We start from the raw sequence: 71,293 nt of genomic DNA, 5'->3' as shown, positions 1-71,293 counted from the left end.
TAAGAAAAGGTGAAAAACCCTGAAAAAAAGTTGAAAAACGTTGAAAAAAGTTGAAAAGGTTGAAAAAGTTTGAAAACACTGCAAAAAGTTGAAAAAGTTTGAAAAAGTTTGAAAACACTGCAAAAAGTTGAAAAAGTTTGAAAAAGGTTGAAAACACTGCAAAAAGTTGAAAAGGGTTAAAAAAGGTTGAAAACACTTCAAAAAGTTGAAAAAGGTTAAAAAAGTTTGAAAACACTGCAAAAAGTTGAAAAAGTTTGAAAAAGGTTGAAAACACCGCAAAAAGTTGAAAAAGGTTGAAAAAGTTTGAAAAAGGTTGAAAAAAGTTGAAAAAGTTTGAAATCACTGCAAAAAGTTGAAAAAGTTTGAAAAAGGTTGAAAAAGTTTGAAAACCCTGCAAAAAGTTGAAAAGGGTTGAAAAAGGTTGAAAACACTGCAAAAAGTTGAAAAAGTTTTAAAAAAGTTGAAAAAAGTTGAAAAAGTCTGAAAACACTGCAAAAAGTTGAAAAAGTTTGAAAAAGGTTGAAAACACCACAAAAACTTGAAAAAGTTTGAAAAAGGTTGAAAAAATTTGAAAAAGGTTGAAAATAGTTGAAAAAGTTTAAAATCACTACAAAAAGTTGAAAAAGTTTGAAAAAGGTTGAAAACACTGCAAAAAGTTGAAAAAAGTTGAAAAAGGTTGAAAAACGCTGCAAAAACTTGAAAAAAGTTGATAGAGGGAGAAGAATCAGTGGAGTCAGTGTCAGAGTAACAGAGGATCAATGGAGCTCCAGTCTTAATGGAAAAATCCAGACTAATCAAGCAGCAGTCAGCACAACAGGTGTGTCTGTTGCAATGGAGACCAGCTGCACAGTAGCCATGACAGTGAATCAGCACTTTTTAATGGAGTGCGCATGGTTGAAGAAATGGCGTTTCACGGGGACCGAGATGTGAAATTGAAAAAGATTTTCACACAGTCAGATTCAGAAGCCTTTCATGAATTTAATGGTGCAGGAATCATGTCTGTAGGATCATCCATTCAGCCACGGCGATTGTGTGAACACGAGTCAAGTTTTGGATTCAGGCGTCTCCAAAATGCATTGGAGCGGATGGGAGAAAATTCTGCACTCTCCTCAAACAAATGCCTCTGGAGAGAGAACCGTTTGAGATAGAGACAAAGTGACTCAATTGTACGGGTCACAAGAGAAATTCCTACGTTTAGAGGGGTTATTGTGCAGATTGAGCCAGAAATGTGGCCGTACGGACGAGAAAATAATTTTTTTTTTGGTTAAAATTCAGAGCCTCCCGCACTCTAAATTTGATTCTCCCACTCTAGCTTTTCCAATACACACCCATTATAAACTTCAGAAACGGCTAAAATTCCCTCCATACTTGAAGCCTCACAGTTTGAATTTGGTGAAAGATCTTGAGATGATACTACATACCTGAATAGAGGACAAAAATGCCTACGTTTTAAAAGTAAAATGACTTGTCTATGTGAAAGTATGACAAAGTAGTAAGGGTTCAAAGTTGAAGGAGTTGAAAGGTCAGTTGAAGGGTTTTCCCATCCACTTCAATGTTAAAAATAATTTTAAAAAGTTGAAATATTTCAAAAAGTTGAACAAAGTTGAAAAAGTTGAAAAAGGTTGAAGAAAGGGTTTAAAATGTTGAATATTTTAAAAGTTGAATGGTTAAAATCGGTTAAGATTTGAAGAAGTTATAAGGTTCCACAGTTTGAAAAAATCTCCATCCGTTAACATGGGGCAAAAAGTTGCACAAAAGTTGAAATATTTCAAAAAGTTTAAAAGATATAAAAAAGTTAGAACATAGCCGGAATGTCCTTAAAAAGCTGCACAATTTGATATATGAATGGTTCAAATCGGACAAAATTTGTAGGAGGAGAAGCGTGCCAAAAAATGGGGGAAGAATACAGAAGAATAAATAAAGATTTGGAATGTAAAGGTGTGAATGCCTTCAGCATTCACACAATAAAGATTTGAAAAACAAAGGTGTGAATGCCTTCAGCATTCACACAATCAGGCATCAACAGTCGCAGCTGTAAAGCATCTAGTGGAATGACAGTCACTGATGAGGATTAGGGGGGCAACGGTTTACGGTTTAAAACCGAATCATACGGTTCACCCTGCACGGCTCAATTCGCCTTTATGAAGCGCGCTTTTTCGGTCCTAGAGACCGGAGTCTGAAGAAGCACCGGCTTCCTTCAAATCTGCGGTATGGGGACATTTCCTTTTCCCTGTGGATTATAACGACGAGGGTTTACTGTCGCCACGGCCCCAAGCCGAGCCGTCCCTGACCTCGACGACCCCAAGCCAAGTCGGTCCCCGATCAACTCGGCCCCAACGGCCCCGAGTCCCGATCAACTCGGTCCCAAGTAACTGAAAAAAAAAACGCCGCCGCCGCGAAACCGGGACAAATCATACACAAGCCTGTCACATACCTGTCAATCAAAAAAGCAACGAAAACAAAGGAATTGTTGTCACGTGAGTCTGCTAGAGGATGAACAGACGTCATATACGGAGACGCCCCATTCCCGCTGCTGTGCCGCACAGAAGTGACCATAAATCGATCAGTTTTCAACTTCTGATGGAGTTTCTTATAAACATCATACATGGAGGACACAGAGACATAAACAGAATGAAATGAAGTCAAACTCTTCAGATTTTAATTGAGAGAATTGGTTTAAGGATGTATATTGTACTTGATTGCTGTTGATATTATGGTTGTATGATTCTGATCAGCATTATTGTGATATTGTACTGTTATATATGTTATTACCTCCGCCAGGAGGTCATGTAATCATGTCGGTTTGTTGGTTTGTTTGTTGGTTGGTTGGTTGGTTGGTTTGTCAGCAAGATCCTGGAAAAAGTAATGGATTGATTGCAATGAAACTTTGTGGAAAGGTGGGTCTTGGGCTAACTTAGAATCCATTAAGTTTTGGTGATGATCCGGATCACTGTCTGGATCCAGGAATTTTTTAAAGGATTCTTTATCATTGAGAGATAGGGAGCAGTGTTGCCAGATTGGGCGGGTTCCCGCCCAATTGGGCTACTTTAAAAGTCATTGGGCTGGGAAAAAGAGCCTTGGGCGGGCATGTAAAAATTGGGCTGGTTTTAACTCCTTGGGCTGGAAAAATCATGCCGCCCCCCCGGGGGGCGGCGATCGCAGTGTCAGACAGGGGACGTAGCGTTGTAAAGCTCCGATCGCAACGTTGATCGGAGCCATACGGGGGGATTTTAATGTAAAAGTAAAAGTCAAGTTTATTTTTAATAAATTCCTACTGTATCCGGCTACATTCGCATGCACGCATGCTGCCCTGCACTATTTTTGTCCCTGCTCAGCAGCCCTGTGGAGGCCGAGGGGTTGGGGGCGCGCAGGCGGATGGCCTTCGGCCCGCTCCCGACCGGTGTGCACGCAAGTTGGCGCAACAACAACAACAACAACACGGAAGAGGTGTGTGAGTTATGGTGTCGTCTTGCACATGGGAGGATTAGCATCTTTGAGGAGTAAAACGGCTGCGGTTTTTGGTTGCTCTACAAGGGCGTGATGTGGAAGTGGGCAAAGTACAAAAAGATCTAGAGGAAAGAATGGGAGTCGGATCCGGAGCTAAAAGCCTGGGTCGCCCCTGTTAAAAATGATGACAGCAAAGCTCGGTGTAAATATTGCAACACGGAATTGAGAGGACAGTATAATGACATGAAAGAACATGGCAAGACCAAGAAACACCGGGCCCGCTGTGTGCCCAGCGTAAAAGGTTCACGGTACCAGTAAATGCTGGGCCATCAGGCACCATCAATGATGCTCAGAAGCGACGTGAGTTGAGAATAGCTGCCTATGTAGCATGCAAAACATCAATTAACGCCGTCGACGAGCTTTCTGACATATTGGAGGATGAAACCGGGGCATTTAAGATGCACAGGACAAAATGCACCGCTGTGATAAAGTCTATATTGGCACCACACCTCAGAGAGGAGCTTCGAGATGACGTTGGTGAGTCTCCATACTCCCTGTACTGGGATGAAACCACAGACGTGTCTGTCACTAAACTGTTGTGCATTTGTGTGAAATACCGATCACTTAAACACAACAAATTCATCAGCACATATCTGGGGCTTGTTGAGATTCTGGATGCTAATGCTGAGGGAATGACAAATGCAATCCTTACTTTTCTGTCAGAGTGTGGCCGGCACATTAGAAACATGGTGGGGATCGCTACAGATGGGGCCAGCGTGATGGTGGGAAGGAATCACTCCGTGTTCACTTTGCTCCGACAGCGACAGCCCAGTCTGCAACTTATTCGCTGCATATGCCACTCATTGGATATTGTAGCCAATAAAGTCATGCAGCTCTTTCCGAGCAACCTTGAGTACATGAGCAAATCGATCGCATCATACAGCAAGAGGATGCACTGAAGCTGCACTTCACTTTAGTATCGAGCACAGAGCACTGCTACACTGCTAGGCTACTAAAAGAAATGTACAAGACCAATCTTCTGTACATGCACTTTCTCCGCCCTGTGCTTGAAGAAATAAAATAAAGTCAACAAACACTTCCAGTTAGAAACTGGAGATTCACTGGGTGTTTTTAGAGATCTTCAGATGCTCTACCTGTCTACATTGAGAAGAACTGTAAAACCCAGTGTGCTGCGCATGAATAATGACTGCCACCTCTTGGAATTGGATCTGAATTCTTCCAGCATCTACCTTGCAGCCCAGGATGCAGATCTGGGTACCACATTCCAACAGATGATGGACAAAAGCAAGCTGGCCCCTGATTTGAAGGACAGAGTCTTCGTGCGGTGTCTTGATTTCCTAAAAGAGCTGTTGGTTCAGTATCAAATGCGTCTACCTTCATCAATGGAAATGCTGCGGAAACTGGAGTTGTTTTGCCCCAACACTGCGTTGTCCACCATAGGCAGACTAAGATTTGGAGATTTGCCCACAGAGTTCTTTCCATGCCGTATGGACTCATTAGAGACCCAGTGGAGAAATGTGGCAACAGCTGGATTCTCACGTGATCAACCCATCCATGCCTTTTGGCTGGAAGTAGAAGCATTCAAAGATGCAGGAGACAACCAATGTTTCAAAGAATTAGCCCTGGGCGTCATCAAAATCTTGACGCTCCCCATATCCAATGCACACGTTGAGAGGGCATTTTCCCAAGTGTCACTCATTAAGGATGATCAAAGGAATCGCGTGGGACTGCCGCTCCTGTCCAGCATCATGGCTCTACGCTTTGGCCTGAAAAGGAATGGGTTGACATCTGCAACTTTCAAGCCTCCCCGGCAGCTGTTGGAGAGGTTTGATGCCTCAGTGTATGAGCCAGCTGATCTGGCAGTGACTGCAAATAGTTCAACGTTCAAAGTAATAAAAAGAAGAAATGGAACTTCAGCCGGATTCTTCATGAAGGTAAGATCATTTCATTAGGATGTGTGTGTGTGTGTGTGTGTGTATGTGTGTGTGTGTGTGTGTGTGTGTGTGTGTGTGTGTGTGTGTGTGTGTGTGTGTGTTCTCGTATTTCTATCCTTGTTGGGGCCAAATGTCCCCACAAGGATAGCAAAACGTGGAACGACGTGCCTTGTGGGGACCTTTTTCCGGTCCTAAGTAGGAGAAACAGTGTTTTCTTGACCATGTTGTTGTTACTGAAAAAAGTAAAAGTGCAAAAACATTTCTTTAGGGTTAGGCTTTGTTGTGGTGTGGGTTAGGGTTAGGGTAAGGGTCAGGGTTAGGGGCTAGACATGAATGGGAGTCAATGGACGGTCCCCACAAGGATAGAAATACAAGACTGAGCGTGTGTGTGTGTGTGTGCGTGCGTGCGTGCGTGCGTGCGTGCGTGCATGTGAGCAGCCGTGCTGTGCACATGAGAGAGAGCAGCTGCTGGTTTTGAAATGCATTGTTTTTCTTAATAATTTTATTGTGGCAACAGAGAGGTGTTACCTGCGTTGTCTGATACAGTTGTTTATCCTCGTCATGGTCACTATATGAAGGTTTGTGCGCTTAGGAAGTGTTTTCTGTTGTGTGTGTAATGTTTTGGCACTATCTCATGGGTTTGGCCGAATTGGGCTGGTTTTTATAAAAATGGGCGGGTTTTCAGCAGTGCTTGGGCTGGAAACTGCCATGAGGATCTGGCAACACTGATAGGGAGTCTTCACCGGCCCATCAGTTCGTGGGTGTGTGCATCTGCTCGAGGGCCCGGGTAATGTGTGCGTGCACGCGCGCGCGCGTGCGTGTAGGAATCCTATAACGGGCCGGATTGGACTGTTCGGCGGGCCGGATCCGGGCCGCGGGCCGCCATCGCAATCCCTGATATATGGTGTTCTTATTGTTGTTGGTGAGTGACTTGAGCTGCAGCGGAGGTCTGCGCTCTCTGAGTGCCACATTCGAGTTATCACATGTTATTATCACAATTACTATAATTAATATTTTATTATATTCAAATTTTATAATTGCTATTATGACTATTATTGTCAGAGGTGGGAGGTTGGAGCCTGATCAAGTCATCTCCATGTCATGTTTCTGCTCTCACCATGTACCACAGAGCAGCTGAGGAGCAGGGCTGATTAGATTCACCTGGTGTGGTACATGGTCACAGCAAAAACATGGCATGGAGATGACTTGATCAGGCTCCAAACTCCCACCTCTGATTATTGTCATTGTTATCTTTTAATCATCACAGTATTGCTGTTTCAATATTAATTATTATATTGTATTTTATTTTGATAACCTAACCCTGAAAACATGTATAAGCCAAATAATAGTTAAGACTAAGAGGCACTGTCATAATTTAGTTTTCTTAAAAGCAAAATAAAAGGAATCTTTCGGAAAGTCAAACTTCTTGTTTTTTTTAATGCAAAGCACGAACCGAAACCGTAATCCCGAAACCGAGTTACAAGCCGAACCGTGGGCTAACTGAACCGTTGCACCCTTAATGAGGATATCGGCTCTTCATGCGCCTGTTTGCTCCTCCATGAGTCATGTGTTCTTCTGTTTCCTTCCAGGATGACAACAGAGAGTGATGCTGAAGAGGGAAGTGATGAGCAGCTGTTTCAACTCAGGGGTCTGCAGCCTTTTGTCTCTGAGCTCCTCTCAAACTGTCAATGTTCCAGACAGCCACTGGCGTTTTGTAAGATTTGTTCGGACCGATAATTTCCATATAAAACAAGTAACTGTGCCAATTTTCATTCAAATATTATTGACACAGGATACAAAATGTCCAGATAACATCCACCAGCATGTGCATTTTGTAAACTAATGAAAGAACAATACTTAAAACGTACACCTAGAAATGCATTTTCATAGCTTCACAATCGTGAAAAAGGAACCCTGAGTTGAAAAACTGACATCAAAATCACTTCCATATGCACACTGCTTTTCTAACTAAACTTTAAGTATTCTCAACAGTTCTAAAATTGTAAAACAGGTCACTTATATTATTAAAGAGAAGTCAGCTGCTGACGATGTAACTATGCTCATTTTCTCAACATTCAAATTCGTCAAAACTTAAAAAAATTAAAAATACCTAAAAAACATTTCCAAACAGTGTGACCGTGCAGTCTGAACACAGATTCACCATCATATGGTCACATGATCCCTGTGTCGCCTGGTTACAGTCAGTGAGAAGACTGGCAGAAGACTGGATCAGCCGGAGAGCTGGAGGCCAGAGCAGATCGCTCAGCCTGACTCTGATGCAGCCATTTAAATGTTCATCTGCCAGTCTGCTTCTCAACTTCGACTTCATGACATTCATGCCTGAGAAGGGCTCTCCAGCATCACTGCAGCATGGAAGACCTGAAGTCTTTGGATTTTGCATCTGCTGAATGGAAGAAAACAGTTTTGCTCTGAACGCCTTCGCAGCACTGATGGATACGTTCCTGCCTCTACCTTGCAGCTGCTGCTTCAGGTGGTCGATTTTTCAGTCACATCTGCCAAGAAAGTCTGATCGACAAGGTGGTCGCCTGCCCCCTCATCTCCATGAAAGCCTCGATCTCATCAAGCAAGGAAAGAAAGCTCAGGAGTGTCTGAGCTCTGCTCAGCCAGCTGCCTTCAGTGTGAAGGAGGATCCAATTCAATTCAGCTTTATTTATAGTGCGCCAGTTACAACATGGTCATTTCCAGACACTTTTACACAGAAAACCCAACAGATCCACATGAGCAAGCAGAAACAACTGTGGAAAGCAAAAACTCCCTTTCAACAGGAAGAAACCTGCAGAACTCATTAGATCAACGGATCAGCTGGTCTGACTGATGCCCAATAAGAAACTGCTTGCACCCATTCGGTCCAGGTTGTCTCATTAGATCAATGGATCAGCCGCGATCCTGCAGAACATTCCTCCAGGAACAGCTTGAAGCTCCGCTGCTGTTTGGCCTTTGCTCGAGTGGAGTTGATGATTTGAACAACAGGCCGGATAACACGATCAAATCCCAGGACTTTTGCACAAATCGCTTGTTGGTGTATGACAGAATGATAATTCAGGAATTCAGGAGAGTCCTGGTCTGCTTACAGAGAGCCATAAATCCAGAGTGACTACGAGCTACGGTAACATGCTAACAGTCGGCTACACGGGGCTCTCTCCACCTGACAGGACCTCCTGCCTCGCTGCTGCTGATGTTACTGACAGGACTTCCACAGACAGCCCTAATGGACTTCCAGTGTTTCCTGAGACGGAGCGCCGTGGCCGACCCTGCTCTCCGCCTGCTGGGTGGAGCTCTGACAGAGAGCATGAACGTGAAGCTGGAGCTACTGCAGGACAGATTGCTAATGGAAACTTCTTTTCACATCCACCAGTGTGCGTAAAGCCCAAAATAACGCCGAGATAAAGGTAGAATTCACCGGATTATTTATTTAGACACGGCCGCTCAGGACGTCTTCAAGCGGCAGCGAGAACTGACGTGTCTTTTTCTGTCTGACACCAACATTTGGACATGACAGGTCAACACACTCCACTGAAGGACGTGACACACAGCGTCTCTGCATGGAATCCAACATAATCTGGAATCAAGACAGGCTTCAAAGCACAGAAGATCCAAGAATCTAGGCCTGTGCGGTATACCGGTTTGTACCGAATACCGGTCTTTATTTTCGTTATGATATGAATTTTTAATATACCGCAATACCGGTGAACAGCCCAAACAACGTCCGGAACGTGCGCGGCCGTAAAGTGTTTCAGCAGGGACCCATTTCACTGCTGCACACCTACAACACAGCGTTTTGTTGGCTGCCGGCGAGAGCTCTCAGTGAAGCACGCCGTTTACCCAGAGGAACTGATACCAGAGAGAGGAGCCACGGCTGTGGTTTGTAAGTTCTTCGGCTTTAAAGGGTCGGACGTGGATAAAACAACTATCTTTTGCAAATGCTGTCGAGCAGAAGTGGTTAGCCGGCGGTGCTAACACTAGCAATTAGCAATTAGCTTCACCACCTTAGCCGAAAACATGTTCTAGAGAACCAGGAATGTCATAAACTAAGATCCACAGCTCAGCCTGCAGCAGCAGCCAGACGTCCATTCAAGACGCATTAAAGGGACTGACTATGATAAAAAAAACAAAACAAAAAAAAAAGCAAGCGGTGGGTCGAGATAACGATCGCAATCATGCAATCTGGACATGAAAAAAACATGATGCAGTCCGTGTGACAGTAAAATGGGCCATTTAAAGCCAATCAACTGCTGTCATTATTTTCTTATTAGAAGAAAATGTGTGTAACAACACTCTTGCATGGAAAAAAAAATACCGTCAAATACCGTGAAACCGGTATGAATTTAAAAAAACCGTGATATGAAATTTTTGAAATACCGCCCAGCCCTACGAGAATCCAGGAAAAACTGCAGCGTGTGAAGAATACATCCTGCTGTCTGCACCACTGTACAGCTGGACCAGGGACAGGACGGCTGGACCAGGGACAGGACGGCTGGACCAGGGACAGGACGGCTGGACCAGGGACAGGAGGGCTGGACCAGGGACAGGACGGCTGGACCAGGTGTGTTCTTCTGTGGACACTCCTGGCTCTCTGCTCAGCACCACGGTTCTCCTGTCAAAGCTCACATCTCGCCCTAAACAGCTCACTCAGGAGGCAAAACTACATTTCTGTCTCAAACAAATGGTCAGTGTCCTCAGCCTGCTCCGTCCCTTTGGCACTGTGAGGCTCCGACAGTCACAACGTCTAGATGATTTGTCTGTCAGGCAGAGGAACACTGAAATATCCCTGGTGTCCACCTCTCCGTCTGAGCCAGTGGTTACTATTGTAAAATGTTTTATTATGATATTGTGTCTCTGTTCTTTATAAAAAGAAGCAAAACAAGAAGAACAGAACTTTTGTTTTTTATAATACTTGTATTTTCTTCCTTTAACCTGTTTGTTTTTATGTTTTCGCTGGGGGACTACCAATGGAAACGAGCTTGGTAGCTAGAATTGGGTACATTTACATTTTATTTTTCTTGAAGTGTGTATGAATGTACACTGTCCCTGTATCAAATAAACTAAATTGAAATTGAAAATAGTCTGTTTTTTTTTTTTTTTTTTTGTTTTTGTTTTTTTGGGGGGGGTTGTTCAGCTAACAGAATGCATGCTGTAGGGGAGAGTGGGGTAAGTAGTGCCAATTTTTACTTAAAGTGCCTTTTACACAAGGGGATAACAGGAATGCCTGCAACTAAAATATGTTCATATAGTTTAGGATGTTGTGCATCCCTGGGAGCAGTCACTTTGGATCTTAAATAAACTGTGTGAGAAATATAGCTTTGGAAAAAAAAGTGGTTTTGTGGCACAACTTACCCCAAGTGCATGGTAAATTGTTCCATTAGTCAGAATACACTGGGGTAAATTGTGCCACTGATAACTGAAGTAAAAAAGATCATTTAATACAAAAAATTTAGTGTTTTGTAATGTTTTTTGTATTTTTCATATGGACCAACTGTGTCTGAAATAAAGTTTATATAAAAATGATAAAGCTAGATAAAAACAAGACAAATTAAATACAAAAGTACTTGTTTAATGTTTATTTAAAGTTTTAACTTAATCAAAGGCCAATTTGCTTCAACAAGGCCCAGTGCCACATGAACACCTGCTAAGAACAAAATCAAAAATCCAAAATGAGGACCTGACTGCATCTGAATATTTTCACAGATTCGACCTACTGGACGTTCCACTTGCCAGTGCTGCAGTGGAATATGAACTTGCGCTCCCTTCTGGCTCTATCACCACGCTTTAATGGTGTGGGAAATTTTTTAAGCACATCACCTCGAGGGATGACTCCATCATTCTCTCTAAATGTGAAGATGGACTTTCCATCAGCAGGCCTCATAACTTTGCTTCAGAAACTTTGAAAAGTTGGAGCCCTGTCTGTCTTCTGTTTGTGACATGATGGATTTTGATCTGAAATTAAGAATGTCTCATAGTTTTAGTGATCAAATGGAAGAATAAGATGTACAATAACAGTAAATTCAAAAAAAGTAATATATAGTAAATAATCATGAGTTTGGGTAAGGTGTGCCAGTGGCACAACTTCCCCCAGGTCCTTTGGCACAAATGACCCCAGGCCCACCATTTTGAAAAAAATGCCTCCCCAGCTGTTCTGAGCTAGCATCATGTTAACTGTATAGACTCATGATGTAGCTCACTAAAGCAGTAAAACACTTGTGAAATGTTTTCAAAGTTTTCTATAATTGTTCAAACACAGCAATCAAAAAACCTTAACCATGGAAATTTTAATTTGGAGGGCAAAAAAAATGTTTTTTGAACTTAAATGTGCTTACCTCTCAAGCCATGTGTTTCCCTTTTTGCAAGATGAGCGGAATGGACGCCTCTTCAGAAACATGTGGTCACATGACCAAAAGCTACTATGGTTTTCTAAATAATAGGGGTGGCACTACTTGCCCCTTGGCACAAATTACCCCGCTCTCCCCTATAAGAAAAGGAAGAAGACAAAAAGCATTTTACAGTAAGAAGAACCTACTGTCAATAAAACGAGTCATCATTGCTATGAAAAACCTGGAATGCCAAAAAGTCTATGTTGACATCTGGAAAGACATTGATGAGGAATACCTCGATGTTTTCATTGGCGTTCTTCTTACTGAAGCACACAGATCCTGCAATGAGGCCACAGATCTCTGGGACGCATCGACAGGCAGAAATATTTTCCGTAAAACAATGTCACTGAAGACATTTGAAATGATTTCAAGAGTCCTCAGATCTGACAACAGAGAGACCAGAGCCAGATCAGACAAGCTTGCTCCCACCAGGGATGTCTGGGAGAGAAGGCTGCAGCTCCAGAGGACAGTGGATGGACGCCTCGTCCCTTTCCGAGGAAAACGGCTCTTCCGGCAATACATACCCAGCAAGCCAGGGAAGTACGTCGCAAAAATCCGGGCTGCCTGTGATGCAAAAATGAGCTCTGCCTGGAAACTACAGATTTACACAGTCAAAGGTGCGAGTGGCATCCCTGAGAAAAACCAAGGAAGACGTGTGGTCCTCGACGTGACCACTGGACTGCAGGGTCACAATATCACTTGTGACAATTTCTTCACCAGCTATGACCTCGGACAAGAACTTCTGAAGAGGAAACTTACCAATGGTGGGCACAGTGAAGAGACAAACCAGAGTTGCCTGCTGAAATCTTGCAGGTGAAGAACAGGGCTGAAAGTCTGCTTTCACAGACACCACCACTGTCGTCTCATATTGCCCAAAAAGAAAAAAGAATGTGATACTTCTGTCTACTCTTCACAAAGATGCAGCTGTGTCATCAGGAAGTGACAAAAAGCCTACAATCATCCTTGACTATAACAAAATCAAAAGAGGAGTGGACAACCTGGACAAGCTGACAGCAACCTACACTTGCCAACCAGAAGATGGCCAGTGGTTGTGTTTTACAACATCCTTGATGTGTCTGCATAATGCATTAGTGTTGTGGATCCACATCCACTCAACGAAAAAAACAAACAGAGAATGCTTCTTGAGGAGCTGGGAAATTCCCTTGTCAGGGTTTCTGCCAGACCTTTTCATTCTGGGCTCGTGCTAAATTCTGCAGCGCCCGGACAACGGAGAGGGGAAAAAAAAGAAATAGCGCCGCGTTTGCGGCTAATCAGCAGTTGCGAACCGCGGAGCAGCGGCGGCGGCCGCTAGGACGCTCCGTGTGAGCAGCGCACTGCTCGTCTCCCCCCAACGTTCCACCCTGGCCAAACTTTCATCCTGCAGGAAACACTGCTTGTCAAGCCACACACTGACCGAAGGGAACGGGCGCCCCGAGATGCAGACGCTGCTGCCAGCTGCAGAGCTCACTCAGCACTCCGTCCACACCGCCCGCATCAGCACCCCCCTCAGCACCCCCCTCAGCATCCCCCTCAGCACCCCCCTCAGCACCCCCCTCAGCATCCCCCTCAGCACCCCCCTCAGCACCCCCCTCAGCATCCCCCTCAGCACCCCCCTCAGCATCCCCCTCAGCACCCCCCTCAGCACCCCCCTCAGCACCCCCCTCAGCATCCCCCTCAGCATCCCCCTCAGCACCCCCCTCAGCATCCCCCTCAGCACCCCCCTCAGCACCCCCCTCAGCACCCCCCTCAGCATCCCCCTCAGCACCCCCCTCAGCATCCCCCTCAGCACCCCCCTCAGCACCCCCCTCAGCACCCCCCTCAGCATCCCCCTCAGCACCCCCCTCAGCACCCCCCTCAGCACCCCCCTCAGCATCCCCCTCAGCACCCCCCTCAGCACCCCCCTCAGCACCCCCCTCAGCACCCCCCTCAGCATCCCCCTCAGCACCCCCCTCAGCATCCCCCTCAGCACCCCCTCAGCATCCCCCTCAGCATCCCCCTCAGCACCCCCCTCAGCACCCCCTCAGCATCCCCCTCAGCACCCCCCTCAGCACCCCCTCAGCATCCCCCTCAGCACCCCCCTCAGCACCCCCCTCAGCACCCCCCTCAGCACCCCCCTCAGCACCCCCCTCAGCCGGCCCTGCCTCAGGACAGCACCTCCACCTGGCCCCGTGCGCCCGGCCAGCAAAGACACAAAGACACCTGCTGTGTTCCAAATGCTAGAAATATCTATGCAAAGAACACACAAAAAGTGTCACTTTTTGACAAACACACAGACAAACACACACACACACACACACACACACACACACACACACACACACACACACACACACACACACACTGTTCCTGTTTCTTTGAACTTTTAATCAATATTTTCAGTTATGACCTGTTCTGTGTTTCAGTGTGTTTGTACTGAAGTAGTATTGCTGAATTTATTTTTTATTTTTAATTATTTTTGCATTTTCTTGAAGAGAATATGTATGGGTGGGAACTGACCCATAACACCATGGACGTTATTATAGTTATTAATTTTTAAATGAAACAATAAACCAAGCAAACTCATTTCAGACATGCGTTCTACACCCCTCAGTAACATTCAGGTAACAGAACAACTTTTCATTTAATTATTGGATTCTCTTGACGGTGATTTTTCGCTTTCTTAATTGAATTCAAATTTAATTGAATTGATTAAAAAAAAAAGAGACCCACAACAAAACTATCAAACCCAACAGAGATGGAAAACAAAACTGGATAATAGGATGTTTTTAATGTATTTTAAAGCTGATTTAAGACACAGGTCCAAACTGACCCATCAACACCAGGGGTGGTATCAGAAAGCTAACACAGGAGGAAGGTTAAATCGCCACAGAAGAAGACGGTTTGAGTGAAAACAAACAGAAGAGCCAGACCAGAGAGATCAACAGAGGTCAGAAAGTAAGAAGAATAAGAGGATCTTCAGCACTGATGGACAGTGAAGCGTGAGACACACACATTTCAGCCCGTTGACACGCCACACCTGACAGCTCTCGGCCGTCGTCAGGATTTCAATAAATAAGTAAAATAATAAATAAAAGTGGCATGACCTTAAAACCCCTCACATTTGCATTTGACAGCAGCCACATCAGCAGTGAATGGCAGCATGAGTAAAGAGTAATCTAATGAATAATCTCACTACTTTCTCCAGCGTTGCAACGCCGCTCCTGTTGCTGGTAATGATATGAGGCGCGGTTCTGTTGCTATAATTCACCTTCCGGCTGGTTTTTCCTCCTCTGGAGTCCAGCTGAGGGCGGAGCAGGAAGTCTGGTCCAAACCGGACTGGAGCAACGCGCGTCACATGACAATGGCGCCCACACAGCGGTGCATTCAAGTTCCAGCGTAAAAATCATTTCCTTTCAGATCAGACACCTCATTAACATCCCTCAGCCCGTGCAGTTTGACAGGAGACAACTGAAATGGTTCTAAACTGTTCACGGTGTGCAAGCGGGAATATAGTCTGAGAGAATTTCATGATTCATTCTCTGCATTTCACACACGTGTGTCTTAGAAGACACGATTAATGACAGCAACCACATTAAAATCTGAATTTCACAGTTCAGCTTACTAATGTGGGTTTTTCATTCAAATTCTTTTACAAATGCAGAAATGCTGTCTTACAGTTACAAATGAAATGTGATGGTTGTCTTGTCTCATATCTTCACACAGCAACGTTTGAATACTTTAGATTCATGTAGTGTTTACCTGGTTGTAATTTATTCTGTCAAGAGTCCATTTATTTCATTAATCATATATTCAGTTTTATTATCAATAATTGAACATTCATCTAGAAGTTCCATTAAGAGAGGATCCAAATTCTGGGACATATTTAAACATGTTTTCTTCATGCCATAGTAACTTTGCCTGGTAATCAGTTGCTATCAAAATATCACAACTCCGTACACACAGTCAGCGCTTCCATTTGTACGTGTCAAAGAAAAACATTCACAAAACTGGAAGCATGGAAAGGGGAATACAGTTTGAGATGGTTTCTTCTCATTATTATTATTTACTGTCTACATTTTACTCACATTACCTGAAAGACATTCTGTGTAACAAACTGGTTGTGTGGTGCACGCATATTTTCAATAATGGCTGTTGCTCAAGAATTGTTGCCATCTGTGTCTCACATTTTGTATGTCGTTAATAGACTGCAAATCACACGCAATCTCGTCCTCCATGTTTCATATCGACTAAAATATATCTCAACATTTAGAGACTGATTGCAATTGATAGTTTGAGAACGAACTCTATTGTCACAGTGTGTGGACCCCCTGGAACAACCGTGGTCACCCCACCGACAACAGTCTAGCTCCGCCCCTGCTTGGCTCACCGGTACTTCAGCAGCCACAGGATGAGGAGAACATTTCACAAGAAGAAACTGAAAAAAATGAAGGCGACAGCATCTCCTCCAGAAGCTGAACCAAAGGCCCCGTTCCCACGGCAACAAAACGGAGTGAAAGCCGTGGTGTTTCAGGGTGTTTGGGCCTTTCCTCCACAAGGACACCAAGCAACGGGTCGCCACGGCCAGTCTGGAGCAACTCGGGCCTGTCGTTTGCTCGCAACGTCGCAGTATGAGACAGAAGAGTGTGTGTGTGTGTGTGTGTGTGTGTGTGTGTGTGTGTGTGTGTGTGTGTGTGTGTGTGTGCGTGAGTGAGTGTGCGTGTATGTGTGAGATCTGATTAGCTGTCTTGGCTTCATGCTTCTCCTTACGCTGCCCCCTGTGGGTCTGTCATGCTCACTGCAGCTCCTAACCAAAATTTTTAATGCCGGTCTGTGTCAAACGTCTGTCGAGCCCTCCACCAGGAACCACATCACCCAGACAGGAGGACAGGAGGACAGGAGGACAGGAGGACAGGAGGACAGGACGACAGGAGGACAGGAGGACAGGAGGGCAGGAGGACAGGAGGACAGGAGGACAGGAGGGCAGGAGGGCAGGAGGGCAGGAGGACAGGAGGACAGGAGGACAGGACGACAGGAGGACAGGAGGGCAGGAGGACAGGAGGACAGGAGGACAGGACGACAGGAGGACAGGAGGGCAGGAGGGCAGGAGGACAGGAGGACAGGAGGACAGGAGGGCAGGAGGGCAGGAGGGCAGGAGGACAGGAGGACAGGAGGACAGGAGGACAGGAGGACAGGAGGGCAGGAGGGCAGGAGGACAGGAGGACAGGAGGACAGGAGGGCAGGAGGGCAGGAGGGCAGGAGGACAGGAGGGCAGGAGGACAGGAGGACAGGAGGGCAGGAGGACAGGAGGGCAGGAGGACAGGAGGACAGGAGGGCAGGAGGACAGGAGGGCAGGAGGGCAGGAGGACAGGAGGGCAGGAGGGCAGGAGGGCAGGAGGGCAGGAGGGCAGGAGGACAGGAGGACAGGAGGGCAGGAGGACAGGAGGACAGGAGGACAGGAGGACAGGAGGGCAGGAGGACAGGAGGACAGGAGGGCAGGAGGGCAGGAGGACAGGAGGACAGGAGGGCAGGAGGGCAGGAGGACAGGAGGGCAGGAGGGCAGGAGGGCAGGAGGACAGGAGGGCAGGAGGGCAGGAGGGCAGGAGGGCAGGAGGGCAGGAGGGCAGGAGGACAGGAGGACAGGAGGGCAGGAGGGCAGGAGGACAGGAGGACAGGAGGACAGGAGGGCAGGAGGGCAGGAGGACAGGAGGGCAGGAGGGCAGGAGGGCAGGAGGACAGGAGGGCAGGAGGGCAGGAGGGCAGGAGGGCAGGAGGACAGGAGGACAGGAGGACAGGAGGACAGGAGGGCAGGAGGGCAGGAGGACAGGAGGACAGGAGGGCAGGGGGACAGGAGGGCAGGAGGGCAGGAGGACAGGAGGGCAGGGGGACAGGAGGGCAGGAGGGCAGGAGGACAGGAGGTGCAGGAGGACAGGAGGGCAGGAGGGCAGGAGGACAGGAGGTGCAGGAGGACAGGAGGGCAGGAGGGCAGGAGGACAGGAGGACAGGAGGACAGGGGGACAGGAGGGCAGGAGGGCAGGAGGACAGGAGGACAGGAGGACAGGAGGGCAGGAGGGCAGGAGGACAGGAGGACAGGAGGGCAGGAGGGCAGGAGGACAGGAGGACAGGAGGGCAGGGGGACAGGAGGGCAGGAGGGCAGGAGGACAGGAGGGCAGGGGGACAGGAGGGCAGGAGGACAGGAGGGCAGGGGGACAGGAGGGCAGGAGGGCAGGAGGGCAGGGGGACAGGAGGGCAGGAGGGCAGGAGGACAGGAGGACAGGAGGGCAGGAGGGCAGGAGGACAGGAGGACAGGAGGACAGGAGGGACAACGCTGCTCAGGGTTCCTCTCTCCGGTTGCTCTGAATATGATCTCACTCTACTTTATGTGAAATCAGTTTTACAATCTGCAAATCAACACAAACGGTCCTTCTCACACTCACAGGCGGATGTAAGTGACCGCAGGTCCAGACACAGGACCGGTGCATGCTGGGAGGCTTTGAAACGACAGCAGGTTTGCTGTCAGTGTTGCTTTGCAGGCCTCTCTGCTTCCTCCGTCTGTCATTGGAGGCCATATTGATCCAGGCGAGGCGAGGATGTGACCGCAGGAGAGCGGCGCCTCTCTCACTCCTCTGGTTTGCTTTGACACTGAAAGCTCTGGCTGGGTGTTTGCTGAGCTGCTCCTCGCCGCCTCTCTGGCCACAGAACCTTCTCACAGGCGGCAAGGAGAGCCGAGCGCGCTCCGCCGCTCACGTGAACACCTGGAACTGCAGCGCCACCGCAGCAATCGTGTTAGTTTTCATTGGTCCGTCGCTAAGCTAAGGGGAGGAATTAGTTTATGTGTATTGGTTCATTGCTACTTCAATTTAGATTTACTGGTTGTTAATTTATTCAAGACTTTTTCCAGGGACTCTCAAGCCATGGCTTGCGGACTCCCGGGGGTCCAAGGACCCCAGTTTGAGAACGGCTGTACTGAGCGTCCTGGAGACGTCAGCGTCCCGCGGCTACCAGCCGCTGCTCAGCCCTTCACTTCCTCTGCAGCAGCATCTTCCATTTACGACTGGTCCAAGAAATGACAAACCCGCCCGTCAGCTGATGACTAACCATGACTCAGAGAGATTACATAAAAGATAATTATAATAAAAATAAAGGAAGGTGCATGATTTTCATGAATGATGCTAAGAAAAACTCTACAGTTACTGTTGCTGTCCTTCACTGGACGAATCCAACGTGTCGCCACGTCTCTTTCACTTCAGCTGCAAATCTGCTGGAGTTGTTTGACTTTGACACCCGCTGATGAAGGGCATTGTTGTTGTTATGATTGTTATTTTTTTTCAATGCTAAGTTTCAAATATCTGAGTGAACATGTGTGAATGTTTGTCACATAACGGACGCAAAGGTTCTTTACTCCAGTGGAAAAGCATAATCAGTGTAAGAGCATGAAGGAATCTGGGCAGAAAGATGGTTCTGGATGTTTCACAGTCCATCAGTCGTTTGGCATTTTTTGTTGCCCAGATGTATTAAATAGGTTTATCATTTCATATTTGCTGCTTTGTGAAATCCACCTTAGGCTCTAACACTTATCAGGTTGTGTTTAAACACTGATATTTCCATTGTGATGAGCTACCTGCTGGATTCAGTCTATACAGGATGTACCATCATTTCTAGGAAGAGCACTAAAGCCGTGTCCTGTTAGTCCTTCTTCCTGTTTGGCCCACACACAGTTGTTGATCTCTCAACAATACCAATCAATACACTTTTCCAAAGGCTGAAATGTTCTTTATAATGGATCACTCAACGATATATATCAGTGCTTTGTTGTTGGATGACACACTTTTAAGAGTGTTTCCCTGCTCTGTGTTGCTGAAAGCTTTAATAGCTCCGCACAAAGTGATCCGCCAGGCTGATGAGTGCGATCGCTCCTGCGGTGTTTGTGGACAGAAGAGAAGACACTACTTTATAATAAAGCTGAGCTGATGGAAGCAGGATCCGTCATCTTCCTCCAGCGTATGGTACCATGAAGAGAGGCAGACAGTCTCACACACACACACTCACAGGCTTTTACAGCAAAACCGCCCAGGAAGAACATGCAAACTACAATACAAAGAACCCTGAAGTCCAACTCAAACCGGGGCCTTGCCTGCTTGGAGACGACGGCGCTAACCGCTGCAGCCGACAATCCGCCGAAACACCCGTAAAACAAGCAGGCAGCTGACATGATCAGTGGTCGGTCAACCTTTTTACCGAGCACCAAGAAACTCACCTATATAGAGCGAGGAGTCCTTCCTGTGAACGTGGTCGTCGATGTAGGACACTCCCAGAGGCTGCACAGGAGTGGCCCCGATGCCCAGCAGCACCTGGGCCCCGATCAGAAGGAGGTACATCATGTTGGTGTTGGCTCTGCTGCCACATTGGAACCCAGAGTCTCGGTTCTCTGACCTGGTGATGTTGGAACAAACATCCCTGCCGTCCTCGGCATGCCACGAATCCCCGGCCTCGTACTCATACTGATGAGTCAGGAACTCCGGCAGAGCCGACAGCAGCGCCCCCAGCGCCATGACAATCCCCCCGCAGCCGATCAGGCGGGGCCGGTGGGCCTTGGCCCCGAAGTAGCTGACGAACAGGATGAGAGCCAGGTTGCCGATCTCGAAGCTGCTGGCAATGACGCCGACGTCGGCACTCTGGAGGTTGAAGCGTCTCTCCAGCGTGGTGAGAACACTCACCTGACAGAGGAAGGAGTACAAAGAGGCGTTACAACTGGCACACAACGCTGCACACACAACGCCGCACACACACAACACTGCACACACAACGCTGTACACACACAATGCTGCACACACAACGCTGTACACACCACCGAGGGCTGACTCACTGAGAGCCTGGATGAGAGCCTGAAGGCTCCACTGGCGGGCTGACTTTCACAGGTCATCAACTCAGAACCACACCAGGAGGGTCTCACTGCAGTGTGTGTGTGTGTGTGTGTGTGTGTGTGTGTGTGTGTGTGTGTGTGTGTGTGTGTGTGTGTGTGTGTGTGTGAAAATAGTTTCCTTACTTATCAGTTTAATTTGTTCTGTGATCTACTGGTCTGAGCAGAGGATGAAGCTCGTGATGGCGGTACTCAGTGTGACTTCTGCGCCTCAGAAAGCGTGTTGTTACTACTAATTCTGTTCAGTAGGGCTGCCAAATATATCACAAGTTTAATGGTATCATAACAGTAACATGCTATACATACTGTATATTGTGGAAGACTGATTGAATTGCAATAAATTAAATGTGTTTCAGCTGCTGTGCATGTCAACACACACAAACAATCATATTCAGGCGAATCGGTCCAGAGGCCCCTCAGAGAGCTCTGAGCATCCTGATGGGGACAGGACGCATATCCCTGATACTAACACCATTACAGACCCTTTCCATAAAATTACAATATCATGGAAAAGTTTATTTATTTACATATTTCCATTCAAACAGTTAAACTTCCATAGATTATAAATTCAGGGCCCACAATCTGAAGAATTTTGAGTATTCATTTGTTCATTTTTACATAATTTGGGCTTCCACCATATGAAACCCATAAAAACATGAATTGAAAACATTAGAATACTGTGGAGAAATCACAATTTACTTCTCAGTTTTTGCAGAAAAAAAAGACAGAAGATCGATCAAAATCTGGTATTTTCAAAGCGATCTGTCAATCTTCAATACTCCGTTGGGAACCTCTTTGCCTCAATCACTGCCTGGATGCGCTGTGGCATTGGTGCCGTCAGCCTGTGGCATTCTGGGAGTTGTGGAAGTCCAGTGGTGTCCTCATTGTCCTCTTGATAAAACCCCAGAGACTCTTGATGGGGTTCAGGTTGGCCAGTTGGCTGGTCAGCACAGTGATGGAATGGGATTTGAACCAGGTTCTGGTGCTTCTGGCGGTCTGGGTAGGGGCCAGGTCCTGCTGGAAGATGAAATCTGCATCTCCATGCAGATCCTCAGCAGAAGGAATCATCCAGCCCTCTAAAACATCCTGGTAGACTGTCGCAGTTGGATTTGATGCACTTGGATCTCAGAAAGCAGAGTTTACCAACACCTGCGCTGGACACTGCACCTCAAACCACGACTGACTGTGGATATTTCACTCTGGACCTCAAGCAGCTTGGGTTCTGGTCCTCACCCGTCTTCCTCCAAACCCTTGGACCTTGATTCTCCAATGAAAGGCACACTTCACTTTGATGGGAAAGGAGGAGCTGGGACCACTGGCCAACAGTCCAGTCCTCCTTCTCCTCGGCCCAGCTGAGAGGTTTCTTCGGTTGGCTCAGGCTCAGAAGAGGCTTGACCCGAGGAAGCCCACAATTGTAGCCCATCTCCTGGACGGCTTTTGAAGCTGCGACTCCCGCCTCAGTTCAGTCTTTCTGGATGTCTGCCAGGTTCTTGAACCCTCTCTGTCTGATAATCCGCTCAAGCCCACGCTCATCTCTTGCTGGGGCATCTTCTCCGGCCACACTTTGCTCTTCCACTAGACTTCCCATTGATAGGCTTGGACACAGAACTCTGTGGACGGACTTCTGCACAGTATTCTAATGTTTGAATTCCTGTTTCATGAGTTTCATGAGGTAGAAGCCTAAATTATATAGAAATAAACAAACAAATATTTTTAAATTGTTTAAACTGTGGGCCCTGAATCTGCAATCTATGAAACTTAAACTTTTTGAATGGAATTATGAGAAATAAAAAAACTTTTCCATGAAATTCTAATTTTTTGGAAAGAGTCTGTACTTACTGAAACAGAGTATTTCACGATTGCACGATCATCAAACATTGTCTAATATTGTCTAATAGCACCCCACCCGATTCTCCTCTGAATCTGGTTCTACATGGTTCTTCCTTTCAACAGTGTCCTCTTTTTGCTCATGCAGAACTGTTGGTTTTTCTCTGTAAAAGTGACTTGAAATGAAAATGCGTTGTATTTGATACTGTATAAATAAAGGTGAATTGCATTGAATCAATACCATCTCATGTGGTCAATGGTTGAATAGAACAGAATAGAACAGAAGCCTTGGTTGTTGATGTACATCAAAATATTAGGACTCAGGGCGGAAAATTGACCCATCAGAAGGCAGCCAGTCAGCGTAGTGTATGTTTTATGGAGGAAGCACAGAATGGCTCTGGTAGTACTCAAATACTGACATTCTCACTGTTAGCCAAGAGCATGAACCACTGTCCCGCCTTCCATCATCTAAAATTACCCACTATCGTCTAGTATGGTCCAGTATGATCTAGAATGGTCTAGTTTGGTCGAATCTGGTCCAATATCTTCTAGTATGACCTAGTATGGTCTAAAATGCTCTCAGTCAGTGGTGATGACCTGGCGCATTGGGGTAGCTGCAACGGCTGATCTGCTGAACTGAAGAAAAGTGTCTCATATTATTTTTATATTTGTGTACGCGTGTTTTTTTTTTTTTGGTCTCACTTCTAATCATGCCCCCCTTTGGAAGAGTGACCTGAATTTACGTACCTTTTTTTTTGATTACCCCCCCAACTCATGTTTACCTTTTCAAGATAAGGCGCCGCAGATGGCTGCCTTGGTGTCTCTCCATTGCATCAAGTGCCTTGTATGGGCAACTGTACTTGGCCAATAAAAATGAGTTTGACTCTGATGCGGTCTAATATGATCTCGCTATGATCCAGTATGATCGAGCATGGTCTATTATGCTCTAGTATGCTCTTATCTGACCTAGTATTGTCTAAAATGCTCCAATGTGGTCTAATACGATCCAGTATAGTCTAATATGATGTAATATGATCTTGTATGATTTACTATGGTTGAAAATGCTAATGGTCTAATATGATCTGGTATGGTTTTATGTAGCCCATCTACCATCGAGTAGGGTCTAACATGATCTAGTATGATCTAGTATGGTCTAATAAGATCTCATATGATCTGGTATGGTTTTATTCGGTCTAATATGATGTAGTATGCTCTTATATGATCTAATATGCTCTGATATGGTCTAATATGATTTGTTATAGCCTAGTCTAATATGATGTAATATGCTATTATATGATCTATTACGGTATAAAATACTCTGATATCTTTTACTATGACCTATTACAGGGGTGGTGAACTCCAGTCCTGGAGAACCGCAGCCCTTCATGTTTTCCATGTCTCCCTGCTTCAACACACCTGAATCCCATGAAGAGTCGTGGCCAAATCCAGCAGAAAGGCTGATAAGGAGCATCATTACAATCAGCTGTGTTGAAGCAGGGAGACATGGAAAACATGCAGGGCTGCGGCTCTCCAGGACTGGAGTTCGCCACCCCTGAGTATGGTCTAAAATGCTCTAATATAGTCTAATATGATCTGGTATGGTTTTATATAGTCTAATATGATGTAGCATGTTCTTATATGATCTAATATAATCTAGTATGGTATAAAATGCTCTGATATGTTCTACTATGATCTAGGATAGTCTAAAATGCTCTAATATAGTCTAACATCATCTGGTATGGTTTTTATATAGTCTAATATGATGATGTAGTATGCTGTAATATGATCTAATATAATCTAGTGTGGTATAAAATGCTATGATATGTTCTACTATGATCTAGTATGGTCTAATATGATCTCATATGATCTGGTATGGTGTTATACAGTCTAATATGATGTAGTATGCTCCTATATGATCTAATATGCTCTGATATGGTCTAATATGATTTGTTGCAGCCTAATGTGATCTAAAATGATCTAATATGGTCTAATATAATCTAGTATGGTCTAAAATGATTTAATGTGATTCAATATGGTCTATTATGATCCAGTATGGTCTGATAGCAGAAAGACACCACAGGTATCTTCCTGTAAAAATTGTGTTTTTTCTTTCCAGAGTCACTTATCACTTGCTCATGTGGATCTGTTGAGGATGTTGTGGATCTGTAAAAGTGTCTGGAAATGACTATGTTGTAATTGGCACTTTATAAATAAAGCTGAATTGAACTGAGTTAATATGATTTAGCCTACCCGGTATGATCTAAAATGACCTAATATAATGACGTATGGCCTAATATGGTCTAATGTGATCTAGTATATTCTAATATTCATCTACAATGGTGTAATATGATCTAATATCATCTACATGGCCCAATACGATCTAATATGGTGGAATATGATTTAATGTGATCCAATATCATCTAATATCATCCAACATGGTCCAATATGATTCAGTATGGTCTAATATGATTTAGCATATTATCATTGTGACCTGGTATGGTCTAAAATGATCTAAAATGATCTAATGGCCTAATATGGTCTAATGTGATCCAGTATATTCTAATATGATCTGAGATGGTCTAATATTATCTAGTATGGTGTAATATTATCAAATATCATCTCATAGGGTCTAATAAGGTCTAATATGGTCTAATATGGTCTGATATGATCTGGGATGGTCCAGTAAGTTCTAATGTGGTCTAATATCATGATAATGATAACTGTCGTCCTCTGGAGCTCTGCTGTTTTGTGGAGATCACGTCATCTCACAGGCCCAGATCCTCAGTGTCAGAGGCCTCTCCTCTCCTCCTGTCCTCTCTCATCCCCTGCTCTCCTCCTCCTCTTCCTCTCCTCCTCCTCTTCCTCTCCTCCTCCTCTCCTCCTCTCCTCTCCTCTCCTCTCTTCCGGCGGTGGGTGACCATTATTTCATCGGCTGCTCTCCAGAATGACTCCCTGTCCTCACGCAGCGCTGGCCGCGCAGGCTGGAGCCCCGCCGCGGCTATGACGCGCGCATAGCGCAGAGGCCTGGCGGATGATACGCAGCAAGTCATCGATCAGGGAGCGCGGCGCGTCGCGTGCTCACTGGAGGATGACCTTATTCTAACGTGATCACAATGATAGGACTATTACCAGCATCAGCGGAGACGCCGCATCGTTACTCAGTGCGTGCCCGCGCGTGCCCGCGCCAAGACCCGGACCCTGCGTCTGAGCCCCCCCAACTCACCAGATAGGCGCCCACGGTGCCCTGCGCCAGCATGAGCGCACATTCGGACACCAGGAAGATCTTGATGTTGGAAAAACAGGAGGTCTTCTTCTGGCCGTCATCCTGCTCCGGGTCGTCGGTGCTGCTCCGCTCGGCGCAGATCTGGTTTTTCACCTGCATCCTTCAGCTCAGGCTCCGGTCGGCTTGGACGGCAGGGAAACGAGCGGGTCCGCTCCGGCGGGGGGGCATCTGGCTACGACGAGCACGAGCTGCACTGCAGAGGAAACGACGGATGGAGCACTCGGCCGTCCGCTCAGCATGACGCACCGCCCGTCAGCCACCGGCACCGCCCGCTACGGCACATCCAGACACCGACTGGACCGGCTCTCCGCATCCGGGACCTCACGGCTCCTGTCGGGGCGCCGGTGCTGACTGGATCCGGTTTCAGTCCGCGTCCGAGCTGCGATCCTGCGTCCTGAGAGGAGGGGGGCACGCTCCTCCCATCTGAGAGAGAGAGAGGGGGGGGGGGGGGGGTGGAGAGGGGGACGGAGAGATATAGCGAGAGGGTGGAGAAAGGGAGAGAGAGAGAGAGAGAGAGAGAGATGAAGAGGCAGAGGAGAGATAGGGAGGGGGGGGAGGGGGGGGGGGCACATGGAGAGAAGACCACCCCAGCCAGGACGAACCGGAGGAAGAGAGAGAGAGACAGAGAGACAGAGGGAGAAGTTTGAGGCTCCAAAAACCTTGATTGCTCCATTAAACACAACCTGTCTGCATGGTGTGAGCCTCAGACATGAAAAATCAGTTTTCCATCGTCATCAGCTGAACATTAAACATTCCCGACTGAGTTTGAGTGAAACTCAGTATTGCCTGCCATCGAGAAGTGAGAGTGTTGGACTCTCAGCCGTCTTTTCAGAACCAGAACTGAGGCCACTCTCCCTTCGCTACACTGACATCTTTGCAGAGTCAGGAGTGAAATTCAGAAGCCGTGGCATGACTGATTTTTCCTGACACAGTACTTGGGTCCAAAATTAAACAAGTGGAAAGAGACGTCTTCTCCGAAGTCCTTAAACCAGCCTCTCTAAAGGTCAAACAATGCAGACAAATGTAGACATTCAAAAATAAATGGAAAATAGTTTCAGTCCGACCACGAAATAAATACTTATTCTCCAACCCAGGATCAAGGTGTGCTCTGAATCCGAATGTAGCTATCTGTCCGTTTGTCCACAGTGCTCTACTGAGTACTTAACAGTATTCATCGGAAGAAACAAACAACTGCAGTATGACCTACTTCAAACATATTGAGACACTGAGCAGGAAGTTGAGGCATTTCGAGGTGGACAGCTGCTCACACTGTAACATTTTTCGGTGTGAATTCACAGTAAATTACTGGATAAGTTTTGCATGACTTTCACAGCAAGGATTACAGCAGGATACTGTGAAATGTCCTCACAACAATTTTCTGTGATTTCACATCTGTGACATTACAATGCACTCTTGCAAAAGCACAACTGTTTACTGTAACTTCACAGTGTCAGTGACAAAGCAATACTGTGACGTTACAGGACACTACTGGGGAATTCCAACCCTCTGCTGTACGTCATTACAACAGGGCCCTGTGCTTTTACAGTGTGTGCTGTGAAAGTAACGCACAAGTCGACAGTAATTTACTGTGAAAGTAATGCAGATGAAGCATCCATTTACTGTAAATATATAATCATTGTTCAATTAAAATCAACCCCCCCCCCCCCCCCCCCCCCACAGCCACCACACCCTGAAATGTGAGCCCAAACCTGCAATTCAATTATCCAGCTGTCAGAGTAACATAAACACACAATATTTTTTTAATCTAATTTACTTTAATATGTAAGAAAGGCAACATCCACAAAATGCCACAGCAGGAATACACATTACAATCATGGTACAATTTAAATCAACCCCCCCACCGCCACCACTCTGAGGTAAAGTCACTGTCAGCCCAGTGACGTTTATTTACAAATAGAGGTTGTTCAACATAACCACCAAGAAATTCAAGAAATTAAACCTCCTGGTCATAAACTTTCCACAGCTGTGTCACAATAACAGCAACAAACATGTTCTTCTTTTTTGTGCGGACTACCCAGCTGTGTCATAATAACAGTACAGCAATGGGAATGAGGCCTGGAAAGGTAAGAGAGGAAGAGAGAGAGTGATGAAGGGGTGAGGCGCTCCTCTCAGCCTCAAACATTCTAAACATTCAACGCAAAAATCTTATAATGCAAAGTTATTTAAAATAAAAGAAGCACAAAAAATACTCAAAACTGAGCCTGAAAACTGCTGCAGCAAAAAAAAAAAAAAAAAAACTATTAGTTTCCTCAAAGGGTGTCCACATGATGGTTCATTGTTGTCCGCTTCTTGGTCTTGGAGCCTCTTTCAGGATTGATGCCTGAGAAGCTCCTGTTAATAAGCAAAGACAGTGTCAGTTATAAATAGGCTTATGTACTGCAGTCAACATTTATCAAAGTGCTCAGCTGTGCCTTTCCCATATCACACCCTGCTAGATCTATCATCCAAACTTGTTGGACCTTCCTCTCACCATAAAATTATTTTTCACTCTTCGCCTGACAGTCAACAGGATGGTTAGCCTCGTCCTCTGATGACCCAGAAAGAAAGGGAAAAAAAGAGAAATTACACAGAGGCAACCAAACAACACATATTTAAATTTGAATTCAGTTTATGATCATCAGCATGTTCTAAAAACATGAAATCTGTACATATTTGCTGGTTTGTAAAAAATATATATATATGTATATATGTATATATATAGAAGAAAAAAGAAAAACCTAATGAACATTTTTTGACATCTTAATGGTCTATGAAATCACTCCTGTTCTCCTCTCGCTCTATTTGAGAATGAATTCTTATAAATCCTCAACCCTGTGAAGAACAATCAAGTATTTAACATATTTTTATTTTTCAGAACAACCTGAGCTTTAAGAATATGCCTGCTGCGGCGGTGTCACATCAATGTAGAAAAACAGATATGACCAAATAGAGAGAGGAAAAAAACAAAAATTAATTTCACGCATATAGATCACAAATGCACAGAAAATCATCATGAAGTTAAATGTTATATAGCTTTTCTTTAAAGGTGCATTAAGGAGTTTGCACGTGTTATGCGAAACAGTGCCCCCTGCAGGCCTTGGGCATAATGCAGCTTAGTGAAAAACTCGTCCCTGTGGCTCGCATGCACGGAGGAGGGGAACTCCTTCCTCGCTCGTTTAGTAGCGCTCAAGTAAAATGTAAGTGTCTTCTCCCTGGTGGAGTCTGTGTGGAGCTGTGGCAGTGCTAGAAGCCAGGCTGTTCTGACTTTCTGGAAGATCCTGCTCAGTTGTTGCTCACTAAGCATCTGGACGAGTAATGGCGGACAAAACGAAACTCAAGGAGCCGGAGCGCGCATTGCATCATTCCTTTCAAATTCTCCCCAAAAAAACTCTGGAGCCGGACCGGCACTGTGACTTTCAAGTGACAGTTTAGCCTGTTAGAGGTCCTGGTAATGAATATGTCAGGGCACATTGTACACAGCATTAAAAATGTGTAACTTATTTATGGTGGAAAATAAGTATTTTTAAGGTTGAAAAACTCCTTAATGCACCTTTAAAGTCTTGGGGATTAAGAGAAAAGCATCCAAGGCTCTAACTGTGACATAAAATATATTTACATTATTTGCAAAAATGGCCCACTGTCCTGGTGTGTCTGGCCTGAAAGCGCTCTGTGTTTGCAGTGAGGCAGAGAGCCACAGTACAAGCCTGACATTTACATGAGGTTCTGACCATTTAGTGTGTTTTCTGCAGTAAACAGGAGTTACCCTTCATCTCAGGCCCATTTCATGGTCTCAACTTGCATATGATGCATAAGTGGTCATTTATGCATTTTTTATTAGGATTAAGGGGAGATTTCCTGATAGCAGTGATTCATACACTGCAAACGTTAGCTAGCTAGCGTTAGCTAGCCTACATCTGACCACACAGGGCAAATGCTAACATTAGCTAGCTAGCGTTAGCTAGCCTACATCTGACCACATAGGCAAATGCTAATGTTAGCTTGCTAGCGTTAACTAGCTAGCATAAGCTAGCCTTCATCTGACCACACAGGCAAACGCTAACGTTGCTAGTTAGCTAATAGCGCTAAACGTTGCTATTGGTGTTACTAGCAGCCTCTCACTAGGTAGCTACCGTTCGCCGTTCATTACATACAGGAGGACATGAGAGAACTCCTAACAGTTTCGGCCACCTGCCAACAAAATATAAACTGTGTCATGCGATAAACGTTCATTTGAAAGGAAATATTAACAGACATTTTGCATGCAGCTCACCTTTTCCATTCAGCCCAGACGACAAAGTGAAAGTGGCGCCTCCTCTGAGCTCCACCCTCTGCTTCCGTCAATGCTCCGTCCAAGACTGCACCCCCACAAACTTGCTCAATGTTCAGTGTAGGAAGTACATATGCTATCAGTTAGATGAGCCATATGTTCACCTATCAACTTTTTGTAGCGGTTGTGGAGCAGTTGTGGCCGCAAACAAGGACGAATGGTCTTTAGATTTAAAGGAGCTGTATCATGCAAAATTCACTTTTTGTATGTTTTAATCTTGTTATATAGTTATGTTCTCACCAAAAACACCCCAAAGCGTTTTTTTCCTTTGTGCCTGTGTGTTTAAGCTTTCCTAGTATTTCTGCTGCTCAGAGAGGCAGCCCCTCCCGCACCGTGAAAACGCTCTGTTTTCCCACGTTCACATCACACGGTGAAGATGGCTCCCCTGAGCCCCCCTCCCTCCCGCAGGCCCTCGGCAATCAGCGTTGCTGCTTTTTGTAACTCCGATTTTGAGGATAAACTTTGACCATCGTCTGAAAGCAACAGTCAAGCAAGAGCAAGAGTCTGAAGGGTCTGGAGGGTCTGAAGGGTCTGGAGGGTCTGAAGGGTCTGAAGGGTCTGGAGGGTCTGAAGGGTCTGGAGGGTCTGGAGGGTCTGAAGGGTCTGGAGGGTCTGAAGGGTCTGAAGGGTCTGGAGGGTCTGCGCTTGGTGAGTTTCTCACAGGAAAAGACGTTTTTGTGTGTGGAGAAGCTAGAGCTGAAGAGCTAAAGCTAGCTAGCGTATTTGTTTTGAAGCTCTGATTGGTTGAAGTTCGCTGTCAGTCAAAGTCCACAGGGGGAGAGGCGGGACTTTCAGTGAAACAGAGCATTTTCTCTTCCGGGTTTCAGAACTAGCCCCAGAAAATCTTTTATTTCACACAAAATTACTTTCCCTTAGCGCCAAAAATAAACCATTACCATGTTAATGCCATTTCTAGGGTTTGGCCTAGCTAAAAAAGCATGATACAGCCCCTTTAACACACTGGAGCTTTATTGTTAAATCAACTAAGCAACCAGACAAGTACACAAGCGCCCCCTAATGGCTTGCAGGCCGAGGCCACCCCCATGGAACCCCTCTGAGTCCCGGTCTGACAGGACATGAAAATAAAACAACACAAAAGGAACAGAAAAGTGGCAGCAGCACACAATAACAAACCCCCAACATGACTATAACGCAACGAAGCACAAATAAACAAAACAGAACACATAAAACGGCCCTGAAATGGCCCAAAACAATCCCGCTACCCATGATGCCTAGCGGCCCGGTCCACAGTCACTGGGGCAGCTGCATTATTCTCTAGTTCAGTTAAGTCATGTGACTTACCAAGGAATATTTGAATACATTGTTTGACTGTAATATTACTACTGAATGCTGTGAAGGCCTTGCATTGTTTTGCTGTGTTGCTGTGATATTACAGACCTTGTGTATAACAGGGGTTTTAGATTGCAGGATATTACTGTAAAATAACAGTGAGATGCTATAAAATCCAAGTCTATTGTAGTTTTTGCAAGTATTCATTAGGATATTACAGGGAAACTTCATTACAACAAGTTACTGTAAAATAATACTGTTAATAACTGTGAAATGCTGGTAATTTTTTACAGTGCATGCTCAACCAGGGCTTTTACTCCACAAGCGCACCAGGAACACACACACCACTCCCCTAACAACCCCCCTGGCTCACGGTCCAACCATAAATAAAATAAAACAACAGAAATGAGCACAAGAACACAGGAACAAGAAAGTTAAATGGAACAAATAATAAAAGGAAGTAATAACCAACACAAATAAACACTTAAACAGCTCCACAGAAGTCCCTCCCATCATGGCCCGCGGCATGTGGAGTGCAACAGCGACCCCCGGGTGGCTACAATATTTATTTAATTGTACACTTATATTTTACACAATGATCAGTCATAACATTTTGGTAATGTTAAAATAATAAACCAAGACAAAAAAAGACATTAACGAATTTTAAAAAAGATAATATTAATAATAAATAAATAAAAATACATTAATAAAACATTTCTTTTCAAATTTACATCAGTACAAAGTAGATTGCTTAATTTGAACGAACACAATGAGAATAATTCTGAAAATAGTTCCTAATTGTCAGCTACACTTGGAATTAAAGAGTTTTTAAAAGTCCCTGCTGTCTTCAGCCGCTGGGTGAACAGATCAGGCGTTCAGTCCTTGTTCAGTGGATCCGCCACAGTTCACCACCCGGGACTCTGGAACAGGTCCGGAACACTCAGAATGTTCCTGGTTCACACAAAGTCCACGAATTAAAAAAAAAAAAAAAACAGCCCGGCACAGATCAGCTTTCAGCAGGACTTCCTCAGCAACCTACCTTCTCTCCCTCACCCCCCCTCCCTTCAACCAATCAAAACCATAGCAGACACAAAGCCCGCCCACCCGACCAATCACAAACACACAAACCTGACCATGACCTTGACTGACAGCCAGGCATCCAATCACTGTTCAGCTGATTTTAGGTTCTCTCAATAAATATTTTTTCCCATCTCTGTATCTGGAGAAGAGGCCTGGCTGCTGGCCCCGCGGTGCTCAGGACAGATCACTGCTGGACCGCTGATCCAGTCCTCCTCAGCTTCCTCTGAGTTCACCTTTCCTGAACGTTCTTTGGTCCATTTGCTCTTTGCATCATTCTCATCCTGCGTCTCTCCAACATTACAATTTCACTGAGCTTCTTCAATACTGCATCTGGTTCGTCAACAGTCGGAGCCGCCGGCAGACGACCCCGCGGAGGCCACAGAGGCCTCCACACCGGCCGAGCAGAGCCTCCAGTCCCCTCTTGATGGGGCAGTTGAACCGTTTGTGGCCCAGATCACTACATTTTAAAGCTGCGGTACTCGATCTTTTTCTTTCTGTCTTTTCCTAAATTTGGCTTCACCGTCATAGAGTGTGATGTAATAGTAGTCATTCAGCCCGAAAAGTTCCATCGGTGAGCTCTCTCAGCCTTAGAAATAAGCATTTTATCCTGGCGAAGCCCGGAAGACGAAGTCACTTTGTCTTTGCCCGGACCGGGTCCTGATCCGCCAATCAAATGTCGAGGTGAGGAGGGGCGGGGTCAGCACAGGCAAAGCCCGCCCCCGGCTTCCTCCACAAACAGTGCAGCGCGAGCGGCCGGGGAACCAGAGCGCCGCAGCGAACAAAACACGTCTGGCGCCACTTTGACAAGTGACTGTGTGAAGCTATGAGGCTGGAGCTCCGTCTGCTCTTCACACTGACACTTTAAAAAGTCACTGAAAAACTGGTGGACGGAGAGAGCAGACTGTCTGGAGGGAGGAGAAGGAAGTGAAAGTCACTAATCGCTCGGGCGCAGAACCCGCGATTCAGAAACAGAAAAAAAAAGTCAAAATAAACTTTGATACTAAATAAAAACAGACTGACAGTGAATGTGCTGCATTTTCTGTAAATAATTTCTAATAAAGGGTTAGATAAACCGTCTGGAGCAACGGGAAAGCTCCCGAGTATGTGTGATTCGACATGCGCACCGTGTGTGTGTGTGTGTGTGGGGGGGGGATCGCAACATTATTCGCCGAATGTCATCATAGTGACCATCTTCTGAACAGAAAGCAGCCAGGAATCTCGTGCACGCACACGGAGGAGGTGCCGGAGAGGGAGAGGGAGGGGCTGTGTGAGAGTGGCATGAAGAAGGGGGCGTGGTTTACAGTTCCAATCCAGAGAATCAGGTAGTGTAGCTTTAAATTTCATCTGACCTGCGCTGGCAAACCCCATGTAGGAACCGTCTTGAACCTCCGCAGCTCTGTCTCCAGGGGTTCCTCACGAGTGAACGGTGGGACACCGGACGCTGTGGTCTGGGTGGATGGAGCACACAGGGGAGACCCCTCCACCAAACCTTCAATCAGCTGAGCAACCAGCCGGCTCCGCTTCCAGAAATACCTTTATTCATGCATGAAGAATAAAGGAGGCAGTCAAACCCGGCCTGCTCTCCTGCAACCATCAAAGCCTCCTCCACAGTCACACCTGACTCTTTCGGTACAGTCCGAACTCCATGCCTGTTCTAATGTTAGAGGACCGAGGAACCTCAAGGTAGCAGTACTTTGGGAGCGAAGTCTTCTGGTCCATGATAACTCCAGGTTCCTCTCAGTGGTTCTGGTCCTGGTCTAAAGTAACTCCAGGTTCCTCTCAGTGGTTCTGGTCCTGGTCTAAAGTAACTCCAGGTTCCTCTCAGTGGTTCTGGTCCTGGTCTAAAGTAACTCCAGGTTCCTCTCAGTGGTTCTGGTCCTGGTCTAAAGTAACTCCAGGTTCCTCTCAGTGGTTCTGGTCCTGGTCTAAAGTAACTCCAGGTTCCTCTCAGTGGTTCTGGTCCTGGTCTAAAGTAACTCCCAGGCTCCTCTGGGTGGTTCTAGAAGTTTAAATCATAATCATTAGAGCCGGAACCGGATCGATGTGGACCACGATATGAGACTCAAACTCTCCAGTTTGGAGCCAGACATTGTTTTCCTGATGTGTGAGCACCAGCAGCACCATTCCGCCCATCAGGATGGCAACAGAGACAATGAGTGAGAAAATAATGTCATTTGAAAAGCCGCCATCCTCAAGCTGTTATATGAATTACGCTGTTGGACTCTTCAACAAACCTCTTGATTTTGTATATATGTTGAGTTAGGTGGTCTGTGTTTTTCTGTTTGTTTGTTTGTTTGTTTTTTTGTGAAGTGGTCCTTGGTCTGAAAAGGTCTGAGAAACACTGCTTTAAGAGAATTGATCAGTGCCATCTGGTTTCACTGATCGATAGATTTGTGTATCATCTGGGTAACAGTGGAAGTTAATGGAGCGTTTCTTGATGATCTTCCCCACAGGAAGCATGTAGAACATTCACAGAAAACAACTGAAAATGCCATTAAGCCTCAAGTCGGGACAGGACAAGTCTGTGACATTTGTGAATTCAATAAAAAGCAAAGCAGTGAACACATCTTTGTAAAGCTCTGTGTGAAGAGTATAGGTGCTCGGACCGAACCTGTTACTCTCCTGTTATCTACTCTCATGTGGAAAGATGCCATTTAAAGCTATTCTTTAAACACTTAAATGAAAACAGTCATGTTTAGTCAGACTTTACTTTTCCTGATTGCAGGCCAGGTTCAGAGGTCGATCAAGTTTGTGATCTGAATCCTCAGAAATGAGTACGACAGCAGACTGTCCGAACTGAGAACCACAGGCTGCCGATTCCCCATCAGAGCCGTGGGATAACAGAGCCGTGTGCTCCAGGCGCTCACGCTGCACTCGTTGGCTCACAGCATTCCTCGGACAATTCAGATGCTCTATCAGGACCAATTCAATAGCATCTGAAGCAGCATAATCTATCAGGCAAACTGTGGACTCAGCAGGGAGGGCATCCATTTCTCACAGAGTCGCCCAGAGTGCGCCGGGTGATTTAAGATCCAGGCTGGTGCCTGCTGATGTAGTGCAAGACCAGTGAAGTGATTATTTGAGGATGCCTCCTATGCAGAACGTCCACTGAAAAAAAATGCACATTTTTATTTCCTCCATTACACAGAAACAAACCATCTGCAGGAGAAGATGCCACACCTGATTCTCAATGCCAGAATCCTCTGCAGCCTTTGTATGTTTTGTCACAGTTGTTGTAAATTCCATGTCATTGTTTAGAGGGGAGGTAAGAAAGTCAACATGAAGGAAATCTGGGGATTTTGTCGAAGGTATATTTTCTGCGTGTGCATGTAGGGTTTGGCTCTGCTCTAACTGATGGATCATCACCTCTGAGGCTGGTGTGGCAGGTTACCTGAGGTCCTGTTGGCTGAGGATCAGAAGATGTGTTGAGCTGAACCCAACCCAGCACTGTCAGTTTATCCGGTTAATGAGCAGAGATGACAAAGAATGTTTGCAGAAGTGGGCTGGTCTGTGGGGTCCTGCGTTCAGAGGGATACTCAGGCTTGTCAAGACCCCAACCCTGAATCTTCCAGCAGTTCCTACAAGAATGCATTCAGTCTGACATCCAACTCCACCCACATCATTTCCTCATGTACATCTTATGAACCTACTTTTCAGGACCTGAAATATCGGAAATAGACAATTACAATGAAAATGAATGTTGAATATTTTTCTCCATCATCAACATGAGAGAAAATGTCCGGAGACCAGATGATCCATGATAACAGAGAGTGTGGATAGAGTGGGTTTGTCTGTGAAGTCCTCCCTTAAGTAGTGTATTTAGGACAAACAGTGTGGACGCCACCCCATAATCCTCCAGCAGAGGAGAGTATATAAGACCCAGACTTGAGGAGCCTCTCCACAGAAGCTCTCCACAGGAGATCCCCTCTGAAGATGACTCTCTCTGCCAGCCTCCTCCTGCTGCTGCTGCTGGGCCTCGCTCAGGCCGTTCCTCTCCAGGAGGACGAAGAGCAAGAAGGAGACCCGGAAGACGAGTCTGTGGACATCAGCTCCAGGATCCTCAACACCAACAACGGTACCTACGAGTTCCTGCTGGAGGGAGACCTGCTGCCTCCCTCAACGAGAAATGCCCAGAAGTGCTGGGGAAACAGGTGCTTGTGGGATAAAGGCCAGGACGGCCTGGTGACCATCGCCTACAGTGTGAACCGGCAGTTCAGCGGTGGGGAGAGACAGCTCATCGACAACGCTCTGAAGTCCTTCGAGAGTAAGAGCTGCATCCGCTTTGTCGCCAGGACACACCAAAGGGACTACCTGCGAATCGAGAGCCAGGGTGGATGTTTCTCTTCTGTGGGTAAACAGGGAGGGGGACAGGTGCTGTCTCTCAACAGACAGGGCTGCATGTACCGTGGCATCGTCCAGCACGAGGTCCTCCACGCTCTGGGCTTCAGGCACGAGCACAACAGGAGCGACCGCGACCAATACGTCAGGATCAACTGGCAGAACATCCAACCACAATCCGCCTACAACTTTGACAAGCAGGACACCAACAACCTGGGCGTTTCCTATGACTACGGCTCCATCATGCACTACGGGAAAACTGCATTCTCCATAGATGGCTACATGGAAACCATCACCCCCATCCCAAACAGACACGTCAACATTGGACAGCGGAACCGACTGTCCTCCCTGGACATCCAGAAGCTCAACAAGCTCTACAGCTGTTATTAAGGATGCTGACGCTGATTGTTCTCACTTCTGATATGAGTTATTCATGATTCATTTGGTTCACTCCATCTGTTTCCTGAATTAGCTACTTCTAACTAAGAAGAAGTTATACCATCCACAGATCTTTCTGTTTATGCTCAATGATTGAGAGAGCAGAATGTGTGATTTCTTCTCCTTCTCTATCTCTTTTCAAAACTTTAATAAAGCATTTCAAAATGTACACATGTTTCTACTTGCTGATCATTTCGCTTTTACACTCATTAGCACAAACACCTGGATTGGGATTGGTTAATGCCCCCTGTGAAGTAGTGCAGGGAAGATCTCTGGTTTGGTTGTTTGAGCACATATTCTCTAAAAAGTGGAGAGAGAAACGCAAGAATTCCTTCATTTCTTTGACTTCACGTACAGGCATTGTGACACAGAACACTGTTAGAAAACCACGAAAAAGTGAACTTTGCATTTTATGGCCTCTTTCAGTTGGACAATCACGCCTCTGTTAATTTAGCAAATTCATCATAAGTCTGTCTGGATAGTTGGCATTTGTTGAGCTGTTCTTCAAAACGTCATGGAGTAGTGGATAAGCTTGGCAAGCAGGTGCTAACAGGAGGCATAGCTGATCAGAGAGCAAAGGAAGAGTAAAAGAGGAAACAATGAAGGAACGGCAGCAGAGGAGGGACACGTCACTCACAGGGAGACTCCTGTGTTCAGTTCTACTGGAGGCGAGAACATCCAGGGAGAACCAGGAGCTTTGTCCCTGCTGAGGGTTGAGACCCTGTGTGTGGCTGATAGCCATCATCCTGATGACTGGAGGGAGAGGGAGTGGTCCAGGAGGAGAGCTTCCCAGAGGGGAGGGGACTGATGAGAGTGGCAGTCTGTCGGGTGAGAGATGGGCCTCATTAGAAGAATTCATGGTGATGTACGGGACTTTGGATCATGCTGAGGTGCTGTGACACCCAGGCCTGGACTGTCCAAAGGGAGACTCCTTGGTTTTACCGATGCGCCGGCCCGGTCTGTTCCCGGCCAATCAGTGGCCAGTCAGGCCAGCAGCATGTGAGCAGGACAACAGCCACCCAACAGCCCTGTGTGGAGGAGGGGTGTGTCGCAGGTGTGTCTGTGTGGCTCCTGTGTGTGTGTGTGTGTGTGTGTGTGTGTGTGTGTGTGTGTGTGTGTGTGTGTGTGTGTGTGTACACCCGGGTGCTTACGTGTGTTTGTGCGTGTGAACTTAATTGAAGGTGCGGCTCTGTTGTTCTTTACCATTTTGTGTTGTTTTTATGAACATGAAAAGTGCTACAGAAATAAAGTTTGATTGATTGATTAATTGATTGATTGATCCTCTTTTGTGTTCAGGGTCTTGAGGATTCTGGATCTGATTCCAGCTGACAGTGTGTGATAGACACACGCACATTTATTCCTACAGGACAATAAAACTGTGAACGAATGCAGCTTTATTATGTTCTATAAATGATGTGTTATAAATGACAACACATCTCAATATTTATATAAATAAAAGTAGTTTGGGGCGACAGCAGCTCAGTTGGTAGAGCAGGTTGTCTTATAACCGGAAGGTTGGCAGTTTGATCCCCGCTCCCGCAGGCGTAAAATTGTCGTTGTGTCCTTGGGCAAGACACTTCACCCACGTTGCCTAGAATGAAAATTGTGAGAGTGAATGGTTGGTGGTGGGAGGGGCCGACGGCGCAGACTGGCAGCCTCGCTTCCGTCAGTCTGCCCCCCCCAGGGCAGCTGTGGCTCCAGCAGCAGCTTACCACCACCCAGTATGGAGAGAACGAAGAATGCAATGTAAAGCGTCTTTGGGTGTCCTGAAAAGCGCTGTATAAAAGCAATGCATCATTATTATTTAGAATATGTAATCATGGAAAAATCTTGATTCCAAGTCAGTTATTGTAAGCCAACAACGTCCATTTTGTCCACAGAAAAGTTGCTTTGACAGGAAACCAGGTCTCCTGGCTTGAGTTTTTTGTAAACCTGGAATAACCAGTAAAACTCTGTTTATCCTTGTAATGACCAAAATCAACAAAGCATGTGGAAATAGTGGGCTTGTCTGTCTGTCTCCCACTCTGAGGTGTGTTTAGGCTTAGCAGTGAAGATCCCAACCCATAATCCTGCAAAACGCTGAGTCAGACATCCATCCCATCCACGACTCATGAGCTGAGTTCTCCTAAAGCCTCGTCTGTGCCTCACATGTCCACGTTGTGCACTGGTCCCTGTGATGTAAAAATAGTCATGATTGGCTGTCCGTCAGGGTCCACGTGGACCGATCCGCGGACGTCCGGTCGCAGACCAAATTTTGTGACCACGTTGCGTGTACATTTGTCTGGTTTTTGTGAACAAAGACTCAAATGCACCATGGGCTGTGTCCAATCCTTGCTAGCCACACCCCACCAACACAAAGTTAAAAATCCTGTGAACAAACTGACTGCTCAGAAAACGAAGATGTGAAAATTGTAAAATAAATTGGAAAATATGGGGAAGTAAAACAAGATCCAAATAGCATCAATCAAAACAGCTGATCCACTGACTGAATGAGACGACCTGGACCCAGTGGGTGCAGGTGGTTTCCTGAACCCCGGACTGCCATCATGTGGAACCAGATCCCCGCTCTGCTTCACTTGTTGATACAAGAAATGGAACTGTCTGTCCTATCTTCTCTTTCTCTCTCTGTCCCCTTCCCCAACCGGAACAGCAGAAAGCCTCCTCCTCTGATCCTGGTTCTGCAGGGTTCTCCTCCTCTGAGCCTGGTTCTGCAGGGTACTCCTCCTCTGAGCCTGGTTCTGCAGGGTTCTCCTCTGAGCCTGGTTCTGCAGGGTTCTCCTCCTCTGAGCCTGGTTCTGCAGGGTTCTCCTCTGAGCCTGGTTCTGCAGGGTTCTCCTCCTCTGAGCCTGGTTCTGCAGGGTTCTCCTCCTCTGAGCCTGGTTCTGCAGGGTACTCCTCCTCTGAGCCTGGTTCTGCAGGGTTCTCCTCTGAGCCTGGTTCTGCAGGGTTCTCCTCCTCTGAGCCTGGTTCTGCAGGGTTCTCCTCCTCTGAGCCTGGTTCTGCAGGGTTCTCCTCCTCTGAGCCTGGTTCTGCAGGGTTCTCCTCTGAGCCTGGTTCTGCAGGGTACTCCTCCTCTGAGCCTGGTTCTGCAGGGTTCTCCTCTGAGCCTGGTTCTGCAGGGTTCTCCTCTGAGCCTGGTTCTGCAGGGTTCTCCTCCTCTGAGCCTGGTTCTGCAGGGTTCTCCTCTGAGCCTGGTTCTGCAGGGTTCTCCTCTGAGCCTGGTTCTGCAGGGTTCTCCTCTGAGCCTGGTTCTGCAGGGTTCTCCTCCTCTGATCCTGGTTCTGCAGGTTCTCCTCCTCTGAGCCTGGTTCTGCAGGGTTCTCCTCCTCTGAGCCTGGTTCTGCAGGGTTCTCCTCTGAGCCTGGTTCTGCAGGGTTCTTCCTTTTGAAAGAGAGTTTTTCTTTCCACACTCTCTTCTTGCTCATGTGGATCTGTTGGGTTTTCTCTGTAAAAGCTGCTAGAAATCACTGTGTTGTAAGCGGTGCTGTATAAATAAAGATGAATAGAAAAGCTGAATACGAAGTGCCAAAATCAGACTGAATCATTCAGTCAATCAATCAATGGATATGCAAGCTCAGACAGTTCTAATAAGACCAACAAGCCCTCCAACTCAAACCACCACAGTGGTCATTAATTCACACTCAAATTACAACCACGGGATATGTTTTAAACTCAAGCGCCTCCTAGAGGCCATTCTAATAGTGTCACAGAGGTGTCACGGACTGACAGGGTGTTTTTGTTTTTCTTTTTTTTTCCAGCAGAGTGAGTTGCACCTCATTGTTACATTTTACCAGATATGATTCTCTGCATTAAAGCTCGGGTAGACGATGTTGTCCAAAAGCACTTCTTGTCATACTGAGTGAAATGCTCCTCCCCCCTGGGAGAAGTCAATACATTATGTGGACGGAAAAAGGTGCGGAAAAAATCTGACCACTGTAGCGGCCAAAGGACAGTAAAAACTCCGACCAATCGTAAGGCGCGGACCGCTCTTCAGGAACCAACCAAATCCCTTTGCCGTTCTACCAGCCCCCTGTGCGTACATTTCAATGGCGTGCACTGGCCCTGGTTCAGAGCGCGTTGCCAAGGCGCTCTCGGCGCTCGCGGCTCGCGTGAAAAATAGAAGGAAGCGGAGCGGCGCGCTGCGCTGCTATGCGCGTTGTGTGCAGCAGTCAGAAAGGTTAATAACATTGGAGGAGATCACAAACTCCGTGAGCGCGGCGCTTCCGCACGTGGGTGGGAGCTGGGCGGAGCCTTGGGGAGACGCTACATTCGTGCTACATGCTAGTTTTCCAAGATCGTCGACCCGAGCTTTAAATAAGTCTGATTTTCAAAATATAAGAAAATCTTAAAAGTTTGGAGAGACAGCAGCTCAGTTGGTAGAGCAGGTCGTCTTATAACCGGAAGGTTGGCGGTTCGATCCCCGCTCCCGCAGGCGTAAAACTGTCGCTGTGTCCTTGGGCAAGACACTTCACCCACCTTGCCTAGTATGAAAGTTGTGAGAGTGAATGGTTGGAGGTGGGAGGGGCCGATGGCGTCAGTCTGCCCCCCCCAGGGCAGCTGTGGCTACAGCAGCAGCTTACCACCACCCAGTGTGGAGAGGATGAAGAATGCAGTGTGAAGTGTCTTTGAGTGTCCAGAAAAGCGTTGTATGAAACCAATTGTTAAGTTTATTTTTGAAAATACATGCAGCAAAGCCACGTTCTAGCTGACGCAGTGACATCATCACGTGTGCCTGCGTGCACTGAGACGCTTTTTTTTTAATATGCAGAAATAAATCTAGTCTGTGTGAGTTCCCAGATGAAAGAAACATGGAGGTCCGTGTCTTCTCTCATGGAAATAATTAACTTTTCTTTGGCAACCGGTGAAAGAGACTGGAGCAGAGATGTCCAATGCAACAGGCTGTGGGCCCAGTCATGCAGGCCAAAGATGGTTCAGACTTTTGTTTGATGGAGAGGAGAAAAGTTACGAGCTCTGGGAAACGAGGTTCCTCGCGCACATGGAGCTGCGCGGCCTCAGAGAAGTCATCACGGAAGACCCGCAGATACCCGCTGATGACTATGAGGCTCTCGAAGAAGATGAAGCAAAGAACGGAGAGGCATATGCTGAGCTGGTGCAATGCCTGGACAACAAGAGTTTGTCGCTGATCATGAGAGACGCTAAACGAGACGGAAGGAAAGCTCTGGAGATCCTCCGTGAGCATTACGCAGGAAAGGATAAACAGATCATTTTAATAAAAATGAGCTTGTAGCATATTGTCCACCTCACAACGATGGGATGCAGCGCCCTTTGTATGTTACTGACGTTTTGTTAAAGAGTTATTGAGACTGAAAGTCCGTATCTGTCAATATGCTGCTAACTTTACTGGACTGTTCAGTATATGAATGATTTAATTATTTCGAGGGAACGAATTAGTAATTCGTGGCCACAATTTAATTTTTTTTTTACCATGTCATGTCCGGGGCTCCGTACTCTACATCCCATCGTTTCCACAAAACATTTTTTCAGTCAAAGCAGCCACAGCCAACGGAGCAGAGGTCCACTTCAAAGATGGCAATGACTGGTTGATCCACAGAGATGGCACAAAATTCAAGATGGTAAGCTGTACTACCTGACCACAGCAGAGGCTGAACATGTTGATGGAGTGTTTAGTTGTCATGATATCCAGACGTGACATAAAATACTGGGTCACTGCAATTTTGATGATGTTGCAAAATTAGAAAACGTGGTTGAAGGGATGAAGATAAAAGGGAAACATGACAAGACCAATCAAAACTGTGAAATATGCACACAGGGCAAGTTCACACAAGGCAGAAACAGACAGGCGGATGCTAAAGCCACAACAGTGCCAGAGCGAGTACACACAGACTTATGTGGCCCCATTGAACCAGCAGATAAAGATGGATACAGGTATGCTGTATCATTTACTGATGATTACAGTGGGATGATTTTTCCTTACTTTATCAAAACAAAAGGTGGCACAACAAAAGCTACAGAAAAGTTCATTGCAGATGTAGCTCCACATGGAAAGATAAAATGCATCAGGTCCGATAATGGTACAGAATTCACCGGGCAGGAGTTCAGTCTTTACTCAGGAGTAAAGGGATAAGGCACGAGACAAGTGCACCCTACTCACCACATCAAAACGGAACTGCAGAAAGGGGTTGGAGAACCTTATCTGAGATGTCACGATGCATGTTACTGGAGAGTAACCTCCCAAAGCATCTGTGGACACATGCTGTGCAAACCGCAGCTCAGATCCGTAACAGGTGTCACAACAAACACCTTACTGTGTTTTCACAGGAAAAACACCGAACTTATCAAACATGAAGGTTTTTGGCTCTGAATGCTACGCATATAAACAGGACAAGAAGAAGCTGGATTCCAGATGTGATAAGGGAATTTTTGTTGGCTATGACAAATACAGTGCAGCATATAATGTGTATTTCCCTGAAACAGGAAACATCTCAAAACACAGGCTAATAAAAACCGTCACCAAATGCAGCACTGACAGCCAGACTCAGACAGGTTGTGACATGAGGGGTGACATTGAGTGTTATGGAGATGCACCACAGAGGATTGTGGATCAAGGCCTAAAGAGCGTAAAGAGTCCAGAGTAGAGGAAAATGTTGAAACAGGTGTGGCTCGGACTGAGAGTGCTCAGAAAGAAGAGGGAGAAAGAAGGTATCCCGAGAGGCAAAGAAAAGCACCTGCGTATTTAAAAGAGTACCAGTGTAAAGCTGAGTGTAATGATGTCAAAGGGGGAAATATTGATTATTTGTACCGGGTGGCCTACGGCACACCTAAAACATTCAAGGAAGCAATGGACTCTGAGAGGTCAAAAATGTGGGCTGATGCCATGAAAGAGGAGATGAACTCTCTGACAGAAAATGAAACTTTCACTCTGACCTCACTGCCAAAGGGCAAACAAGCAGTGGGAGGCCGCTGGGTATAGACAATGAAAGAAAGCCCAGAAGGATCCGAGCCCTGTAAAGCCAGGTATGTTGCAAAGGGATATGGTCAAGTGGAAGGGATCGACTACAAAGAGACATTTTCCCCAACTGCCAACATGACTTGTGTTGGAGCTCTCATGCAGGTCGCTGTACAGGAGGATCTCATCCTGCACCACATGGATGTGAAGACTGCCTACCTCCACGCTCCAGTGGACTGTGAAGTGTATATGGAGCAACCGGAAGGTTTTGAGGTGAAATCAGAAACAGGTGAACATTTGGTGTGCAAACTCAACAAGTCACTGTATGGCCTAAAACAATCCGGGCGTAACTGGAACATGTTACTGCACGATCATCTCACAGAGAATGGATTTGTACAAAATGATGCTGATCATTGTGTCTACAGCAGAAAGTCTGAGAATGAAAAAGTGATCCTGTTAATTTGGGTTGATGACTTAATCACTGCAGCGAGTAACAACAAATTACTCAGTGATGTGAAAGAAATGTTGAAGCGAAGGTTTAAGATGAAGGATATGGGTCCACTTAAACACTTCCTTGGTGTCAACTTTGATCAGAGAAAGGGAGAGATCAGAATGACTCAAAAGAAACACATCGAGAGGATGCTGGCAAAGTTTGGAATGTCAGAATGTAAACCAAGATCAACACCCTGTGAACAAGAGTTAAACTTTGACAGCGAGGGTGAAGTGATTAACCCAACAGGATGCAGGGAGATGGTAGGAAGTTTGATCTACATTATGACATGTACCAGGCCTGATCTGAGCTGGGTTGTAAGTAAACTTTCACAACACCTAGCAGAGCCAAAACAGCAGCATTGGACTGCAGTCAAACATGTGATGAGGTACTTAAAAGGTACTATGGCTCAGAAACTCCACTACAGGAAAAGTGAAAAACATCTGAAGCTTGAAGGATAGTGACGCTGATTGGGCAGCAGATAAGGATGACAGGAAGAGCACAACTGGATATTGTTTCAGTTTAAGTCAGAATGGTCCAGTTATATCCTGGAAGAGCAAGAAACAGCCAACAGTGGCACTATCCACCTGCGAAGCTGAGTATGTTGCACTGGCGTCCACTACACAGGAGAGTGAGAGGGGAGGAAGTGTGCTGTGTCTGCTGAATGAATGATGGCGGCACCCAGTGAGACCGCTGCGTTCTGATAAACCAAAAGCAAAGTTTTCTGCAATCAAAGCCGTGTGTAAACCGAAAATTAATGGAAAACCGACATAATGCCACCCAAGAAAGCACAGGGGAATGAAAATGACGGAGGAATGGAGGAAATCCGTAAATCGTTGGACAGCATGTCGGGTGAGCTGACGAAAGTAACTCAACAGCTGACCAAGCTCATGCAGCTGTTCGATGAAGTCAAACAACTCAAGCTAACAATCGCGGAAAAGGACAAAACTATAGCCGAGCTTGAAAGGAGGATTGACAATCTGGAGCAATACACTCGAATGGAGGATGTGATTATCACCGGGCTTGATGTTAGACCTCGCTCGTACGCGAGAGCGACAGAGAACGGAAGAAATGTGAGCGAGGACGCGGACGCCGCCGATCTGCTAACCCTGGAAAGGCAAGTGCTGCGTTTTCTAGCCGAAAAGGACATCATCGTGGACGCGAACCATATCGCGGCGTGCCACACTCTCCCGAGGAGAGACGAGACAAAGCCTGCTGTGATATTGCGTTTCGTCAACCGCAAGCATAAAATCTACGCCAGGGAAGGAAATAAAGGGTTCAGACGTCTATCTGAACGAACACCTCACCAAGGAGATCGCTGAGATCGCAAGAAATGCTCGCCTTGTGAAAAGAAACAACAAGATCAAAGCAGCGTGGACGAGGAATGGTAAAGTATTCATTCAAATGAAAGGACCCCTGAACAAGCCACAGTAATTCTGGTAAGAGAACTAACAGACCTCGACCAGCGCGAGTAATGCCACAGATTCTTTCCAAACCTGACATCTGCAGAAACTTACAGTCTGGATGGAGGACCACATTACCATTTTTAGTTTTTTCACATTGGCTGGGAAAACTGTCACTTTGTGAAGGCTGTGAACATTCCTTTCCTCTTGCTCCTTTTTGTTGTTGAACGATATAAAAATGAGACTCCAGCAAATTAAGATTTTTGTCGAAAGTCAGTGGTCCATTGGATTTTTTGTTGATTTTTTCTCTGACAGACTGAAGACATCTGAACACTCCCAGCACACAGTGTTTGGAAGTTCTTGTGAAATCTTTGGTGTATGTCTGTACTGTGTGTGTGGATGTGTGTGTGAATCCTATTTCATCATCGTATATCTCATAGTAAACAACCTCGATTATACTGTATGATAACAAACAGTGATGAGAATCTAAATGATGCATGGGGTATTTTGGGTGACTCTGACATAACTGATGATGATAAATATGAGCCATATACTAGTGATCTACACACACTCTGACAATCTACAACTAGACACACTTGATTCTATGGATTACAAAAGCAATGAGTTTGGTTCTGACGTAGACCTGGATAACAATTATATTACTCCCTCAATGAACAGCTGTAAGTATTATAATAATGAACAATTCAATAAGCTCAAAATAGACAATGCCTTCACAGTTATACACATAAACTGTAGAAGCCTTTACAAAAATTATAATGATATAAAAGCATTCCTTAATAAGTTTAAAAAATTCAATGTCATTGCTTTGTCTGAGACATGGGTAGAGGTCAAAAAAGGGTTAGATGTCAAACTGAATGGATATGAATTATATATATTAAATAGAGATGGGAAAAGAAGTGGGGGGGGGGGGTTGCCTTGTATGTTGACTCAAATTTGAGAAGTAGGTTGGTTGAAAGTAAAACCACCTCCATTGAAGGGATCATGGAATGAATAAGCGTCGAAATTGAACTTGAAGACTATAAAAAAATCCAAGTAAGCTGTGTGTACAGAACGCCGGGTTCTTGTTCAGATACATTGAACCAAAACATTGGGAAGCTGTTTATGGAGGCAAATAAGAATAAGATTATCTGTGGGGATTTTAATATCAGCCTTCTGAATCCTTATAATAGTATAAAAACATCTGACTTCATTTCTACAATGGATGCCGACAATCTTTTTCCACTGATCCTCAAACCAGTAGAATTTCAGTGAAATCAGCCACCTTGATAGATAACATTTTCACTAACGACATAGATAGAGAAATCACAGCTGGTTTACTTGTGGCTGACGTTAGTGATCATTTACCCATTTTCGGCATTTTTCATCAACTTGTACCAAAGACACACGTCTCACAAGCAGCAACCCACAAAGCATTGAGACACAGAACACCTGCAGCCGTGGCTGCCCTTCAGGCAGACCGGCCTGATCAAACATGGGCGGAGGTCTGCGCCACCCCCCACCCTGATCAAGCATATGACGTTTTTCAATCTATTCTAATTAACCTATATGATAAACATTGTCCATTAAAAAAACATATTGTCAAAAACAAAGTTTAATCGGAAAAGCCATGGATCACACGTGGCACAGCAAATGCCTGTAAGAAAAAAAATGATCTTTACGGACAATACATAAAATATAGAACTAAAGTTACTGAACAGAGGTATAAAACATATAAAAATAAGTTTTTTTTTTTTGATTGATTGATTGATTTTATTTGTTTCATTCAAGAAATGAAAAGGAACAGAAAGAAGTGAGACTTATGATGTCTGCCCCTATCAACATAAAATAAATGACAATTTGTCAAGATTTGTTAACATATCACAAAAAAAATGCAAAATTCAATACAACCATTTCACTAAATCAAAATACCAATACGACCATTTCACAAATAATTACAGATCAAATACAACCATTTCCCAAAATGTAAATACAAAAAAAACAAAAAAAAAAACCTTAATGAAATATTTTCAAAAGAAACAATCAATTCTAAGTTTGACCATTCTTTAAAACAGAGTCGTTCCCTCCCAATAACTGTGCTTTTAAACATTTCTTGAAGATGTGAATGGACTGAGACCTCTTCATTTCACTGTCAAGTTTATTCCATAAATGGATTCCTTTTGTTGTGATGCATCTTTCTTTCAATTTGGTTCTTGATTCCGGTCGTTTGAAAACTTCAGTTCCTCTTAATCTATATTGACTGTCTCGCTTTGCAAATCTATTCTGTAAATTAAATGGTAACTTTTTCCGGGGAGCTTTATACATTGTTTTAAGAAGGTTGAGTTCTACCAATTCTTTAATTTTTAAGGATTTCAATTTTATAAATATTGGGTTAGTGTGGTCTCTGTAACCACTTCCATTCACCACACGAATCGCTCGTTTCTGTAAGAGGAAGAGTGGTTCAATGTAGGTCTTACAAGCATTTCCCCAGACTTCAACGCAGTAGGTCAGATATGGTATAATCAATGAACTGTACAACAGAAACAAAGAATTATTGTGAAGTGACTCTTTCAATTTGTACAGAACAGCAATGGTTTGAGAAATCTTAGTTTTAATGTGCTCTATATGGGATTTCCATGTTAGTTGTTCATCCAGCAATACACCTAAGAACTTCATTTCCTTTGTTCTTTTGATCTCTATACCTTCCACTGTCAGTGTTGTGTCAACGTCTTTCCTTCTGTAACTGAAAATCATATATTTGGTCTTACTGATGTTCAAAGATAGTTTGTTAGCGTTGAACCATTTTATAACATTCTGAAACTCTTTTTCCACAATTTCTAATACTTCATTTATATTGTCTCCAGCATAATACAAAGTAGTATCATCCGCAAACAAGATGCATTTCAATAAGCTGGAAGCAGCGTCAATGTCATTGATATAAAGAAGAAAGAGTACTGGTCCAAGGACGGATCCTTGAGGAACCCCACAAGTTACGTTTCCATTTTTAGATTTTATATCGTTGATTTGAACAAATTAAGTTGATCAGTATAATCAGAAATAACAAGAAATTATATTATCACAAGTTATTGGAGCACCATCAAAATGATGTTCGAGGAACATGGAAAATATTAAATAGTATAATCAAAAATGGTAAGAAAAGAAAGGAATTTCCCCATTATTTTATTAATAATAATAATGAAATTACGGACTCCAAAGACATTACTAATGACTTTAATGATTTTTTTGCAAATGTTGGACCCTTATTAGTTGATACAATCAAACACTCCAAGAATGTACAAGTAGAATCCAGAAATACTAAAAATCACACCTTAAACTCTCTTTTTTTAAGAGACGTGGATGAATTGGAAATAATAGACATTGTAAATAAATTTAAGAATAAAAAATCAACTGATCACTGTGGCATAGACATGACATTTATAAAAGATATAATTCATTTTGTAGTCAAACCATTCACCTATATTTGTAACCAATCTTTTCTCACTGGTATTTTTTCACAACAAATGAAAATAGCCAAAGTAATCCCTATATATAAAAACGGTGATAAACACTCATTTACTAACTACAGACCAATGTCCCTACTGTCCCAATTCTCTAAAATCCTGGAGAAATTATTTGTTAATAGGATGGATAAATTTGTTGAAAAATACAGTCTTCTCAAGTGATCAGCAATTCGGATTTTGATCAGATGGGTCAACCCTAATGGCAGTCATGACTCTTGTTGAAGACATTGCCACTGCAATGGACAACAAAGAATATACTGTAGGTGTTTTTATTGATTTAAGTAAAGCCTTTGACACCATCGATCATGTATTACTCATGGAAAAGCTTCAAAGAGACGGCATCAGGGGCACTGCTGCTGCATGGTTGAACAGTTACCTCAGCGATAGAGAACAATATGTACACTATAACGACGTCAACTCAAAAAAACAACTCATGACACATGGAGTTCCGCAAGGCTCTTTACTGGGTCCCAAACTCTTCAATTTGTACATAAATGACGCACCTGATGTATTAAATGATGCTAAGTGCCTGTTGTATGCTGATGATACGAGTCTCTATTGCTCAGGTAATGACCTGCACAGGCTCATGGCCACAGTGGCCCATGAGCTCACACTCCTTAAAGAATATTTTGACAATAATAAGCTGTCCATGAATCGGAGTAAAACCAAATACATTATCTTTGGAAATAAGACAATAAAGAGCAACATCAATTTAAATGTCAATGAATCAACAATTGAGCGTGTGCAGGCCAGTAACTTTCTAGGCATTACAGTCGATGATTAACTCTGTTGGAAGCAACATATACATACTATAAAGTCAAAATTAGCAAAAAATGTTGGTGTAATAGGAAAAATGAAATCAGTATTAAATAAAAACTCACTTATGTTATTATACAATTCCCTAGTCCTTCCATATCCTACCTATGGGGCAGAAATATGGGGAAATAATTATAGTGTCAATATTAACCCTGTATTTTTACTCCAAAAAAAGGCAGTTAGTATTGTTAGTCACGCTGATTTTTATGCACCATCCAATCCCATTTTTGTGGCGTTAAAAACATTAAAAATATATGACATTATTGATCTAAATACATTAGCTGTCATTTACAAAGCATACTATAATAATCTTCCAAACTGCATTCAAAGTATGTTCGAACATAGAAAGAATTGTTCTAATCTTAGGGGCTCTTGCATTTTAAAAAAAACAAAATAGGGTAAGAACAAATAAAAAATGCAAATGTATCTCAGTAATGGGAGTGGAACGAACTTGATGAGGGTATAAAAACATGCAAGACCTTGAAAGTATTTAAAAAGCAGTTGAAAAGATAAACTCCTGAAAAATATCAATCCCAGGGAAAATAAACTAAAATAACCAAAATGATTTTGAATGGACTCCTCTTATCTTGTAAATGATATCGATAGATATTAGCCTGGTTTTCTCTTCTCCCGTTTGTTTGTCTTTTCTTGTCTTTGTCTTTTGCCTACGTTTTTTTTTCTCTTTTATTCCTTTTCTCCTATGAAATATGGAAAATTTTGTTTTGGTTGAAAAGGGTTAGGCAAAATCAGTTTTGACCTCAGCCTGAACCCTTCGGTCACAGGATGATGTAGTTGATGATTTTGATGAGTTGTTGTTATTGATGCTGATGATAATAACTTATGTGGATGGAGACGACGATGATGATGATGATGATGATGATGATGATGATGATGCCATCATCGTACACAATTGTTACAATGTTTATTCTTTTTCCATACTGACCGAATAAATCTACTACTACTACTACTACTACTACTACAGAGTATGTATCTTGTACAACTACTTAAAGGGATGGATAGTGAAAATCAGCATGTACCAGTCAGGATATACGAGGACAACCAGGGAGCAATCGCTCTCTCCAAAAGCCCAGTATGCAGACAGAGAAGCAAACACATTGATATAAAATATCACTTTGTTCGGTCTGCACACACAGAAGGGAAGATGTACTGCTGAGTACTGAGTACTGCTGTACTACAAACATGGTGGCTGATGTCTTTACCAAGCCAGTGACAAAGGCTAAGTTGGAGAAGTTCAGAAGGTATTTATTTGGAGAGTGATGTGAACTGAAAGATGGAAATGTTTCAAGTTTTTGTTTGTTTTGTTTTTGTTTTTGAAACTCTCCTTACCCCTGAAATGTTTTTCAGTTTGTATATTTATTTTTGTTTATCACCACAGTAAGCTCCACACGTCTTTGAGTGGGAGTGTTAAGTTTATTTTTGAAAATACATGCAGCAAAGCCACGTTCTAGCTGACGCAGTGACATCATCACGTGTGCCTGCGTGCACTGAGACGCCTTTTTTTATATGCGTAAATAAATCCAGTCTGTGTGAGTTCCCAGATGAAAGAAACATGGAGGTCCGTCTCTTCTCTCATGGGAATAATGAACTTTTCTTTGGCAACCGGTGAAAGAGACTGGAGCAGAGATGTCCAACGCAACACCAATGCATCATTATTATTATTAAAGTAGTTTCTGAAACAGATCAAATGATGAACCACAATAAAAACAATAGAATAGAGAAATCTCTGTATTGTAATTTACACAATGCTTCTCTAGAGTGAAATACTCACTTTATCTTCATGGTTTCACACGTTTATGGATGTGATCTGCAGTTTTTTCATTTCTACGTGTTTCCACTGCAGAGCGGTCACTGTGCTGGTTGCTATGCTGGTTGCTAAGGACTCTGACTGCGACCCGGAAGGGAGTTGATGTGTGTCATGAACTGGATTTTTTTTTCTTTCAGGATGAAGTTTTTATGGTAACACTCTCCTTGAAGCCCCCCTGTATAACACATTATAAGTACATTATAGCACTGTATAGCTACAGTTATAAACACTCATAAATGATCACAATGCTTTATAACATCAGGACCGAACCCTGACCCTAACCCTGACCCTAACCCTGACCCTAACCCGATGCTGTATAGAGGGTTATAAAGCATTGTGATCATTTATGAGTGTTTATAACTACTTATAATGTGTTATACCGGGTGCTTAAAGTAAAGTGTTACCGTTTTTACTTTTAAACTAATTTGTCCACTAAGATTCTTCTGTGCATTAAATAACAAATAGATCTGGGCCTCCGGGAGGCGCTACAGGACAAGAAAAGCCTGAACAGACTGAGCTGTTGTTCATGTTCCAGAATTACTGAATGGAAGAAATGATCCTGCACAGCCTTGGCTCCAGTCTGCAGTCAGCCGACCTGAACCCTGACCGTTCCAGCTGGTCACGTGTCTGGTCTGGTGTTGTTTGTGTCTTTATGTACATTTTATTCCAGTCAATCTCATGTATTTATGTCCTCCTTGTCCTTTTTTAGTCTCTATGCACTGAATGTTGTCGCCATGCTGTCTGGTTTTTTGGACCATGAAGATTCCGTTCTGTTCTGTTTCAGTCATTTTTTAATTTGTTCTGCTGCGTTTCATGGCGTCACAAAATCAAACAAATGCAGAGTTTCCCAGACACTCGTGGTTGCCAGAGGCCCCCCCCCCCCCCCCATTGCTGGACCACTTCCTGCTCAAACCAAACCTCACACTCTTCCACCCTCCTCTCTCATCGAGGCTGTTTGTCCTCAGGACAGTTCAGGGACACACCCTGCTCTGACCTTTTACCTTTGACCTCTGTTGTCTTTCACACAAATTTGTATCATCTCCTCACAACACAGGAAGACTTCTGGCCTCGGTGCACCTGACAGGAGGCGATACGGTGATGACTAACACACAGCTTTAACACTGGAGGGACCGACCGACTGTGTGTGTGTGTGTGTGTGTGTGTGTGTGTGTGTGTGTGTGTGTGTGTGTGTGTGTGTTCCTCTGGCTCCTCTGTCCTGACCGGTCTCGACCAACACTGTTCCATCACTTCAGTGGTTCGGTTCTGTCCAGACGGCAGACAGAGAGATGAGGACTGTTTCTTTCCACTGTGATGCTGCAGCGTCAACATTTCAGCGTTTATTCTAGAAAAACAGAAAATGAGGAAACTTTTGATTTTTAACTCAAAGATCCATTTATTTTCCGCTGTGGCTTTGTTTTCATTACATAGTAATACCGCCCGCTTCCCGCATCACATTCAAACTGAGGAGAGAGCGCCGACTCCACAGCTCGGCCAATGAGAAGAGCCGGAGAGCCTGAAGCACACGCCTCAGGCGGAGGTGATGGAAACCATGTTGTTCGGACTCAGGATCTCGATCCAGTAACCATCGGGGTCCTGAATGAAGGCCAGGCCCTTCATCTTACCTGCAGAGAGGCAGAAGACAGCACATTACTACAGGAGGAAGATGGAGAGCAGCTCACAGCAGGCTGGACAGCATTTAGTAACAACTCAGCATCAGGAAGCGGAATCTCTAGTTTATAATGTAAACCCAACTGCTGCTGCAGCAGGGGTGTGTGTGTGTGTGTGTGTGTGTGTTCTTGTATTTCTATCCTTGTCGGGGCCAAATGTCCCCACAAGGATAGCAAAACGTGGAACGACGTGCCTTGTGGGGACCTTTTTCCGGTCCTAAGTAGGAGAAACAGTGTTTTCTTGACCATGTTGTTGTTACTGAAAAAAGTAAAAGTGCAAAAACATTTCTTTAGGGTTAGGCTTTGTTGTGGTGTGGGTTAGGGTTAGGGTAAGGGTCAGGGTTAGGGGCTAGACATGAATGGGAGTCAATGGAAGGTCCCCACAAGGATAGAAATACAAGACTGAGCGTGTGTGTGTGTGTGTGTGTGTGTGTGTGTGTGTGTGTGTGTGTGTGTGTGTGTGTGTGTGTGAGGTGACCCAGAACATCTCACCATCATCTGGCTTCTTCACGAACTTCACCTCCTGTTCTTCGAACAACTTGCAGGCTGCATAAACATCAGGCACAGCGATCCCGATGTGTCCTGTCAGAGCAGACCGTCACAACCAGGCCAGCACGGTCTGGGTCCCAGTCCCAGTCCTGGTCCCAGTCCTGGTCCCAGTCCCGGTCCCAGTCCCAGTCCTGGTCCCAGTCCCGGTCCCAGTCCCGGTCCCTGTCCTGGTCCCAGTCCCGGTCCCAGTCCTGGTCCCTGTCCCGGTCCCAGTCCCCGGTCCCAGTCCCAGTCCCGGTCCCAGTCCCCGGTCCCAGTCCCCGGTCCCAGTCCCCGGTCCCAGTCCCGGTCCCAGTCCCGGTCCCAGTCCCCGGTCCCAGTCCCAGTCCCGGTCCCAGTCCTGGTCCCTGTCCCGGTCCCAGTCCCCGGTCCCAGTCCCAGTCCCCGGTCCCAGTCCCAGTCCCGGTCCCAGTCCCCGTCCCAGTCCCCGGTCCCAGTCCCCGGTCCCAGTCCTGGTCCCAGTCCCCGGTCCCAGTCCCGGTCCCAGTCCCGGTCCCAGTCCCCGGTCCCAGTCCTGGTCCCAGTCCCCGGTCCCAGTCCTGGTCCCAGTCCTGGTCCCAGTCCCGGTCCCAGTCCTGGTCCCTGTCCTGGTCCCAGTCCCGGTCCCAGTCCTGGTCCCAGTCCCCGGTCCCAGTCCTGGTCCCAGTCCCCGGTCCCAGTCCTGGTCCCAGTCCTGGTCCCAGTCCCGGTCCCAGTCCTGGTCCCTGTCCTGGTCCCAGTCCCGGTCCCAGTCCTGGTCCCAGTCCCGGTCCCAGTCCTGGTCCCAGTCCTGGTCCCAGTCCTGGTCCCAGTCCCGTCAGAACTAGCAGCAGATAGTCTCACCGAAGCCCCGCGGATCAGAGTTCCCGTTGTGGTAAGACTGACTCTCATCGGACTCGGAGCCCCAGTTACTGGAAGACAGGGACAGACATGTTAGAGGGTCGGAACGGAGACCACCCGGAGACCACCCGGGGACCACCCGGGGACCACCCGGAGACCACCCGGAGACCACCCGGAGACCACCCGGAGACCACCCGGGGACCACCCGGGGACCACCCGGAGACCACCCGGAGACCACCCGGAGACCACCCGGAGACCACCCGGAGACCACCCGGGGACCACCCGGGGACCACCCGGAGACCACCCGGAGACCACCCGGAGACCACCCGGAGACCACCCGGGGACCACCCGGGGACCACCCGGGGACCACCCGGAGACCACCCGGAGAGCCTCACTGCGTCAGCTCGATGGTGGCTCTCCTGGAGAACGTCCAGGCCGTCTGCTCCTTCACGTCCGTTGGGATCTCCTTCTTGTCCTCATAGCCCAGGAAGAAGAGCGAGAACCGCATGGACGGGAAGTCGAACTTCTGCAGGAGCCTGGGGGGGGGGGGGGAGAGAGAGAGAGAGAGAGAGAGAGAGAGAGAGAGAGAGAGAGAGAGAGAGAGAGAGAGAGAGAGAGAGTGTCAACAGACTGCTGGTCTTCAGCTAGAACCTCCAGACAGATCAGGCTCACGTCATTCCCAGAATCCGGGTGTAGAAATCCAGAGACTTGACAGGATCCTTGACCCGGAGCATGGTCTGCTGCATCATGAAGTCCTGGGGGGACAGGAAGCACACGTCAGGACCGAACAGCCACAGTCCAGTGGGGCGTCATACTGAAGACGAGAGACAACAAGAGGAGGACGTCCTTCGTCCCCTACAGGCTCCATGGACATCTCAACCTAAAGCCCGTTCCGTAAAGACAAGCGGGGCGAAGCATCCAGAGCCAGAGGTTAAATTACAGACAGGGTCCAGGATCCAGGAGCATAGTGTGTTTGGACTGTACCAACTGATGGGGGGGGGGGGGGGGGGGGTCAGATGGTACGGCCCACAGTGGGACCTGCTGCAGACGAGTGGAGCGGTCTGACAGGAAGTGCTGTCAGAAGGCCCAGAGACTGGCCGGACTGCAGGGGGGAGATAAGGAGGGCGTTCTCCACGGCGGTCCTCGGTTCACAGGCCTGGTTCCAGAGAGGAAGCAGGAACTCGTCCACGGTCTGACATCGCGTTCCGGCGGCAACCATTTCAAGAAAACACTGAAATCTATGGTCCCTTTACACCAGAACTCTCAGCGGTCCCCCACCGTGGACTGGCAGGACGGCAGGTCAGGACCGCCCGGTGCCAAATGATCCGTGGCCCGGTACCGGTCCATGGCCATGGTTGGGGATCCCAACAGCAGAACCGCAGGCCCTGTTTACATGGGTGTTTTTTTTTTTTTCCTCCAATGGGTTTGAAAACAACAAACCAATAAAGAGGAAACCCATTCCTCCATGGAGAAACAGCAACACCGTCAGAACGTTAAAAAGAAGCTGCAGGAGAGCTGAGAGGAGATGGAGGGAATCTGAATTCACTGCTCAGTACGAGATCTTACAACTACTACTCCAAACGTATGATAACTCAGTCAAACGGTGCGAACTTCCCACTTCTCCAAACTGATCTCAGAGGATAAAGACAACCCCGGTTCCTCTTCTCCATCTTCAACACTTTAACAGGCACTAATTTTAATGATAAAGCTTTTCAGGCTCCGGCAGACGCTCTCTGTGAGAACTGTGCAGACCACTTCAGAACTAAAGTCATGGACATCAGGTCCGGTCTTTTACCCCAACATGGACACAGCTGAACCGTTGTCCATGTCTGAGGACACACTGGACAGTCTGGACCTGGGTGATGAAGGACTCCTGGTCCAGTTTTCTCCAAGTTAAACCAACAACCTGCCTTCTGGATCCCATTCCCACCACTGTAATGTCTTTTTGTGGTTCTTTGAGGAACAGTTGTTACATTTCACGAACTGCTCTCTTCAGACGGGTGTCTTCCTTTAAAACGGCGGTGGTGAAGCCCCTTCTGAAGAAGAGCAATTTAGAACCCAACGTTCCTAATAACTACAGACTGAATCCAGCTGACTGTTTTAAAGTGCAGTTTTAGAAAGGCTGGTTTTTAACCAAGTGAAAGACTTCTTAATCAGAAATAGCATTTTAGAAGGACATTGGTCTGGTTTTAGAGTGAACCACAGCACCGAGACGGCCCTTTGAGAGATTTTAAAAGACATCTGGTGGAACTTAGATTCCAAAAAGTCACAGTGGGCACATTTACATCACCACGTATAAGCTGATTATACGTGGAGTGGATTGTAAATGCATCTTGTGAACACCGAGTGGATCCGCTTCACTCGGAGCGGACTGTATTTTGGAGCCGACTGTACAAGGTGGTCTACTCCAATCGACAGTCCGCTCCGTGTCCCTTACAAACGCGCCTGACAGCGGAGTGGATTAAACAGGGGAGTGTTTGTTCTGCGCATGCGTTCCCTCGTACGTAGTAACATGTGACGTGTCAGTAAGGGAAGCAGCACAGTCAGAAAACCAGCAGAGAACGCCACGGTGGTGGAAAAACACTTTTTTAATAAAAACCCCCGACAGAAAAAACATTGGAGAGGCGAGAAGGACAGCAAATCGAGCAACAGTGAGTTGTATAAAGAGCTCCGTAGCAGAATACGAGCGATCGCTGGCTGGTGTTATGGATTAACTGGTTCCCGTGTTAACGAATGACGGTGGAGGTCTGTGTGAACACCTTCTGATTACAGCAGTTGTTAAAGTAAGACTCACTAAAGACTGTAAACCTACACACTCACTGTAACTGTCGATAGCCGACGTTCTCCAGAACGTCTACATGTTTCAGCCTGTTGGTCACAAGTTAACACAGGCACCAGTTAATTAGAAACATCGGCATGGAGCAGAGCTCACACCGAGACGTGGCGCTCGGCGGCGGCGCTCCGGCCAGGGAGCAGCGCTCCTTCAGCAGGTATCATGGAGATGTTGGGACATTATCTGAGGAGAGATCAGCAGATAAAACTCTCTGCTGGGTCTGAGGACTGCTGCTGCAGAGAGGAAGACTGGAAGGTCCTCGTGAGACTCTGTCCTCATGTCACAGGATGCCGTATAATCCTCGTTCACCAGGGTCCTGGTGAACGAGGATTCATCGTGGATCGCTTAGTACGCTGTACATGAATACACTCCTTTAATACGATTGTTTACAATCGGATTGAAAAAACACCATGTAAACTGGGCCAGTGTTGGTTCTACTGGACCTGAGTTCCACATCGTAGACCACCACATTTTAATAAAGTGGCTGAGCCACCTGGTGGGCCTCTCTGGTACTGTTCTTAAAGCTCGTGTCCGGAGTTTTGAAAGAGAGAGGTTTTTTTTAATCCAACGTCTGGAGGCTCCGCCCTCCCTCTGCTTTCATGAGCGACCAAGCCACGCCCCTTTAATTGTGCACGCGAAGTATTTGTCGGGTGAAAATGAGAGCCTCTGAGTCCTGCAGCATCCTCCATGTTGAGCTGTTTCCGGTGGATGTTCAGCAGACAGTGGATATATCTGCTGCAGAGCAAACTCTCCTCTGCTGGGCGAGCGACGTGCTCTCTGGCTGCTCCACACTTTGACGGCACGACAAGGCGGAAGCTCGAAATCTATTGGCTGAAGCTGACCGGCGCTTTTTCGGATAACATGGGGGTCTATGAGACGAAGGCGGGGCTCATAAATAAATGTTTATATTGCTTTATGCTAATATATTGTAGTATGGAACCAGACTGACACATTGAAGCTCTGTTGAAAAATGATACATACGTTGGAAACGAATGGAAACTCCGGACACCAGCTTTAACTGGTTCAGTTCTTTTCTCACAGATCCATGTTTTTACGTCAGTATGGATACATGTTCCTCAGGAACCCATGAAATTAGATGTGGAGTTCCCCAAGGCTCAATCTTAGGTCTCATTATTTTTAACCTTTACATGCTTCCTCTTGGGGACGTCATCAGGAGACACGGCATCAGTTTCCATGGTTACTCCGATGATACTCAGCTGTTCAGCAGTTTCCATAGTTACACTGATGATACTCGGCTGTTCATCGCCGTGCCTCTGGATGACTCAGGGTCCTGACTCATCCAGAGACACGGCGATGAACAGCTGAGTAGAACAGCCAAACAGAAACCATTTTTAACAGTATTCTTAACAGTATCTCAGACATGAAGTCATGGATGTCAGTGAATTTCCTGCAGCTCAACCAGGAAAAAACAGGTTTTAGTTATCAGTCCCGAAGGCCAGAGAGAGAAAACTTTACCTGAACTACGAGGTTTTAAACCCGAACAATTTGTTAAAACCCTGGGAGCAATTCTCAACTCTGAGCTGAATTTTATTCCACATATTAAAAATATAACTCAGATTGGTTTTTATCATCTTCAGAATATAGCCAGTGTCGTCCGTTTCTTTTTCAGGCCAGCAGGAGGCGCCATGCTTTTATTGCCTGTAAGTGTTGGTGAGATTACTGTAATGCCTTGCTCTCTGGTGTGGGGAAAAAAAAAAAAAAAAAAGGATTTCAAACCTACAGCAAAATGACTATTTGTCAACCTTCTTATTTAATAAATGAACAAAATGTGGAAATTCATGCAGAGAAAATGGCACATGAATTTAATTCTTTTTTTGTGACATGTAGGCCCAAACCTTGCAAAATCAATTCCTCCAGACGATGATAAGATAAGTTCCAACAGTGAGAGCAGAGTCCTGCAGCCTCTGTATCGAGGTGAAATTGATGAGAATGAAGTGATAGCAACAGTTTCAAAACTAAAAAGTAAAAAAATCATGTGATAGTGATGGTCTACATGTTCATTATTAAAGAAAGTATACATTGCATATTAAGTCCACTAACCTACATATTTAATTAGTCATTCAGTACAGGGGTGTTCCCAGAGAAGATGAAGGTAGCCAAGGTTATTCCTCTCTTTAAATCAGGTGAAAGACATGTCTTACAAATTATAGGCCAATATCTTTACTGTCTCAATTTTCAAACATTTTGGAGAAGCTGTTTGTTAAAAAACTTGATTATTTTATTGAAAAACATTTGTTGTTACATGAAAATCAGTTTGGCTCTCGGAGTCGTCACTCAACAGCTTTGGCATTATTGAAAATCACAGAGGACATTACTACACAATTAGCTAACAGGAATCACACAACTGGAGTTTTTATTGATCTTAAAAAAGCATTTGATACGCTGGACCATGGAATAATGATATCCAAACTACAGAAATATGGAATTACAGGCATTGCATTACATTGGGTCGCTAGTTACTTAAAAAATAGACAACAATATGTTGAATTTGGAGGTTATCAATCTAAACTACAAACAATTCAGTGTGGAGTTCCACAAGGCTCAGTATTAGGCCCCAAACTTTTTATTTTATATATTAATGACCTCTGTGAATTTTCAAAAGTGTTGCGCTTTGTCCTTTTTGCAGATGACACAAAATTTTTTGTGTCTGGAAATAATTTAAAAACATTAATAAAAACGATTGAGGAAGAAATGGTCCTGCTTCAGAAATGGCTTAATAAAAATAAATTATTGTTAAATTTAAGTAAAACAAAGTTTGTTGTTTTCAAATCAAAAAAGTTCAGAAATTGTAAACTTGAATTTAAATGGAAATTGTATAGAAAGAGTGTCTGAATTTAAGTTTTTAGGAGTATTCATTGATGACAAGTTGAAATGGAAGTCACATATTGGACACGTAAAGAAGAAAATATGTAGAAATATAGGTGTGATGAGTAAAGTTAAGCATTTGTTAAATTATAATGCATTGAGAATATTATACTGTTCTTTAATTTGACCATATTTGATATATTGTTTGGAGGTTTGGGGTAATGTATATCCTACTCATCTATTACCTTTAGTTATTTTTCAAAAGAGGGCTCTTAGAATAATTAATAAAGTTGCTCCAAAAGAGCATCAACAAAACTATTTCTGAAGTCAGGACTATTAAAATTAAGGATTTAATTGATGCACAAACATTAACAGTCATGTGTAAAGCAAAGATTCCTGCCACCTTGTGGTTTGCAAACACTTTTTATTTTGAACAGTGAACAAGTAGAACAAATCTTGATTTTAAACATAATTCTGCAAGAACGACTCTGAAAGGAATGTGTGTTTCTGTCGCAGGTGTAAAAAAAAGGAATTCTTTGGAAAAAGTTGTGAAACAAAGTTCAAACATTTTGCAGTTTAAATGTAAGTTTAAAGAAAAAATATTTAACTTTTATGCAAAGGAGCAACAATAATGATGTGATTGATTTATAGATTGATTGTGGCCGTCGGAGGTTTTTTGTTTTCTTGTTTGAGTTTGGAAAAAAGACTGGGGTGGCAGTTAAAAAGACTTCTCTTCATCCTACTCCTGCTCTGGTACGTGGGATGTGTGTATTTTGTGTTCTTATAAATTGTATCCATTTGTTGATGTTCTTTTCTCTTCTTGCATTCCCATGGAAAAGAATAAAAGAAATGAAATGAATGAAATGACAATTATTACAAAACTCAGCGTAGTGCTGAGAAGGACCGGGGGGCGGGGCCACATTACACTGGTTTTTCAGTCGCTGCATTGGCTTCCTGTCTGCTTCAGGATGGATTTTAAGGTTCTCCTGTTAGTTTTTGAACGTCTTGACGTTCTCGCTCCTTCTTCAGCTGATCTGTTTTTACCATATGGACCCTCGGGGCCCTGAGGTGCTCAGGCAGCGGCCAGAATTAACGAAGACCCGTGGTGAGGTTTGGTTTTCACAGGGAACGCTGGCAGACGGGGTCTGGAGCATTCCTGAACCCCCCCCCCACAGGGCGGGGGCAGGCCAGTGATCATCCATCAGGAGTCTGGGATTTCTGGAGCTGCACTGAGGATTGTGACGAGGATGCGTGGAATACTGTCTGAAGCTCAGGAGCATGCGAGAACCCAGAGAAAATCACCAAGACCAGACAGAACAGCGCCGTCTGTCCCCAGGCTCTAACAGGACCGTGTCCTCAGGGCCTGCAGGAGGCTCCAGGGTGGCCCCGCCCTCTGGAGGCGGAGGAAGCCGATTGGTTGTAAGGTACCAGCTGCGTTCTGCCCCATACCGTGGAGAGGTCAGGTGACGGTGGACCACAATGCACTGCGGTGGGCTTCTTCATAGCCTGGTAACTCATTTTCATGGTTACTATGACAACCCCAGTGGACTGACCGAAGCTCAGGACCCGGGTTGAATTAGGAAAACACACTTTGAACATTGTTGAACACCTGAATCAAAATGACCAACAGGACCCGTTCTGATTGGACAGATACGAGGGCGTACCCAAAAGTCCCTGGAATTTGACTGTAACTTTTTATTTCTGACATTTCAAAATAAAACATCACCGTCGCCTTCAAAATAATCTCCATCCACATTAATGCAGCGCTCCAGCCGTGCCTCCCACTTCACCAATGCGTCGTCAGACTTGTGTGTAATTGTGTCATTCAGGACCGGCTGTGATTTTTCTGTCCCCTCCTCCACATCTGCAAACCGCTGTCCCTTCAGCTGCTTCTTCAACTTGGGGAACAAGAAAAAGTCACTGGAGGCTTCATCTGGAGAATCAGGCGGATGGGAGAGGAGATTCATCTCATTCTTCTCCAGAAACTGCGTGAGGCGCAGCGCCGTGTCCGCTGGCGCTCTGTGGTGGTGGATCAACCGGCTCCACTCCGCCACGACGCTCTGCTTCCTCCTCACATCCTCACGGAGCGTCTGAGGACTTCCTGTAGTAGTCCTGGTTTACAGTCTGACCTGGAGGGACGGACTCGCTGTGGACGAGACCCTGGACAGCCAAGAAGCAGCTCAGCATTGTTTTCACGGCTGAGCGGACCTGACGCGCCGACATCTGGCCCTTCTCAGACCCCCGGACCACTCATGGACCTGAGTCTTCCCCAGAGCAGCATCCTTGTAGGCTTGCTGCAACAAGCTGAGTGTTTCTGCTGCTGTTTTTCCAGCAAAAAGCAGAATTTAATGTTTGTGCTGCTCTGGCTTCACAGTCAATGTCGCCATTTTGGAAAAATCGCAGACCGCCGCTGCACTGTGTTGCTATAAATAGCGCCTGACAGGCGTCAGCGTCACTCTGGGAGCTCAGATTTCTCACAGATGTGCACGAGGCTTACCTGCAGCACATCTGACGGCCAGAAGTCGAAACTCATTATTATTATTGTTTTCTGACCAAATTCCGGTTTCGTGTGGGTACCCCTTGTATGATCACATGGGGCGACAGTAGCTCAGAGTGGGTCGTCTCATAGCGGGAAGGTTGGCGGTTCAATCCCTACTCCCGCAGGCGTAAAACTGTCGTTGTGTCCTCGGGCAAGACACTTCACCCACCTTGCCTAAGTATGAAAGTAGTGTGAGAGCTGGGTTTCCGTTATCCGGTGATTACTGGACTTTGACCGGTAAAAGTCCGACATATTTTAACACCACCGGTCAAAATGTCCGGTGAAAAATATTCCCTCCAAGCTCAATTTTTATTTGAATATTCAATCCAAGCAAAGTTTGAATTTAAAAAAGGCAGTTTCCACCTCATTTTATATATAAAAAAAAACAACAACAATAAAACCCCGAATTTTTACTTTTATTAATAAGCCTGGTTTATATATATAAAAAAACTCTTTTTTTCAGGCGGAACTAAACTTGCAGCAGTGTTTCATTACTCCGACAAAGCGCGCAGCACAACAACAATACAGCGGGAGACACGTGTGGAAACAGGCGAAACTTAAAGACTTTTTTACTGAACAAAGTAGTTGAGAGGAGAAAGGGTCAGAGCTGCAGAGCCAGGTGAGTCGCTGTCACGGTGCCGATCCGACCGTCACTACTGGGGAGCTGACCGGGACGCCGCCGTCTGACTCCTCACTCATTCACGCATCAGTTTTTGTAAACAGTCCACTCAGGGTGTTACACAACTTTACTTTGAAAATAGAACAAATATTTCTAGGACCAAATTATTTATGTTTTTAAATGGCTTTGTCACTTAATAACAGGAATAGATTTTTTTACAGGCTTGCTGTACAGGTGAGTAGACTTGATATATATGTCCTGATCTTTGGTCAAATCTTTGAAGAAATTCCGCTCCCGTTCTATTGAAGTTTAGAACACAAAATTTGACAAGCGAGAGCGGGGCCCTTTGAAAAGTGTACCCCCCCAATAATATTTGACCGGGAAGTCAAGCACTTGTCTGGTAAATTGAAAACCTGCTGGTCACGCTGGCCGGTGCCATTTTTTTATAGCGCAAACCCTGTGTGAGAGTGAGTGGTTGGAGGTGGGAGGGGCCGATGGCGTCAGTCTGCCCCCCCCAGGGCAGCTGTGGCCACAGCAGCAGCTCAGCTCCACCCAGTGAGCAGAGGATGAAGAATGCAGTGTGAAGCGTCTTTGAGTGTCCAGAACAGCGCTGTATGAAACCACTGCATCATTATTATTATTATCATTATTATTATCATTACATGACCATACTGTATTCCACACAGTGGAAACATGGCAGTTCACTACCAGCCTGGATGTGCTGGGAAAACACTGACTGACCCCTGGACCTGCACATGGACATAGACCTGGACCTGGGGCTAGACCTGGTCCTCGACCTCTATCTGCTGTGACCATCAAACACCCTGAGCTGTGCAGAGTGGTGAGGAGCTGCTGTGTGAACACACACACACACACACACACACACACACACACACACACACACACACACACACACACACACACACACACACACACACACACACACACACACACACACACACACACACACACACACACTCCACGCTGCTGTATTCTGAGAAGAGCGGTGAACTCTGACCTCTCCACATCTCACTCAGGTGTCGACACATTCCGTCCTCCAGAGGAAACACTCACAGACCTTCACAACAAGTGGAACTCCTTCAAAGTAAAAGTGAAGCCGTGCAGTCAGTGATAAGGGACGGTGGTGACTGGAACACACACTCGCCCAGTCCTGGTTCAGCTCCTGACAGGACAGGAGCATCGCTCCGCTCACATCGTGTGTGTGTGTGTGTGTGTGTGTGTGTGTCTATATTTGAAGATGTCTGACTCCCAGCTGTTGGTTCACACATCCGTCTCACAGAGCAGAGGGCAGAGGTTCCACTCAGTCTGGAACCGTTCCAACGAGTCCAGCTGGTCCAACCCCAGGAGGACAGTTCATCACACACACCCTGGCCGTTTTTACGTGACAGCTTTAATTCATCGTGATTTCAGAATAAAAGTTTATTCCATTTTAAAATGGTCTTGTAAACACCTGAATACAAATTAAAAAGATTTCAAATTAAAGTCCAATCCAAATAGGTTCATCAAACTGAATATCTCCGCCGTCACTCAGCTTTACGTTCCTTCTGCCGTCCCCTCGCCATCGCACAGATTCCAAGATGGCCGCCCAAAGCAAGCCGAGCGCTCGAACCGAGACGAGTTGTTCATTGACGCTTTAGAAGAGACGGATGTAATGAAGAGTGGAGGACAGCAGAATGAACGTGCGAAGCTCTTTAAAGCTGTGCTGCCAAAGTTCTTCATCAAGAAAAAGAAAACAGCAGGAAGTGGAGGTTGCTACTTCCTGTAGACGTAAAAACATCACTTCCTCCTCCTGTCCAATCAGAACCTTCACAGCCTGCAGCTTTTCAATCCAGGAGAATGAACTGGACATTAAATCTGATTTACTGCTCCGCTAACAGGAAGGAGAACACTTTGTGAATGATTCCCAAGTAAAAACCACCAGGTAACCATGGTGACGGAGGGAGGAGCAGGACACACAGAGAACCTCCGGACCGTCAGACACATTGTTCAGCTCGTTTTACTCCAACTTTGAGGGCGTGCAACAGGATTTGAAGATTTCAGCTTCGCTTCCACTGCCTGACTCTCTTTAACGGCGCTGACTAACGTCTCTCGCCATGAATCAACCTTCTCTATCCTGTCCTCCTTCAGTTTCACTGTTTAGCAGTTTGAGACAGAAAACTCAGTGGTTCCCTCTGAGATGAATCCGCGTCCTGAAGCCCGGCTCTCCGAACCGAACCGAACCGAGCGGCCCGGCTCTCCGAACCGAACCGAACCGAACCGAGCGGCCAGGCTCTCCGAATCGAACCGAACCGAGCGGCCAGGCTCTCCGAACCGAGCCGCCCCGGCTCTGTCAGTCTGGTTCAGGTTCGGCTTCCCTCCACAGACCGGCTACCGGGGCGGCATGCAGCCGCGAACAGGGCGAGAGCAGCGGGACGGCCGAGCGGCAGAGACCCGGAGGACCGACGGAGTGTCCGATAAAGGGCGCAGGCCCGGCGCTACCTTGGTGACCGGCGCTCCGTCCTTGCAGGCCGCCGCCGCCGCTTCGTCCGACAGGCCCGAGTCGCTCATGTTCCCTGAAGCCGACGAACTGCCGCCCAAGTCCCGCAAACAACTCACAGACACGCCGAGCCAGAGGCCGGAAGCGGAGGCGGCATCCGGGAGCTTCTGTCAGAATAAAAGTCTGACACACCGGAAGCTCTGGAGATATCCGTTCAGCTGTCAGAATAAAAGTCAAGCATACAGGAAGTTTCTGAAAGGCCCTTGTTGCACAGCTGAAGGTCCAAAGTCCCAAATGTTTTAGTGTCGTCTTGGTCGGGATAAGAAGGTTTGAATCCAAATAAAGAAAAGTGAGAAATTCATTTCAATAGTTTACTTTCTCCGCTCTGAGACGTTCACAGGAACTACTGAAGATCTGAGGCGGATAAAAACAAACCTCTGAAAACAGCCGGGGAAGGTTGAAACGGGTGAAAAAGCTCAACATAGAAAAGTAAAGTTTTTTTGTTGTTGTTACTTCAGACGGAAAGAGACACACAGCAGAAGTGTGTCTCTTTCCGTCTGAAGTAACAACAACAAAAAAACTTTACTCTTCAAACATTTGGAGGCTCAAGTTTAAAGGAGTGTGGAAACGAGCCTTCTTGGTCCTGGTCCTGATCCTGGTTTCAGGGAGTTCCATCTGTTTTTTAATGGTTACATTTGATCAAATGAGAACGTTTTCACATAAGAAATCTAAAGCCCGTGTCTTAGTGGCGCACTAGAAGTCAGTATGAATGAGGCAGAAAACACGTGAAGAGTCCAGAAGATTCATCAGTGTCCATGCTGCTTTCAGAGCGGCGGGATCTACCAGGCGGACCAGGCGGACTTCAGTCCAGTCCAGGAGCCAGACCGACTCTTCTCCCTGCAGGATCTGAACCACACAAACATTCTGAAATATCCTGAATCGGCTCACAGTGTTTGGGTAAAAATGACATTTCCAGGAGGTTAAACAGCATAAAGACGGAGGCTGCTCTGCTCACTGAGTGGTGGAGGAAGGACTCAGCGCCGGGACACAGGTTTGCTCAGAGAGGACTTTATTCCAGGTTTGAAACAGGAAGTGAAGACCGGAGCTGGCACGCCATGGGGAAGTCTCCCTGAGTTTATTCTCCCAGAAGAACTAGCGCTTAGGGCTTTCTCACTAATCCAGCGCTCACTTCGCTAATTCAACGGGCCTGAAGCGTCAAACAGGCCTGAATATAAAAAAAGAGGATTAAGTAAAGTGGATGCTTTCCACACCGTATGAGACACGCTGCTGGGCGCAGACTCCCCGCCACCATCTATCACCTCGCTCACAACAAAGAGAACTGCTAGAAAATGAGAGGAACACATGGTGTGGAGAGGCGGAGCAGCAGCTCCTCAGTAACTGCGTCCAAACAGGGTGTAGTACTGAGCCGGCTCCTCCCCGCTCACACACATCTGGCCGGGCTGCAGGCTCTTCAGGGGGGAGAAGGGGATGCACAGGCTCTTCGCCCCCATGGAGGGCGCTCCGGGCTCCAGGTCCTGGTCCCTGAGGACAACAAGGCCCCAAGACGTCAGAACGGGAGGACGCGTCACGGCCACCAGAACGCAGGGACACGGAGGACGTACCGGGCGGTGGTCTTCTTGATCCAGTCCTCACACTCGATTCCCCCGCAGAACGGGATCTGGACGATCTGAGGAGAACAGGCTCCGTCAGCTCCACACTGGAGCGTGTGTGTGTGTGTGTGTGTGTGTGTGTGTGTGTGTGTGTGTGTGTGTGTGTGTGTCTGTGTGTGTCTGTGTGTGTGTGTGTGTGTGTGTGTGTGTGTGTGTGTGTGTGTGTGTGTGTGTGTGTGTGTGTGTGTGTGTGTCTGTGTGTGTGTGTGTGTCTGTGTGCTCACCTTTCCCAGGTCCAGCTCCCTCTGGAACTGCTCCATGGTGTCTACAGCCACCATGTGACTCTTCAGGTCATCTGATGCTCTAAACACAGAAACACACATTCAGGTCTTCCCAGCGCCAAGGCGCCCCCTGCTGGGAGGCCTTTGTTCAGGGTTCATACACATTTAAACCAACAAATTTCCATGACTTCTATGACTTGGCAGAAAGTTTCCATGACTACACCTGACCTCGAAAACATCAATGTATGAATGAAATATAGGAATAAAATTATGTAATAATAATAAATCATCACAGTGGAACTGTCAAAAGATAGATCTGACAATGACGGCTTCATACAAAATAAATGTTTAAACTAACACTGATATACCAGCAATATGTGTACATCAGGTAAGATGCGTTATGTTGTTGGGAAGCAACATTTAATTTGAGCAGATAATGTGAGAAACTGTTTAGCCAAAAAAGTGAGCTTATCTGCAGAGATTATAGATATAAATAAATGACATGCTTTAGCCCGTTTGTTAGAAGAGGGTTTGGTTCTGGTCACTTGAACTATACTTCATTTGTTTGATGTTTAGAGTCACCGACACTTTGTTCCAGTCTGTGTTTCAGTGTGGAGGAAAAAAATAAGTGTTTTTTACCTGCCTGCGCTGTTCTTTTACTTTCTATTATTATTAGTGCAATCAGGGCCGGCTGTAGGCATACGTGCCCCGACGCTCCGTGTGAGCACCGCTCTGCGCTGCGCTGCTCCGACGCCCCGTGTAGCCACGCTCCGCAGCGCCCCCCACCCCGCCAAACAAGATGATAGATTCGACTATCAGTCGACTATTGGCAGGATCGGACCAATCAGATTCGACTATGGAAATTCTTAGTCGGGGACACCTCTAATTGGCTCCCTTTAGCGCCCATAAAGCTTCTGCAGTTAGCACTTCATTCCTGGTGACAGCGTTTGGGAAAGTCCCTTGTTTCAACATCAAGGTGGCGGCACCGCTGCTGCAAACAGCCGGTCGTCGGTAACCAGTCGCACCGGCCACAATCCCAGTCGTCCCTGACCTCGTCGGCCCTCGACCAACTCACCCCAGCCCCGGGTCAGCCTGGCCCCGACTCCCGACCAACTCGGTCCCAACTAACTGAAAAGACATTACTGGTAAATTTGGCTGGTGCGGCGCTGCTATGGAACCTGGAGGAATCAAACGCAGGCCTGTCACATGCCTGTCCTCTGGGGTGGCAAAAAGCTTGGCGGGCAGCCACAGCAGCTTGGTGCTTTGCTTCTTCAGCATGGCTCGTCTCCCCATATCGGAGAGATCAAACTTCTGACTGCATACGACACATTCAGCTTTGCCTTTGTCCTCCGTCTTCTCCAGCTCTGTTTATATTTTTCTGTGTACAGCCAGATATTGCTGAACAGCACTTTCCCGGCATACTTGCGAGGCCACCTCCGAGGCACGTTACCGCTCCATCCAATCTGCACCTTGCTGCATGTCACGTGACCAGACGAGAACGGAGGCTGATCAGATCAATGCGCAATAATTTGATATGAAATATTTACTGATCAAGTTTAAATCAACCTCATAGGTCATCATCACTACATTTTATTATCTGGTGAGAAAAAAAATCCATGACTTTTACAAAACTTCTGAGGTGAACTTATGTTTCCAAAACTTTTCCAGGCCTGGAAAACGATATTTTAAAATTCCATGACTTTTGCAGGTTTTTTCAAAACGTACGAACCCTGTCTGTTGCACTCCAGTGTCCTCTGTCCTCTGGACAGGAGAACCGGGATGTCACATGTCCAAAAGAGCTGCGTGAGTGTGACTGCCTGCCGCCGTGTGTGTGTGTGTGTGTGTGTGTGTGTGTGTGTGTGTGTGTGTGTGTGTGTGTGTGTGTGTGTGTGTGTCCTGCTGGAAACTAACTTCTTGTAGAGTGAGGTCTGGATGTCCTCCAACATGGCCGACAGCCTCTTCTCCAGCTCGGCCTCTGGGATGGTGAGCTTCTCCCCGGAGTCTCTCCTCACTGCCACACACTGCCGCTGCTGCATGTCTTTAGGGCCCACCTCCACCCGGATAGGAACACCCTGCGGCACACACACACACACACACGGCGTCACACACAGAGGCGAAGCCCGGCGGCGGCGGCGGCGGCGGGCGGCGCTCACACCTTGAGCTCCCAGTGGTTGAACTTCCACCCGGGGGAGTAGTTGTCTCGCAGGTCGCACTTGGCCCTGATGCCGGCGTCCAGCAGCCGCTGCAGGCAGGCGCTGCACTGAGCCAGCAGGGCGTCCCGGTCGCGCTCCGGCAGCGAGGCGGTGATTCCACAGGGGATGACCACCACCTGCAGGCAGGCCACCCTCGGGGGCAGCACCAGGCCCATGTTGTCCCCGTGGACCATGGTGAGGACCCCGATGGTCCGGGTGGTGATGCCCCAGGAGTTCTGGAAGGCCAGCTGCTTCTCCCCCGGCTTCTTCGGGTCCTCGAAGACGATCTCGAACATCCTGGAGAAGTTCTGGCCCAGGTGGTGGGAGGTGGCGCCCTGCGGGGCGGAGATCCGGTTAACGCGAGCGAGCGCGGCCCGGCGTGCGGCCCGTGGGAGCGAGCGCTACCTGGATGGCCCTGCCGCTGGCGGAGATGAAGGCCTCCACCGTGGTGGTGTAGTCGCCCCCGGCGAACTTCTCCTTCTCCGTCTTCCGGCCCTTCACCACGGGGATGGCCATCAGCTCCTCGTACACGCGGGCGTACAGGTCCAGGATCTGCAGGACCTGCGGACACAGCGGCGGCGGATCAGACCGGCCCCGGCGCCGCCCGGCGC

The 71,293-nt window shown here is 46.1% G+C and overlaps 4 protein-coding genes across 5 annotated transcripts in view; 1 reads left to right on the top strand and 3 right to left on the bottom strand.

The window, feature by feature from the left end:
- Positions 1-25,988, bottom strand: part of LOC115392817 (solute carrier organic anion transporter family member 3A1-like) — a 60,528-nt gene extending 34,540 nt beyond the window's left edge. Inside the window, exons 1-2 of the mRNA XM_030097424.1 lie at positions 25,738-25,988; positions 20,025-20,484 (exon numbers count right to left, since the gene is read on the bottom strand). Coding sequence (XP_029953284.1) covers positions 20,025-20,484; positions 25,738-25,896 — 619 coding nt within the window. The 5' untranslated portion in view covers positions 25,897-25,988. The remainder of the gene's footprint in view (positions 1-20,024; positions 20,485-25,737) is intronic.
- Positions 25,989-36,427: 10,439 nt separating this feature from the next.
- On the top strand, positions 36,428-37,222 carry LOC115389807 (high choriolytic enzyme 1-like). Its single transcript, XM_030093384.1, has one exon. It carries the CDS (start codon positions 36,428-36,430, stop codon positions 37,220-37,222), a length of 795 nt encoding a protein of 264 aa, XP_029949244.1.
- Positions 37,223-53,624: 16,402 nt separating this feature from the next.
- LOC115391705 (lactoylglutathione lyase) lies at positions 53,625-66,770 on the bottom strand. Its single transcript, XM_030096040.1, has 6 exons — positions 66,602-66,770; positions 55,958-56,040; positions 55,681-55,821; positions 55,289-55,356; positions 54,410-54,499; positions 53,625-53,872 (listed from the first exon to the last, which is right to left on the bottom strand). The coding sequence occupies exons 1-6, from the start codon at positions 66,668-66,670 to the stop codon at positions 53,778-53,780; spliced, it is 546 nt and encodes a 181-aa protein (XP_029951900.1). The 5' UTR covers positions 66,671-66,770; the 3' UTR covers positions 53,625-53,777.
- Positions 66,771-67,639: 869 nt separating this feature from the next.
- The window catches only part of eprs1 (glutamyl-prolyl-tRNA synthetase 1), a 24,325-nt gene continuing 20,671 nt past the window's right edge, over positions 67,640-71,293 (bottom strand). Inside the window, exons 29-34 of one of the 2 annotated variants that reach the window (XM_030095940.1) lie at positions 71,088-71,243; positions 70,646-71,017; positions 70,402-70,562; positions 68,494-68,572; positions 68,222-68,286; positions 67,640-68,141 (exon numbers count right to left, since the gene is read on the bottom strand). In XM_030095940.1, the coding sequence (XP_029951800.1) occupies positions 67,991-68,141; positions 68,222-68,286; positions 68,494-68,572; positions 70,402-70,562; positions 70,646-71,017; positions 71,088-71,243 (984 nt within the window). In that variant the 3' untranslated portion in view covers positions 67,640-67,990. The remainder of the gene's footprint in view (positions 68,142-68,221; positions 68,287-68,493; positions 68,573-70,401; positions 70,563-70,645; positions 71,018-71,087; positions 71,244-71,293) is intronic. The other variant, XM_030095949.1, reaches the window with a different exon arrangement.

This window comes from Salarias fasciatus, chromosome 1, assembly GCF_902148845.1.
Source record: "Salarias fasciatus chromosome 1, fSalaFa1.1, whole genome shotgun sequence".
In the NCBI taxonomy this organism is placed as follows: Eukaryota; Metazoa; Chordata; class Actinopteri; order Blenniiformes; family Blenniidae; genus Salarias; species Salarias fasciatus.
Note: the sequence above shows the minus strand (reverse complement) of the source record. Positions and strands in the feature narration are given on the sequence as shown.

Coding starts and splice junctions, on each gene's coding strand:
- LOC115391705 (XM_030096040.1), bottom strand. CDS start 66,670: ATGAGCGACTCGGGCCTGTCGGACGAAGCGGCGGCGGCGGCCTGCAAG. Junction 56,041..66,601: donor ACGGAGCGCCGGTCACCAAG/GTAGCGCCGGGC, acceptor CTGTCCCCCCAG/GACTTCATGATGCAGCAGAC. Junction 54,500..55,288: donor CTCTGATCCGCGGGGCTTCG/GTGAGACTATCT, acceptor CTGCTCTGACAG/GACACATCGGGATCGCTGTG.
- LOC115389807 (XM_030093384.1), top strand. CDS start 36,428: ATGACTCTCTCTGCCAGCCTCCTCCTGCTGCTGCTGCTGGGCCTCGCT.